This window comes from Pseudopodoces humilis, chromosome 19 (assembly GCF_049639895.1).
Source record: "Pseudopodoces humilis isolate 2021_Gansu_Grassland_sample_001 chromosome 19, ASM4963989v1, whole genome shotgun sequence".
In the NCBI taxonomy this organism is placed as follows: Eukaryota; Metazoa; Chordata; class Aves; order Passeriformes; family Paridae; genus Pseudopodoces; species Pseudopodoces humilis.
Genome location: NC_142218.1, coordinates 12,987,701 through 13,059,123, shown reverse-complemented (window position 1 = coordinate 13,059,123; position 71,423 = coordinate 12,987,701). Strand labels below are relative to the sequence as shown.

Sequence of the window (71,423 nt, the reverse complement as noted above, 5' to 3'; positions counted from 1 at the left end):
CATCCTGGATAGACCTCAGCAGACAAACATCCCACGAGTGCTGGCCAGGTCAAAGTCTGGCACCTGCAGGATCTCCAAAGATCCCATCTACAGCAGAGTTATTTCCTAACCCACATCTGCTCACAGTGGCTTGAGAAGCTGTAATTCCTTTTGTTGCCCCGTGGCTATTTCTGATACACATCTAACTTTCTCTCTTTGGCTTCCAGAACATCTTGTGATAACGAGTCCCATGGAATATTTGTGTTGCACTACAAAACCAAATTCCCTTTAGCCATTTTAAACACGCTGCTCATCTCTTAGCCGCCCTTATTTATGAAATATTTCTTTCTGAAATAGGACTGAACCCAGTATTACAGCTGACATCACAGCATCACACCATTTTCTATCTTATTTTCCAGCACAACCCTTATACAGTTTAACTTTTTAAAGAAGAAATTGAAATCCTGACTGCTGAGCACAGATCCCATTAAACTGCCCTCAATAATGCTCAGATATTTTTTCACACTTAAGAGCTCACTGGAAAGAAATAAAGAGACCTTTTCTGTGGAGCCACATGTCAGTGGGATTGTTAACATATTTGCTATCACTAGGTGAATTCAAAAATGTTGTTAGAATGAAAACAAAAATCAGAGTTTTTCACAAAAGGGAAGTGAATTCTGTAGCACCTTTGTCTTCCAAATCACGATCCCCTTCTTAGGACCAAAAAACAGCAGTAGCTGAAGGAAATTCATTATTTCTGAAGTTATGGCAACATATTCAGGAAAATAAAGATAGAATTAAGGGACTGTGCATTGCCAGTGGTTTCTGAAATCCCTTAATTGGGTGATTTTATGTAGTGCCAAGAACTCAGCTGAAATTTTACCTTTCAAAGCATGAGTTCAGGGCCCAGCTCTCAGAGTGATGAGCACACTTAGGTTCTAAAAAAGCCACTGTGCACTATAGCACTTAATAAAAATCAGGCCCCATGTTGTTTATTTAATTTATTTTTAAAATATTTTCTTTCCTTTAGTCCACTAACAACTAATTAAGCTGCCTCCAGATTAAGAGGCCCAGCCAAGAATTACAGGATATACCACATGCTTTCTCAAGGCAAATATTTACAGTTGTTTGTTGGGTTGATGTCTTTGACATCCATCCTCTACACATAGGCCACGAAAAGAAACGCAACATCACAAAAATCACCACATGACACGATGTGAAAGATTTGCTTTTTGAAAAGCAAGATGTATTCAACGCCAGCTTTGCAAATTGTTTTGCAGATGCTATTTCTATAATGCTGGCATGGCTCCTCCGAGAGAGGGGGGCTGGGGGGAGAGCAACATAAAAGACTGAGATCAAAGATTCTTTTTTGGTAGGCAAAGGCTTCTGGCTTCTTTTTCCTAATAGGAAAAGTTTGTGATATCAGAGGAGACCGCACATCAAGCGGGGTTGTGCGGCCCAGCTTGCGCATTCCCTTTATTCCTGCTCTGCCTCTCCCCTGGCGCTGGGCTGCTGCTCCTGGGGCCTCGGTGGGATTTCACACAGGCACAAAACCCTGCAGAAAAACCCAGCCTGGGAGATTTGTTTGTCATTTCTGCATTACAAACCCGAGGATGGGCTGGCCTGGATGGGGCTGACCTGGTGAGAGGCTCCAAGGCCTCCTGATGCTGTCGGGAATCAGGAATTTGTGTCTGAGCGCCGTGAAGGCAGCCCAGAGTGGGAAACAGCACTGCCTGAGCCTTCCAAACTCCTGCTCGTGTCTGGATCCAGCAGAACTCCGTGGGGACTGGCTCCTGGGGGAGAATCAGGCACTTCTGGGGGAGGAATTGAACAGGTACAGAGTGAGGCCTGCCCAGAGCATCCCCCCCGTTTGGGATAAATCTCCCGTTTTCCCAGGGGCAATGCCCAGTGTGCTGACCGAGCTTTCCCTGCAGGCTGCAGCACAGTGGCATGGGGCAGTTCCCAATCCCAATGCCCTCACAGCCAGCCCAGCACCAGGTGCCTGGCAAATTAATAACTGTACCAAAGCACAAACTTCAACATCCCTGCTGGGAAGGTGGTGACAAAGAACACCAAGCAAACACAAGCTGACGGTGCAGACCTGTTTAAGAGCTGGAAAAAGCATAGAGAAGATTTTTCTCTCACTCAACCCCATGATTTTCAAGTGAAGGTCTTTGAACTTCTTTATCTGAGCACTTATATTTTTATTACAGGAAATTAAGAGGCTGCATGATGTGTGATTCAACTGTGGATCCCTGGACATGAAATGAAGCCATAATAAAACATTTTCATATGAAATCAAAACCAGAAACTCGACTCCTATTTCTGACCTCTGCTCTATGGCCACGGTGGGAGCCAACCACTGCTCCTTGTAGTGCATTAATAAGTGTTTAGATGGGTTGAGTCCTGCTTTAAATGGTATTATTGACCATGGAATCCCTAAGAACAGACCCCTGAGGGCCTCCCAGGAATCCCTGGCCATGACAAGGCAGGACAGGGTTCTTCTTTAGCACCTTTATGCCTGGCTGGACTTCAAACCCAAGGCTGTGAGTCCCTCTCCATTTATTGACTTGACCTCCTCCTACCACACTGAGATACAGATTTTGGTCTATTCTCCAAAAGAATAAAGTCAAGAAATGAGGCAAGGCAAGAGAAGGTCGCTTCAAAGATGGGTTTTGCTTTGAAAATTGCTACTCAGGAAGAACAAATGCAGTTACTCAGTGTCCTGCTGCTGCTGGCTGAGCTGGCAGAGAAAAACATGTGAGAACTGGAAGCATCAGGCAAAGAAACCAAACTGATGCTCTAATCAAGTGCAGCTCAAATCTGTAATGCCCAATAAAATACAATCAGCACGGCTGGAGCTGTGCCAAACAACCCAACAATACAAATTCAGTTTTCCAGGGAGGGCCTCTCATATTAAACTACAAAAATTAACAAACACTGCAGTTACAGCTCAATCAGTCCAGGGGACCACCCCTCTCCTCCCATCCCCTTCCCTGGGATCTGGTTCAGGGAGCTGAACCGGCCAAACCCAAATAATTTTCTTTGACACACAGGCTCCATGAAATGACCAATTGTCAGGTGTGAGTCTGGGGGGAGGAAAAGCCAACAATATCCCTCAGATCCCCCTTGCCAGTCAAATAGAACACCATCTTCCTGCTCCTCACTCCTCTTCTGGCATCCCTCACCCTGCCTTTCACACCACATCTCTGCTCTGATCTGCTCCACGTCCAGGTACCAGATCTTTAGGGCAGCCTCTCCTTTCCTTGTTAAAATGGACACAGGGAGTGAGCAGGGACACCAGTGTTAAACCAGCTTTGTGCCACCTGTGCTGGAGAGGCAGAAAATGTTGGTTCCAAGCACTCAGGACAGAAGGCACTGTCAGTGACCCTGAAATGGAGCAGTCACCTGGGCATGTGGGAGCAGAGCTGTAAATGCAGGTGGTGTGATGGGCTGGGGGACAATCTGAGCTCCCTGCTCAGTCCAGCGTGCACTGCCAGCACTGCCAGTGCTGCTCACAGCAGCCACACCACCACATGTGTCACACCTGGGTCACAAAGGTCCCTCCCCTGTGCAGAGGGACACGGGGATGGATGGATCGGAGCTGGAAAGTGCCACCCAAACAAACACATGGAGAAGGGAAGTGATACAGAAACAGCCATGGGGAAATGGAGGAAAACAAAACTAAAACAAAAACCCCTGAAGATTCTTTGCTGCTCAGATCTGAAGTGAAGGGCCTGCTCTGGTTCTGTGTGGTTATCACAGTGTCTGGAGCACTCAGATTTATAGGCAGAAGATGAGAGGATGACAAGGGCAGGAGGACAGGGACTGCTGGGTTGGGGCAGCACCCCAAACAGGGTTTGCCTGCTTTGTGACCATCGATTTAAGCAGAAGACAAAAAGCTGATCTTCCAGCACCTCTGGCACTGCTTCACAACCAGCTCCTCACCTGCAACCCTTGGCTTTCATTTAAAATTAGAAGGATGTGAAATACATATTAATAAAACAGTATTAGAGCAAGTAAACCCAAGGAGGAGACCAAAAGAGGAAGTGAAAGACTTAAAAAAATACAAACAAGACACAGCATTGGCCTCTGCCAGTATTTGCTGAGACATTCAGATGGAAATGGTGCAGTTTCAGGGGGGCTGCAGAGTGTGTGGTTATCCATGTCCCCACTGAGGAGCAGACAGTGGGATACAGGATTTCCTGGGAGCAGCACTCAGAAAAGGCTTGGGCATCACCAGGACCTGGCCTCGAGGTTAGAAACTCACAGCTCACTCACCACTTGAGCCACCACAGCCCCCAGAAACCCTGAACTTGGTACAACACACTCTAAGATATCCCAAATCTTTCACAATCCAGGTAAATGACTTGCAGAGAAAATTCAGATATCAAATGTTTGGGGAATTCTCAGTTCATCTCCTCAACTCAGCCTGAGTTATTTGGGTTACCAGATCCCTGCTCTTTTCTGAGCACCTCTAAGTCTAGCTGCAAACCTCAAGAACAAAACAATGAGGATTGTGACAGTTGAAATAAACAAGTTATTTTCCCTGAGTTTTCATGGATACATGCAAGATACATGCTTTTTATCAAAAATTTATATTCATATAAATATTTATATATATCAAGGGGTCCTCTAATTTTATTTCCAAATGCAGCTGCCAAACACAAACACTGATAGTGAAATAACAGTGTCACAACAACCAAAAGTTTAAGTCAAGAAGGGATTTTCCTCTGAGCAACAAACAACAAATGGCGCTTTTTTGTTAAACATTAAAAAAAAAATAAGTCATCAAACTTACATGTTAATGGTGGGACATTGTGGCACTGTCCAAACCTTCCTGTCTCTTCGAGAGATGCAAGAAATTACAGGAGAAGTTTTCACACTTCTTCAGAGAGGATAAAATCCCTCTGTTCAAAACAAAAACACAACAGAGGAACAATTAAAGGCAAAATGCTTTTTAGAAGTGTCTGTTTCTCAAAAGAGACACAAACTAAAGCTCAACAACCCTCCTTTTGCCCCTTCTAAAATATTATTCTTTCTAATTATAAAATTACAGCCTTTGCTGATCTTTTCAGAGTATTTTCAGTTCTACTGGATGAATCTCCTCCATTACCCACCATCTTTACTTAGGAAGCATTTCTGAGGTTATTTCTAGGAAAAAGAAACTAGGAAATTACAATATTTGCTGTTGTTTCAGTACTGGTTTGGGTTTTTTTTTTGTTTCCTCCTTCTCCTCATGTGGTCATCCTGAGATGACTGGAATGTACAGGAACACCCCAATACTCAGAAGAATAAAGTTCAAAAATAATTTTATTACAAAACTCAGGGGGAGAGAAAAAAAAATATGCAAGACTGGTAATTTTTCCTAATTCCTCCTGCCACGAAATAGAAATGTTTTCTGGTTCATTGAGCAAATTGGTGGCTCTGAATTCCAGAAATTCAGATATCCTCACAAAGGCAGCATTATGACCAAACAGGTTCTGTGTTGGGAATTCTGGCTGGGTGCCACTTTGTTAATAAATACAAGTGTTGAATTCAGCTGGATTTAAAGATTGTGTTCTTTGCTTGAGCAAGTCTGAAAGTGCCAGAGTTGTAAAATTATCGTTGAGCTGGAGCTTTGAAAGTCGGAGACAGCAGATAAAAATTGTCTGATCCTGCAGGGAGAGGGAGATGGGCAGGGCCAGCAGAGACCAAACACTCTGCAAACACAGAGATTGCACCCCCTGGAACAAACGAGTGCTCAGATAACCTGCAAAACATATTTAATTTGGCTTTATGTGTTTTCAAGTGGAATTCTAGTGATAGAAGACAAAGCAGTAAAGAGCAGGGTTAGAGATCAGAGCTGAAATTGTTCCTTTTTGGGTCTTCTGTGCTCTTCCTCATTAAGAAGAATTTAATTTTTTTCAATAAAATGGGTAATATTCCATTATCAACCAACCAGAATTTCAACAAAAGTGGCCCAACAGTTGGGGGTTTTGGGGCTTGTTTTGTTGCTTTTTGTTTTAGCTACATTAGATTAATTGCTTAAAATGAATTGTGTCTTAATCACACAGGATAACACTTATATTTTACAGATACAGCGATAATTATCAGAACTGAGCAATTCCAGGCACAAAAAAATTGGATTACACAAAATACATTTATTTTTCCAAGCGAGCCAGCGAGCTCACTTTTCCATCAGTGGCTCAGAACTAGAAAATGGTGGTTTTTCCTATGTTTACACATAAAACCTGGGGCACAGGGAGGCATCTCAGCCAGCCCAAGAGCAGCAGCAATTCCCAGGGGAGCACTGGGGCCGCAGGTGAGGATGGGCAGGGTCTCTGCAGGTGCCTGGCACAGCTATTGAAGGACAGCCACACATGGATTTTCTGCAGGGACAAACAGCAGCACACGAGGATTATCAAACCCTCCATGTGCAGAACTGTTCCCAACTCAGATTTGGGTTTATTTCCTTTTTTACACAAGAGAGACCCAAAGAAGTGTCTGCACTTGAGCAATTCCTCCTTCAATGCACAGGTGAGTCAGCTGCTTTCCCTGAACATTTGAGACTGTGCTGGCATTGGCAAGAAAGAGAAACTTTGCCCCTTCTCTCCCAGTTCTGGTACAGTTTGAGATTAAACCCGAGTGAAAGCCTTGTGTCATGAGAAAAAGAAGGATTTGATTTGAAATTACTCAACTAATGAGTCGGTTTGGAGTGGCTTTGGGGCAACTCTTCATAAAACCTTCTTATTGTTAGCAAAGAGAGATAATAATAATGATAATAATGATAATGATAATGATGATGATGATGATGATGATGATGATGATGATGATAATAATGATAATAATAATAATAATAATAATAATAATAATAATAATAATAATAATAATAATAAAAGGCCCTATTGGCACTTCTCTCTCTGAACACAGAACGAGCTGGGATAGTGAAAGGTGTCCCTGCATGGGGTGGGTGAGCTTGAAGGTTCCTTCCACCCCAAACCTTTCTGGGATTCATTCTGGGATCCATTTCCCTCAGGTCTGTAGGAAGCTGGATGGAATCTTTACAAGCTGCAGTACAAGATGCAGACAGGCCCTGCGTAGGATATTTAGAAATTCCCTATTTTTTCTATTTTTTCATACCCTTGAAATGCTTAAATATTACAAGGAGAGATACTGAGCATCTCCTAGAAGAATAAAGTGAAACCTCCAGTGTGGAATGGGCCCAGTCATAAGGATCCTGCTCTAATCCTGTTTTATTTTTCTCTCAAAGTGTTGGAAAGGTTTAATTGCAGCAGCCTAATGAAGCTCTGCCATGCCCCGTGCTTCTTCCAAGGCTGGGGGCTGCAGGAGGAGGAGGAAAAAGCAGGAAAACAACACTTGGCTGGGTGTTTTTCATGACATTGTGTGAGCTAATCTAGTCAAAATAATCCCAAACATCCCGTGCAGGAGATGAGCGACTGCACAGTGAAACCTTGCAAGGCATTTGCTCTCCTTTCAGACGCCACCCACGACCCCTTTTGAACATTTCCACTCTTTTCCCCCATTTAAAGCCCCAGCTCCTCCAGCTGCACTGCTGCCCCGTGAAATCCACACAGGATTCTTATTTCTAAATCTATGCTTTAGAAATAAAAGTGCATCAAACACCCCTGGGCCCGTATTCCCAAACCCCCTGAGCTGTGGTGTTTGCAGAAGTGTTTGCATGTGTTTACCAAGCTGTTTTTTTACTTCTGTATTTGTACAGCTCAGAAAGAAAAGGAAAGGTTCAGGTTTATGATTTCCATTTAAGCACTTGGGAGGTGTGTGTGGTACAACATCTCACGGCAGACACGTTGTACCCGTGTTTTTAGCCATTAAAATGTCGCTCTGGAGAGCTCTCTCACCAAAATGTTTTGTGCTCCTGGAGTGAGATGGGTCACAAATAATAACTGCTTTGATATTTAATCAATAGCCAGATGCCAGGGGATGTTAGTGCCTGTCCACGTCAGGGATGTCGCGGATCTATTCCCACATTAAAAATAAATGGAGGAATTTCCTTGCTCTGAACTAGAACAGAAAGCTTTTAATTGCTTTACAGATGACTTGACAGTGCACAGCACGTCTGTGGGCAGGAAAAACCCTGCTGCAGCCACAGCTCTGTGTCTGCTTCTGTTCTCAGGTACACCTGGAGCTACAGGACAAAGTAGCTCCTGCTTTGTACCTCCAAATTCACCTTCTGCTGCTCACTCCTTGCAGAACTGAACAGGGAATCAGATATCCCAGACAGCCTGGGCAGAAGGATTTTGCTGTGTTACGCCTTTAGATAGAGATTTTATGGTTACCCTTCAAAAATCTCTCACTTTCTCCCCAGTTCTTATCCTAAATAACATTTTCAGTCTGAGCACCGCTGTATTTAATTGCTGTAGTCAAAACAGAACCACAGAGATCTTAACACAGAGCCAAAAGAATGATTGTTGTTCCTCCTCTTACCTCAGCATCTGAGTCCTAAAATGTCCCTAAACTAATCAAAGAGCATTTTTAGGGGTGCAAAAACCTCCTGAGGCAAAAATACCTTTTGCCTGCTCTTGAATTTAGAAGGTTTGGACCAAATTATTTCAATTCACTATGAGAAAAAGAAGTTTAGCAATGATTACACAAGTGTCAGACCTGAACCTCTTCCCCAGAGAACTTCTCTCACATCCCAGCAATCTTCCAGCTCAAGCTGCTGCCTGACAATTTCTTCTATTTACTTTTTGCTCTTTCCCACCACCTTTTTGCTGCAGTTCTCCCCACTAAACCCACACAAAAGGAATGAAATGATTTAATTTTTGAGTGTTTTACCGAATAGAATGTGAAATTAACCTGTAAAATATTCAACTCCTTGCCCAGAGGAGCACCGAGCTCATTTTCTGCTACTTTTTCTTCAGGAAGTGCAGATTTAAAGCTCTGCCAGATAATAATACACAGACCCAGGGTTGTTTTTTTGACCCAGTGATACAAAGGAAGTGGTTTTGTTGCTAGCAGGTACCTTGCTGAGGATATTCAGATAATGAAAGTTCATCACTACAGACAAATTGTAACTGCTGCCCGTCCAGTCTGACCTCAAGCCTGAGTGACTGAATGAGAGAACTGCATTTGGAACAGCCCTAAGCCTCCAATAAATCACCTTCACCTCCCCTGAGCTCTTAGACCTTCCATAGACACAGATTTAGAGCAGGAAACAAAAAAAATCTGTAAGAAAGAGAGGTTCCAGTGGTGCTATCTGCATGCAAATCAAAGGCCGGTTCAAACGTTAATCGCATTTTGCTTTTCTTTCTTCCAGGGATTGCTCCCTGATTTTAACAATCACACTCCCCAAAAGAATGCACTGGGGATATCAGGAGGCAAATTTACTCCAAGAGATAGGAAAGATCACACACTGACCCCTAATTCTGCAAGGCCAGTCTTTCGCCGCAAGAAATGCAGATTTTAAACAGGAGTAGGGAAACACAGAAATATGAGAGTGTGTTTTAATCATAGCCACAGAATAACTGGGCTGAATAAATACCAATAAAGGCACTGCTAGCTCTTGCAGGCACATCTATAAAAGGTCTTCTCTCAGCCAGTATTTTTGGAGTTCTTTACCAGTGTTTAGTGCCTGGCTGCTGTGGGTGTGGTAAAACACTCACCCTGCAGCACGAGCAGGTCACCTCGCTAAAGACACTTTCCCTCAGAGCTGAAATAGTCACTTTTCCTGATTAAAACAGGTAAAAAAAAAATATAATTTATGTTGGTGGTTAGAGATTAAATAGTCTGCAATACTTCAAAAGCCTGTTTACCTGTGATTTAAAACCAGTATCTTCTGATCAAAGAGATAAGCTGTCTCCACGCTGTCTGCTGATCACCCCTTTCCTAAGGCCTTTCCCCCCGGAGTTAACTTTTCATTTTCCTCAAGTATGAAAGGATGCAAGTTTCAAATTTGTCCCTGTACATTTAGACACGATTTTGCTGGGCTCTATCATCCTGCAAGGGAGATAATGTTTCAGCAATTTAAGATTTAACAGCTGCTGCCAGGAACTGCAATTGGATAATCTCAGGGCTGCTGCTACTTTGAAGTTGCCAAGTCCCAATAAACCCCAGAGCTCTGAGTGCTGCATTTGGGATTATTACCAGTTAATTGGGAGATCTTTTGAAAATATTGAAAACACTGAGATGCACTGGGGTAGATTTCTGCCAAAATCAGCTGGAAACAGCGAAGCTTTATTCTTTATATCTATTTTCTTTATTCTTAATGCCAGTGTGGAGTAGAAAGGGAGAGATGAGAGTTTGACCTGACTTCCTTTGGTGTTTGTTGCCACCACGGGAGCAGAAAGAAGCTCAGGGCCTGGCAGCCACTTCCTGAGAGCAGGAGAAATAAATTCCATTTAGTGCAGGTTGTATTGAGATCGGGGAGCTCTGATACCACAGCTCATCCATCTGGACAAGGAAGTGCTGAAAAAGAGATGTGAGACCTCCCCTGCTGGACAAATTCCAGCAGAGACAAGAAATGCAGAGCTAGGGAAGGATGGAGTGACGTGTTTCCTCCTTGAGAGAAATACTTATCTCTGATAGCAACAGAGAATTTGTTAAATATAAAATGCTGAAGCTGAGCTACTGGAGGTGGGGGCATCAACACTGATAAATATTTACTTGAAAATATCGTCAGAGCTGAACGTTAATTGAGATGCTGAAGCTTTGTTTGCTTCCCCCTTCAGCACAGCTGAAACAACAAAACCAGTCAGACAACTTTTCTTTCTTTTTTTCTGCATTTTTTTTTTTGGCCAGGTATGTGCTGAATTGCTGACAAAAAGCTTTGGGGTTCTCAGAAGAGCTGCAACAGGGATTTCTTCCAGCTCCAGAGTGACTTCATTAAATATCCTGGGTGTTCTTTGTGTGCATCTGGTTTGTGGTCAGACAGGATTCAGTGTGAAAACACTGCTGGGACACCTTCTCCCACAACATCCAGAGCTTTACAAATGTTTAAGGTTCTCATTTGTGAGGGTGAAGGGCCTGGGTTTGTTTTTGCTGTCACCTCCCCCTTACAGAAATGAGGAACGTGGAGATAAAAATTGTGTTCTTTTTGCTCCACTCCCTCCTCTGTTTGTTTTCTGGATAAAATGAGATTTCTGAAATTCCACAGTGGGTTGTAACATTTTGAAGAATGCTCATGTTTAGTAACTTCGGTTTTTTAAGTATTTAATTTTTTTTAAATGCTTTTTTAGAGAGTAGCTGCGATTCCACAAGTGTAATTCCATGAAGTGCTTTCACACCCCTTCTGCATAAGTGTTAGGGCTAAATAAATATCACTGCCTTCATTTTACAGCTGGAAAACTTCACCACAGAGCCCTGCAAGGTACCTGGATATTTATCATTTATCCCATCTGCATCCCAGGCTGTGTGCTGGCAGGGGTCAGGAAAACCTCCCTGAGCTACCCCATCCTTCTGGCTCTTTCTTTGGGCCTGGCAGCAGAACTCCAAGGACACAGGTGGCAGGAGAGGTGTAAAGGAGAAGGAACAATGCCTTAGAATATCCTGAACTCAGAGGAGTTGTCTTCCTGCTGACTCTTCACATTAATATCATTTTACCTGAACTAAACCCAGCAGCAGCTACTATATCCCATAATACTCTCCTGCCCTCACTCTGCTGGAAATGCAGATGAAATTTGTAGTTAAAATCCTGATTGTCTTGGCCCAAAGTAATCCAAGCAGGACAGAGCCCATAGGTCAAGATTCATGAGAATGAGGAATCCTAAATAAATGAAGTGTTCCTCTTTGCAGGGGATTGTGGTGACAGGAAAAGGGGGAATGGGATGGAATTCCCAGAGCAGCTGGGGCTGCCCCTGGATCCCTGGAAGTGCCCAAGGCCAGGCTGGACATTGGGAATTGGAGAAGCCTGGGACAGTGGAGGTGTCCCTGCAGGGCTGGGATGGGCTTGGGTCCCGCCCAACCCAAACCATTCCCTGATTCCCAGGATTCCCAAACTGATCTCCCAACTGAGAAATTAGAAAATTCGAAAACTTAGATCTGAAGAGCCTCCCCCCACTAAATGGGCTGAGGAACATCCCATGTGCCACAAACAGCTCTTTTTCAGGGAAGTTTTGTGTAGGACTTTTCCAGGACAGGTCTCTCTCCCCCTCCTTCTCAGCGGAAAAAAGGAAGAAAATGGAAATTATTGTGCTGTGTGTTTCTGTTAATAAGTAAAGATTCTCTTGTGTTTCATACCCAAAATGTGGTGATGCACACCAGGATGTGGGTGACACAAAGGTTAATGTTAATAGTCAAAAAATACCTGTAAGCAATGAGGAAATAAAATTGACAGAAAAGACACATAAAAAGTTCCTGGAACTTTCACTAGAAATCCTCACCCACACAAAACCAGACAAATATTCCTATTATTCAGTGAGCTTTTTTTTTTTTTTCCTTTTCTCTCTGTAAAGAGCTGTTTAAATGGCTGACAGGATAAGAACCAGCAGCAGCCAGGAGTGTCTTTGATTGCTGTTCCATGAGCTCCCAGGTAAGGTTTTCCCACTGCAGCACAAAGGAGCCATTCAGGGCCCCACAAGGCCACACTCAGAACAGACCCAGCCAGGAAACTTTGACCCCACAGCATGAAATCATAAATTGATATCATTTAGGGACAAATGTAGCATCTTATCCCACATTTACTGCCACCAACTGCAATAAAATAAAGATAAATGGGAGGGATGAAAGGCTCCTGGAGGAGCTGGTCATATCAACACCTGAGTGTTAGATAGAGTCCAAAGAAAGCAGAGTCCAAAGAAAGCTCAGCTCAGGGTGTGCAGGGACAGGGATATGTCATCTGCCTTCTAGACAAAGCTTTTAATAAATTAAAACCACTAAATATTAAAAAAAAAAACAAACAAAAAACTTTAATTCTCCTTCTGGGGCTTCCTGTTAAGGCATTCTCATTCTGCAGCTCTGCAACACTGAAAAATGAAACTATAAGATTCATGCTATTTTTGGGGGTGTTTTTCAAGAACTCACAGGCTGTTGTGGGACACAGCAGAAACTCGAGCCCAAACCTGAAGAGCTCTGAGCTTCTCATTTGTGTTCACAGGAGGCTGTGGTACCTTCAGAAAGTGGAACAAGTGCCTTGGCATTTTGGAGAGCGGCTGTAGAACCCTCCTGGCATTTTGGTTTGCATGAATGTGTTTTTTCTCTGGCTTGAAGTGCTCCAGGATTTTTGAAATGGTGGAAATGGCAGATTTGTGATGCATTTTTGGCCAGAGCAAAGCTCTTCTCCCCATCCACCCAGTCTGTCTGGGAGGTTCTGGGTAGCACAGTGCGAGATTCTCCACCTGCAGGTTAAAAACTCGAGGTAATGAGCAGGTGAGAAACCTCAGAGTAAGCACTACACTGCAGACAGTCCATCTTGACAAGAAAAACAAATCAAAAAGCCCCTTTTCAGAGGGGTAAACTGTGCAGTCAAGGAAAAACTGTGCTGTAACAACTGTGATTTTAATGTCATGAAGACACCAAGAACAGAGGATGAGGAGGGCACCTAATGATTTATTTTCCTAATTTCAGAATGTCTCTGGTACCTTCTTTTCCCTTGGTGAGAATCCATTATTAATATTTACAAGCAATTCTCCAGCAAGCAGGTAAAGGCTCATAATCAAATCAAATTACTGTGCTCCTGATGGCACTTCATGAGATGAGCACTTTATTAGGGAACAAAAGCTTCCAGAGAGATTATTTAATGAGAAGTACATCAGTTTCTTTAATACTTTAATGGTAATTGCTAGTGAGACAATTATTTTTCTTGCCCAATGATTCTTCCTCCCCTAGCGAGCACTGTTGTACTCAATGCTTAGAGCACGATATAATTATTCAGAGTTCATTGATAGAAAATATTTCTTGTCCTTTCATTAAAGCAGATCTGTGCATCTGTTTGAATAAGAGTATATAAATCAGCAGCCATGCAGCACCAAGCTTACATGATGCTTTAACTGTTAAGGAAAGAACAATACGAGCCTGGCAATCTTCAATAAATGGAGGAAACCTGACTCTGGTGGCGTGAGCAAATCTCTATCTCTCAGCACATCTGCTCCACTTCACTTTCCCACAAGTCAGGCAAGGACAATTATTCCCCAGCCTTGTGGGGAGCTCTGAGAATTTAGAGCTGAGCAATAATAAATTACTGATAGTCTTTTTAGACCTCTGCCAGGCAGCACTGAGCAGTGATAAGACACGATGATAAGGCCAGAGGGACGGGTGCCTCTCTAGTCCCAGGGGATTTTTGGTCCTGGGAGGGGAAGAGCTGTGCCAGTGACCATCATTTTGGGGTGTTTTGTTGCCAGTGGCACCCCTTTCCACCACAGGACTTCTCTGAGGAGTCTTTCCAACTGGAAACCGACAGCTCCTGCGTGGATTTAGCGGATGGAAGCAGCAGTGGAATGTGGATTTCAGTGGATGGAGAAGGCAGACTCCCTCTGGCTGAGCTTTGGACAAGGCTAAGGAGAACCAAGGCCAGAAAGACAAATCAGGGCAGTGCTCCCGAGGGTGACAGGCACAGCATCAGCCACAGAGGGAGTTCAAGGCACCTGCTGCACCCTGAAATCTCAAACCAGCCTTGTCCCCTTGTGAGCCCAGCAGTAACTTCATCCTGGGATTAACGACAGAGGGCACAAATTCTTCTAAAACCTTCTCATTCTACTTCAGACAAATTCACAGTTCTGAAGCCCTCTGAGCCTGCCTGCCCCATAAAGCCCCAGCCCTTTTTCAATCCAAGCAACCAGAGTGGTGGGAAGAGCAGTGCTGATGCTGAGCAGGAAAACAGGGGAGCTTTTCCTGAGTGTTCCATGTGGGAGCAGGATTTGCTGCCAGCAGAGAGAGGAAACAAGGTCCCACCTCCCTCTGCAGCTGGATCACTGCACAGAGCTCCCTGAGTTTCCCCCGATGGTTTTGCATGAGAGGGGTTGATAAAGATCTTTTCCTCCAGTTTCATGTTTGCGTGGTATTCTTGTGTAATGGCCAAACCTGTTTGGTTACAGATTCCTCTGTCTGGCCTGATTAATGTCCTCCTCTCTGGACCCCACGAGGGAATCTGGGAAGCTTTCGGTGCTTTTTAGGCCATTTGTTGCATTATCTGGGCTGTCATTCTCTATTTCAGCTCTGGATTGCTCAAAACCCAGTGGTCTATGCGTTGCTTAAGGCTTTGCTCAGCTTCTCTGTTCTCCAGAACAGGTTTTCTTTGAATTGCTACTGAAACCAATTTCAGGAATAATCAGCTGCTACAAGAGTTTAGTGGAGATATCCCAATGTCTCTCCAGCCAAGGATTTCAAGCCCTGCATGTGCAGGGAAGCAAGAAAAGCACAGCTGTTACAAACTCCAGACAATTTGGGTTTGTGAATTCCCTGTCAACCTCGTAGCAGTGAACAGGAAAACTTTGTCCAGTTTTAAAAGGAGGAGACAGCACCCAGTACCCAGCACTGGAAAGAGCACAGTGTGCCAGCATTCCAGTCCCAGGGTGAGGCAGCCAAGGCTCTCCTGGGGGACAAAGTCACTCCCAGAGGGGTTGAATATTCATTAAATCCCCACAACCTGACAAAAATAATCTCAGCACACAGTGAGTTGCACCTGTCCTGTGGAAAGGTGATGAAATTAAATTAAATTAAAGATGTGACATCCCCATAGAGACTGTTGCTCCAGCAACAAGACCTTTAGTTCCTCAAGTCACTTCAAGATAAACAATACCAGGAAAAAGGAATTCTGCTTCCCAAACCCTTGTGAAATGTTCAAAAAAGCACATTTCACCTGAGAAGAACTCAGGATGAGCATTGTTGTACACATCCAGCAGGTGTACAGGGCTGTAATCGCCACCTTTTTCCTGGTCCTCATCATCCTCTCCATTACCAACCACTCCCCAGAAATACAGGAGGAAAAGAAACCAGAGCATTTGGCTACAATGTACTATTTTGAATGGCTAATAGAGAAATGGGGGTGGAAAATGAAAAGTGTATTTATTGCTGATTCTCACTATGAGATTTGACAGATAGCATTTGCCTCCAACCTTTCAAGCCAGAAGTGGAACAGATGTTCATGAAAAGCCAGTTAATTTCCTGCCATTTGTGAACTGATTAGAAACTGAAACATTAGCACACTGACACTTCTTTATTTTTAATCTTTCTCGTGTTTTGAAAGGAAAAGAACCACTGGGAGCTAAGGTCTGCTTTTCAGATAGGAATAGCTGCACATTTTTATTTCCTCTTTTAACCCCAAACATCGCTGTTAAGGAAATGGGGAAAAGCCAACCCGAGGCTGCACAGGCAGTAACGACTTGGTGCTGCCAAATGTGTCCTGCTACAGCTTTGACTGGGAATGAGGAAGAGGAGGCTGAGCTTCCACACACCCCTGGCTCTTGTTCCAGCTGCTAAGTCCGTGTACAAAGGCTCTACAACCGGTTTCCAACAGCTAGTAAACAGGATGGTATGCTTGTACAGGTCACTGTCAAAAACAGAGTGTTCTGCCCTGCAGGGAGGAACAAGGAATGAGGAACCCTCCTGGTTTTAGTTTTTAGCAGTGTTGTCACTGAACCTCTGCTTCAAGAGCTCCCAGAACAGAAATTCAGGCCCAAATACAAATATGGTAGAAGCAGCTTTGGTTCTATTCAAAGCTGAATGATGGCTCCAGATCTAATTCAAGGAAACAGTGGGAGAACTTTGGGTGTGCAGTTATTCACATGCTCCCTGCCCCAGGAGAGAGGATTTCACTCTCTTGGGTCAGATGCAGCAAAAGTAAATCCGGGCAGAAAGTTTCTGACAAAGCAAGGTTTTGTTGGGCACTCGCAATTTGCCAGGCCTGGGATATGTTATTTAAAACATCCTGGGTTTGATGAGCAGGCACCTGGGCTGGGGCAGGTCCAGCCCGGCGCTGGGGCAGCTGCTGGGCCACTGCAGCTCCTGCCTTTCCCTGCTGTCCTTGTCAATATTCCTGGAGGCCTCTGGAGCTGCCTTGCGGCCAAATTTAAAAACTTCATCTTCCCGGGACACAAAGCAAGCTGGAAATGAGCAAACAAACAAAAAAAGGGAAAGGAAACCTGGGGAATTGCAAACCCTGCTTTTCAAGGCAGCCGTACTCAGGAGTAATTACAACCAAACAAAACGAGAGCTCTGTGTTTAAAACCAGGATTTAAGAGGAAAATCAGTCAGGAGCGATTCTGCCCCAGGTCAGCATGCTGGTCAATATTATATATATTTTCCCTAAGCTGCACTTCCATCCAGAACTGGAAAAGCACGTGGTTTCAAGGATGGAACATAAACTTTGCTTATCAACAGCCTGAGCAGCAGCAGTGCGCTCAGACAGAGGATTCAGGGGGCAGAGGGTTGAGGTGTGTGTGCCCATGTGTCCTCACACGCATGAAAACAGGGTACAAAACTCACGGAAAAGCAAAGCTGGCAGCTGGGGAAAGCGGTGGAAAAGTTCCACGCCGAAAAACACAAGTTTTGTTCCCTTCCAAAAGCGCTCCGTCCATCCTTTCCCCCCGAGGCGCGCCTCTGGAAAGGTGCGGCGTTGTTTCTCTGCCCGAGTTTCACGTTTTAGTGACAGGTGGTTGGGTTAATCCTCCAAACCAGCCCTCGGCACACAAAGCCAGGCTGATTCCGAACGCTGCTCCTGCCGCTCGCAATCGGCACACACCCAGCTTAAAGGTTATGAAAGCTCGGAGGTGAAACTCAGCCGAGCCACCTCTGGTCCAGGTGTTACACAAACCATCCCCAGCGCGCTGCATCCCCGACCCTGGGGACACACCTTCGCTCGGAATCAACCGCGGCAACAAATTCTAGCAGCAGGACCACGCACATAAAGTGAAAGTACATTAAAATTTAAGTAAATGAAAATTTAAGTAAATGAAAATTTAAGTAAATTAAGATTAAAATTAGTAACTGGCTGGCTAAACGCAGAGCTGTCATTATCTCCCGACATTCAGCCCTCTTGCTAAAATTGTATATTTCCCCTTTAAATTCCTTTCCTTACTCCACTTTCAAGTTTTCTTTACTTTTTAATTCCTTTCTTCTTCCTACTTCTACCACCGCTCCTCTGCTTCCTCGGTGTCCTGGGGGAGGGGAAAGGGAAGAATAAGAGCTTTGTTATTGCTCCCTTCCCCCAGCCCGTAAAGTTCGCGTCTCACATCCCCCTGGAAAACAGCATTTCCCCGAGCGCCGCAAAAAACGCTGCGCTGTTTAATTGACAACCTGATGTTTGAAAAAGAGACGGGGAAGGGGGAGAAAAGGCAGATTTTTGTGGGGGAAAGGGTGAATCGGGGTTTCTTTGTTGTTGCTGGGTATGTGATGGGGAGCGGGTCCCGCATCCCTCCCAGAGACCCCGAACCGCCGGGAAGCGACAGGAGCCACCGCAGCTGCACCGCCCTCCTTCGGAGCCTCTGCGCCTTCTGCTTCTCCCTGCGGCAGGAATTTCCTATTCCCGGCTATTTCTGGAGCGATCGGCTGCTAAACAATTCCCAGAGACGGGAAACGCCATCCCTGCACCCGGACACTTGGTGTCCGCACACGGGGGAGATGCGGGGCAGCTCCCTGCCAGCCCCAAAACCATCCTGGGAGCAGCTCAGGGTTCCAGGCAGTGTCTGCTCATTCCCTGCCAGCCCCAAAACCATCCTGGGAGCAGCTCAGGGTTCTTCCAGGGAGTGTTTGCTCATTCCCTGCCTGCTCCAGAACCATCCCCAGGAGCAGTTCAGGGTTCCAGGCAGTGTCTGTTCTCTCCCTGTCCACCCCAGAACCATCCCAGGAGCAGAAGGTTTGGAGCTCAGGGTTCCAGGCAACTTCTCCAGCAGTGTCTGTTCTCTCCCTGTCCACGTCAGAACCTGGGAGCAGCTCAGGGTTCTTCCAGGGAGTGTTTGCTCATTCCCTGACTGCTCCAGAACCATCCCAAGAGCAGCTCAGAGCTCCAGGCAGCTTCTCCAGCAGTGTCTGTTCTCTCCCTTCCTGCCCCAGAACCATCCCAGGAGCAGGCTATTGCTTGGAAGGGGCAATTTATTGTATTATATAATTAATTATATTTATCTCACAGAAATCCTAAGTGGGGTCCAATTAAATCATCATTGGAGAGCCTGGGAAAAAAATTAACAGAAGGCACTGACTGATTTTAGAACTGTTCAGGAGCACAAAACAAACAAACAAAATCATACAGATACCCCCCACCCCCCAGGATTAATTTGCACAACTGTTGCAATCTTTAGACATAATTAAAAACCCTCAGTCTTAGTACTTTCAATTAAAAATACTTCTAATATTTCTATATGAACTCAATTTGATTTTTAAAATTTTCCCCCACCTTATCTGTTTATAGAGCTCTATTGCTAATTCAGAGAATAGAAAGTAAATTAAGTAAATTAATCTATTAAAAAGCAAAAAGAAGACAACAAAAGCAAGGTTGAATGAGTGTGATTTGATCAAATTATGACTAAGGGAGGATATGACCACAACCTAAAAGATTTGATGTGTGGAAGCTTTAGAGACTGGCACAAAATGAAATAAAGCTGGGTAACAAAGCAGCCTCCAAAGGTTCCCTAAATTTGCTCCAGCAGGAGATGAGGAAGATGCTGCCAGCTCCTTCTGCTCTCCAAGTGCAACCAACTCACTCCAAGGAGGGAGAGAACAAATAAAACATCACCCAAACTCATCATGAGCCAGCTTCTCCATAAACACAGATCTTATCCCAGCACAGCCTTGATCCTGAAATGCAGAATTGATCCAGCGCTCTGTGGAATCCACTGCAGGCTCTGCCACACACTGACCTGGCAGCAAAACTCCTCACTCCACAGGAGGAGCTATTCCAGCAGAATTATTACAGAAATCTTTTCTAGGAGCTGATTTTCACATATAAATAATGTCACCGGTTCAGGGCACAGAAGAATCCTGAAATGACGAGGGACTAAGTGACCATTTCCCTAACTCACCTCATTTTAAATTTAAAAACTGAATTTTAAAATTGTACCTACAGTCTATTTAGAAATGCTATTTAAAATCAGGCTATTGAATGAACATGAACCAAGGCATTTACTGATTTACACCAAGTCTGTATTTATGTCACAAAATCAAAGTTTGCTGGCATTGTTTTGTTATATTTAGGTTGCATAAATCCAGCCCAGACATATATATTTATTTTAAGCACTGCAGTTTTAAGGGGCTGAATTTTGTTCTGAATTACAAAAAAATTCAGTTTGTTCTTCCCCCCTTCCCAGATACACCTAAACCACAAAAATAAAACTACAGTTCTGCAGAAAGTTTGACTTTGGATTAAGATACTATTGCTGGATCCATTCCAAGTGTTAAAAATGTCTCACATATCTAGACTTGAAAACTCTATTTTTCTTTCTGGAATTGATAGCACTGTAGTCTAAACTACAAAATAAATAGCCAAAACCAAATACCATGGGGGTTTTGTTGTTAAAATTCACTTAAATGTACCCTTGTCAAACCTTTGTGGGTTTGACCTGAGCAGAATTCTGGTTACAGTGCTGTGATTTCACAAAGCACTTTAACTCCCAGAGTCCTGCAGATGATCAGCTCCTGATTTTCCTCTGGAATTACCCAGTTTGGGGGTTACAGGTGACTCTGGCACCTCCAGGAGCCCCCCTTGCTGCTGAGGGGGTGGCACAGAGCACTCTGCCTGTCCTTATTTACTGCTGGATGTTGTACAGGGGTTTCATGCAGGAATGCAAAGGGGATTCTGTGTAATTCTCACAAACTGACACCTATTCTCCGTGATGGGTTTTAATTTGTGTCTTCCCCCACCCCCTGAATTTCCAGAGGTGTCTGAAATCAGGCAACAATCAGCAAGTCCAGTCTGGTCAAAATTCAGACACTGCTCAAACATTTGTTTTTTGCTAAGCATCCTTTATAAAAATGTCCTTTATTTATAAATATTTATTTATAAAAATGTCCTTTATGAGCTGGCACTGAATTAGTTTAGTGCCCTCCCTTTATTTAGAGTGGTCTCTGCTTTCATTTCTGTTTGAGGTGATGGTAAACACCGTGGCTGAGCTCATTAAATCAGGGTTCTGTGAGCTCCAGGGAACAAACCTCTTCCTCAACCATCTCCCATTTGTGCTACTATTTTGCACAGGGAGACAAAAGAAACTGGCCCATGATCCATGAAGTGAACGTGATAAATCAAATAAACAACTGCTCAGATGGAGCTTTAAACCACAAAGAATAAAGATTTGTGCTTTGCTGTTCTCCTGGACACTGAGGAAAAGCAGCTCCAGCAGGAGTTCCTGAAGCCAAACTCGTTTTGGGTGGAACACTTGGAAAGTGTTCTTGGGTCAGTTCTCAGAAGCTGGGCTTTATTTGCATAATAGATCAGATAATATGCAAGACCTGCAAATCTCTTATTTCTGTCACCAAACAGGAAACAGAAATAACAGAATGTGACTTGTGGCCAATCATGTGACAAAAACTGAACGATGTGAAGCTGCTCCTGGACCATCTACAGAAAAAAAATCACAGGACAGGGCTTGTTTGCACAAATTATTTGCCAAATCATTGTGAATATATCCATTTAGCCAGGTGATTTTAAATGAAAAAAAAGGTTAAATTAGATTATTCATGATGGCTGTGGTCAGTTCTAAGTGCTTTATTCTAATTCTATAAAATACTATATTTTCATCTAACTACCCAGTGCCTAATTGTTTCAGCCAACAGGCCTGAATACCTGTTCTTATCACCAGGGGAACCTCAGAGCAGTGATGTGCCTGTCAGAAGCAGTCAAGAACCTGCAGATTTGCCTCTTTACACAAAATTTGATCTGGATCCCTGAGTCATCTGTGCTGGAACCAGAATGCTGACACTGGGACCAGGAACTGCAGCCAGCAGTGGAGTAGGAACATCCCTCCCCTCTAAAAGAACAGTTCCCAATGCACATTTTCCACCAATAAACTGAAATATAAATTAGCCGGGTTTAGAAGCCATTTCACCATTTCCAGTCTCAGGAAATCTCAGACATCCCCCAAACAACAGCTGATGTGTGAACTGCTGGACAAAAGATACTTTAGAAAGAAATTCCTTCTCCAATTTATGGTGAAGGTGGGAGATGAAAAGTTTTGCTTTATGCTGGAAGCACATAAGTGCTAATGCAGAGCTTTTTGAGCCCAGGTGAGCTTGCACTGGGAATAATGCTGGAAAATGATTTCTCAGCTACAGTTTAGGCTGGCACTACAAAAACTTTGCTCCAGTGCAGCCTGAAGGAGAGGAAAACTTCTTTTTAAAAGCTGCTGGTTACATGTGAGTTACTCTGCTGAGGTCACAGACAACAAGGTAAGGATCCCAGTTACCCCAGTGTATCCCACAATAAAACCTCAAGGCTCCCAGTTACCCCAGTGCACCTTATATCAATAATTAAAGGATCAAGTTATCCTCATATTAATACCTCAAGGCTCCCAGTTACTCCAGCATGAACAACTTGAGGCTCCCAGTTATCCCAGCATGAACAACTCGAGGCTCCCAGTTATCCCAGCATGAACAGCTCGAGGCTCCCAGTTACCCCAGTGCACCCCACATCAATAACTCAGCTGATGGTGACAGCTGCACTCCTGCTTTACTCCAGCAGCTATGATTGCCCCAGTACCTAATTAATTATGGCCATAACCATTAATTATGGCTGTCCCAGAGCAGTTCCCTGATGCTAGCTGAGCTGGAAGCACACACCTGACTATACAAGTGGAAATAAATACATCTGTGGCCTGTAAGTCACCTGTAAATCACAAATAATCACCTTTGCTTCACCGTGTACCCTTGCCAGGCACCAACAGGATTTCTGTTTTGTGTGGAACACCCTCTGGTGATCTCCAGGGGGTTCCAGCTTTCCCAGGTGCCTGGCAGTGCTGCAAGGAACTTTATTTGGGGAGGTTTTGGGGCTCAGGCAGAGTGCAAGCTGCTTCCTGAGCAGTTCTGCTGCAGTTTTTCTTCAAAGCAGTGCGGTGAGGCTCTCAGGTAAAGCAGTTTCCTCTCCACCACGGGCTTTGTCCCTCTCCTCAGCATTGTTTTAATTTCATTCTGACTCTGAAGGGGACGGTGAGAGAAGAACAATACCACATTGAGAGCAGCACAAAAAGTGACTTCCGTGTTATGGGATCGAGCAAATCTCTCCTGACCTTTTTGTTTCTTCTGCATTTGAAAGACAAAGGCAGAATGAAGCGAGGGAATATATCTTTTCATATACACCAGGCACTTATTTATCCTCTCTCTTTTTCACTTAAAAGCACTTCTGTGGTGCTTGCTTAGCATTCTCATCACACTCTGCAGAGTTACATTTTTACTTTTAGTTGCATTATTTTTTTTCTGCCCTAAGCACATCAGTTGTTGCAAGGATCAGTCTCTCATTTCCCCTTTATCGTCACCCCTTTCCCGGCACTCCTTGGCTTTTGTTTGCCCCACTCAGCTTTTACCCAGTGGGATCCCAACAAAGGCACCAAATGAAACCCCAGTGAGGCTCCATCAGTGCCAACAGGAGCTCTCTGGGCCAGGTTTTGCCATTAACCCATCCAGGGGCATTGCTTATTGCTCTATATTTCTCTATATTTCTCTATATTTATTTCTCTATATTTATTTCTCTATATTTATTTCTCTATATTTCTCTGTTACCACTGAAGATCAATAGATCACACACACACACAGGTCGAGGTGTGATGCAGAAAGAGCAGAGTTTATTTTTCCTCCCAGGATTTATAGGCTTGTGACCACGGCCAGGGATGGGATGGTCAGGATAACACTTTCTCACTGCACTGGCCATGAGAGGTGCCCATCACAAGACGTGTAACAGAAAGAATGTACACATATCTATGTTTACAGTTACTGTCCTGGGAAAGTCCTTAGAAAACTATGCTAGCAAGCTCAGAAGCTGAGTTTTCAGGGTGACATTTCTCTATATTTATTTCTCTATATTTCTCTATAGGGAGGGGAGGATTAACAGGAAACCTGAACAGAGATCACCAGACACAACCAGAGTCCAGCCTGAAGCCCAAATCCTGGAAACATCAAGATATCCCAAAAGAGCAAAGAGAGCATGGCCAGGGAAGTTTGGGGGGTGCTGGGCTGTAGCTGGGATAAGCCCTGGTTTCCCTGAGGCTGCAGAAGTTTATTTACCCAGAGCTGTGCAGAAATTGCTCCGAAAACATCTGGGAGGAGCCTTTCATCATCCTCCCCCCACGAGGAGAAAGATGCTCCTGGAGAAAAGAGAGGAGTTGGAATTCAGCACATGGGGAACCCTGCAGTGCCACCCCCAGCTCCTCCCCGGGCTCCAAATGGGATCCTGGATGGGGTTGGGATTTGGGGATTCTTTGGGGTTTGGGTTTTCTCTCCACGTTTCTATGAATGTGACGACAGAAAAAAAAAACAAACCAAAAAACCTCTAAGTGCAACCGCTGGAATAGTTTTAGGGCCTGAACCAGCCTAGAAATTAAATCCAAGTGCCCTCTACTGGCACTGGAGCAAGAGATGGGGCTGAGAGAGGGGGAAAGGAGGAGGGTGCAGGAGAAAAGTGCTGAGAGACAAGATCCAAAGGGAGCTGTCAGTAAAGCGGGGATGGATGGAAACTCTGATCAGCCAGCAGAGCTCTCAAAGGCTGGGCTGCTGCTCTAATGCTCAGGACATGCCAAAGAACATATCAAAGAACATATCAAAGATTTTATTAAAGAATGAATTAAAGAATGTATTAAAGAATATATTGCTGTGTGAGAGCAGGGCCAGGCAGGGGTGGAAACTGCTTCTGGTTCGGGGCAGGCAAGGGGAGATAACAAAACTCTTTTTGATGCAATGTCTGTGTTAGGACAGAATATCACTCTATTATTTCACTTTTTTTTTTTTTTTAAATCATCTTTTCAATTTCTCATTGGAATAATTAGTGGTGGAGGCAAGGAAGAAGAAACCTTTTTGATTATTTAGCACTTTGTGTCGTTCTTTTAAAGCTGAGTTGTGTAACAATGACATTACCACATGAATCTGGTCCTGGAAGAAATTATATCATCTATGCTTATGGGAACTTAATCCCTGAGGTCCCAGGAATGCTGGGATGGTGAGTGTGTGCACACACTGAGAAAACACTTCATGGAAAATCTGTTTCAGGCAGACATTTCTGTATAGAACAACTCATTCCTGCCCTGTTAGAAAAGCAGCATCTCTGATTTTATTGCTGACACTGAGTTTGCAGGATGAAGAAATTCTGTGTCAAAAAGAATTGTAGGGCACTGAGATTATATTGAGCTCAGTAATCCACAGGATCCTCTCAACTGCCTTCATAAAACTTAAACCAAACTAACATTATTATAGATTAACTGCAGTACCAACAGCAGGGCTATGGTAAAACACAAAAAAAAAATAAATTAAAAAAAGCAGCAAACTTTGGTGGTTAAAAATAGATACAAAAGTGGGGGAATCATTTCCCAGTGGTGTAATAACAGCAGTGATGTTTTTTGGAGTTTGTGCCGAGGATGGAGCAAGACAAAGGCGCCGGGGGAGTGCCAGGAGAGCTGGACAGGGATGGGATTCAGCTGCTGCACCAGGAAGAGCTCGGGAAGTGACAATATTGCATGGGCTGCTGCCAGCAAGGAGGGAGGAGCCTGCCCTGCACAGCCTGGACAGGCTGCGTGGCTTTGGGGTTATTCACTGCAGACCTGGGACTGGGGCCTTTCCCCTGCTCTGCCCACAGTCCCTTCCAGAATTGGCATATCCCAAGTAATTCAGGATATTTATCGTCCCTGGAGAGATCTGTGGCACTGCTTCTGTGATTCTGCTGAATTTCAGATGGGGAGTCCTGCTGTACACCCATTTAATGACAGTAAAACAAGGCACTTTTTGGACATCTGAATTATCCTGCCACACACTGAAACCTGCCTGAAAGAGTGACCAGACTTTGTGTGAGCCCAGGTTCGTGCATTAGACTTTTTCATGGAAAAAAATAAAAAAAAGTCAACTGTATTTTGCATTGGTTAGGTTGGCATTTGTGAGAATCACACAGAATTCCAGGTAACCAGCACTGCCTAAAAAAATCTTCAAATCTAGCTCACCTTTCTGATATAAAAATAAACCCAAGAGTTCCCCTTCTCACCAGGGAGCTCAGGGTGTCTTTCTGCCTGGAGCACATGTTGGCGTTTGATTCCTGCCTTTAACAGTGTCCATCTGGGGCAGGGCTGCCCTGCCAGAGCACACTCATGACAGCAATAATCTGATTTTCAATAGCCACCATTGTTTTCTCTGCTTAATCTTCAATATTCCACTGCCTACAGCAGGTCCTGCCGGTGGCTGTGCAGCCCAGGTGAGGGTGGGCACCTCCCTTTTGGCACCTTGGCTGTCCCACCTGAGCTGAGCTCCCCTGCAGGGCAGCAGCTTCTCCACGCTGCTCATCACCTGGCCCAGCCTGAACCTCCTGGTGGGCTGGATATTAAATCACAAACAGCTCAGGACTGCTTCTGGTGATGGAAATGAAATGTGCAATAAGGAAAAAAAAAATCAAGGAAAAGCAAAAAGTCTTGCCTAAGTGTGGATGGCTCTCACCTGCCACAGGTTTATCAGGGCTGTGGTACCAAACCTGGCGGCTGGAGAAACAGCTCAGGTGTAAGAAACGCTGGGAAAAGGGAAATCAAACAGTGGATTTAATAAGAATAGCTCTTATTGTCTCTATAACTCTGCCTTGAGTGTAAAAATCCCCCAAGACATCCAAGAAGGATAAACAAGTGTAGGCAGAATAAAGCATTCTCCTCCTGGAGGTGGTTGATTTGAAGACATGAAGTCAATCATGGCTGATTTTTGCATTAGCTTGCAAAAACTGCCAATTAATTTTAATTTTTTTTTTTCTATAGACAGTTAACAGCAAAATCTGAATTCAGGCTAACAATTGGAATAAAAATCTCACTTTAAATAGCTGAGATGGCTGTTGGTGATAGCAACTAGGCTGCTACATTACTTTTAACTATCTCAGATTGCAAATGGAGATCTTTCAGGAGTACTTTGTGTTCTCTTGTTGGCAGGGGCAGAGCTCAACTAAATGCATTAAGAAGTCAGATATAAAAAAGTACTTAGATAAATGTGGTTGATATGTGGAGTCCAACAATAAATTGAAAACAGATAGTATTCCACAAAATCAGTGATTTGTCCCCAAACTTCCAAATCCAGTTCCAAACTAACATCATACTTTTCACCTTTTATAGGAACTAACAGCACGATCTTATCAAGAGTCAAATAGGAGTAAATTCAAGCTAAAGGAGCAGTTGAAAATGAGTTAACCATGTCAGTTTGGGGTGACCTTCACAACATTTCACTGCCAAAGAATCAGCATTTATAAAATATTCAGTTCTTGGAGAAATTACAAGCAGAACCCCCCCAAATCTGAAGTCTGCATAATCAGAAGTTGCTTAGGAAATTCTTGGCAGCCGTGTGCCCGTAAGAACAAAGCTACATCTGTGAACAACAAGCCTGAGGAACACGTTCTGCAAACCCCTAAATTCTATTTCCAGCCTCGAATACAGACATTTACAAGCAATTCTGCCAGTAACCAGCAGTAATTTTAGTGCAATGTTTGTTTCCAAGTTCTTGAAAGCACCTACTCTGTGTAAAGCACTGGGAATAGCAACTACCATCTTTGCCCTGTCTACAGCAATTACATTTCCCCCCTCCTCTTAAAGCTCAAAAAATGAGGCACAGACTGGATGGAAAGTGAGGAAATTTTTCTGAATTCTTCCCCTTTCAGCATATGGCTCTGTTTCAGTTTTTTTTCCAATCTAGAACAATGTGCTGTACAGGAGACAAGATGATGAATGCTTGATTTTGGGCTCGGTTAAAACAAACAACTTTCTCCAAAGGCACATGCTTTGTTTCAAAGTGACGTTTGGTGAAAGCCTGGGTGTCCATATTATGTTACATCACTGCAGGTCAGCTCTGAGCCTGACACATGGGAAAAAAGGGAGATTTCCCTTAACCCTCACCTTGCCACAGCCCCTGGGTGCTCTGAATGTTCAGGGTCCTTCTACACCATTTCCTAATCTCTTAATCAAGGAGTTACAAACTTAAGTGATGCTGAGGATTTTGTTTGTTGAGAATTAATAAAACACAGAAAATCACCCACTAAGATTAACCCAAGAAAGAGTATTTCATAATTTCCTTCATCAAGAAAGCTTTTCTGATGCTGATGTGCTGAAATCCATCATTTTTTCATATCAAAACTCTCAAAAGACCCTGTCTGGGTCTCTCAGAGGCTTTAGTGTCACATCCCCTCCTTCCCAGCACATTTTACAGGGAAAGGCAACTTTAAGAACTTGTTATTTTGTGTGATAAATGTTCCCCTGTACTTCCAGGCTCCACTAAATTCACATTTAAATAGATGTTTAAGGAGGTCAGAGTTATTTATGCTTTCAGGGTTGAATTAGGCATCCAAAGCCACATTTTGGCTTCCAGCAAAAAGATGGGAGAGCAGAGGGATGTGCTGGGGTACAGGTGGGCAGCACTTCCCAAAGGGTGGGGATGGAGCCAAGGGAACCACCCCACAAACCATGGGGGTATCACCCCACAAACCATGGGGGTATCACCCCACAGACTCCAGGGGTATCACCCTACAAACCACAGGGGAGTTCCAGATAAACCTGAACCATAAAACCTTGTCAAGCACTGCTGTCTCCTTGGGAAGCCACCAAAAGGCTGAAAAGACACCAAATGCACAAATCTAGCCCAGAGTTGCTTGGGCACAGCTCTTACCTGCTCCTGTGGAAAGCCAGTCCCTCCTCCAGCAGCTCCTGGGAGCTCTGTGTCCCTTCCCCATCCCTTTCAGAGGATTAAACCTTCTCATCACCTCCCAAATGAACCCAACTGGGCTGACCCCAGTGCAGTCCTTAACCCCTTCTGTGCCCTTTGGCACCTGCAGCCCCCCCTCAGCAGATTGACATGGACAAAACCTCATTTTTACTTGGCAGTTTGACTGTGGTAGGACTGTGTGGAAGCAACAAAGTGGGAGAAGAGAGCCAAAAAATTACTTTCAGGTGTAGTCACAATGGCAGTAAAAGCATTTGCATGGATTTAGTGTCACTGGAATTAAATCTGTGCAGCCGTGTCTCTGGCAGGGCTGCCCCACTCACTGCTGGAAGCACCAAAATCCTTCTGGTGGGGCCCAATCCTGGGTTCTTGGGATAAAAAGAATTTTTTCTGTAACACCTAAGGCTGGTTCTGCTCTGTGACTGGGGTTGTGAATATTGATACAGCCTTTTGTGGCAATAAACAAGGAGTAATAAAGTTATCTAGCCCTGATTACTGAATTTGATGAAGGGTTCCTGAACAGGGCATTTGATAATTATGTGCCTTTTTCACTTTGTGAAGCAGTGGTTAAAAATAATAATTTAAAAAATATATATATATAAAAAAAAGATTGCTTCAGCTCAACTTTACAAGCAAATTTTTCACAAGCAATTCTTTTCCTTCACTCAAGGCAGCCAATGCCAGGGCTCAAAAGAGAAAGCTTCCTGTGATGACAGAGTCCCAACATTCTGGGCTACTTCAGTTTCATTTACCAAAGCAGTAAAATTTCATCCTATACCAGCTCAGAATCTATTTTTCCAATGGACTTGAAACTGCTGACAGCAAAGAAAAGTGAAAACTCTGCACCTTAATCCCCATTTCCCTTCTGTTTTCCAAACAACTCCAATGAAGCAATCCCAGACATCCCTCAACTTGGTGGACACAAAGATGAGTCTGCAAAATTCTAATTGTGTTTTAAATGCCATTGTGTTCAGTCTGTCCTCCCCGTTCCTGTGCCCTGTGATGAGAATAAAGGACCTTGCTGTGTGTAAAGGTGAAGGGGCAGTGGTGGATTCTGCATCACCTGCTCGCTCTGGGATGTGATAAAGAAAGAGTTTGGACTTTGTCCCTTTCCGGTTTAAACTCAAATCTCTGGTGCTTCCTGTGCAGGAGGTTCTTTCCTCTGCCCTTCAGCAGGTGGCAGATTTAATAGGAAATGATTAAGTAAAAGCAAAGAGTGGTGATAAGAGGTTTATTCTTCTTCGAGGCTTTTGATAATTTGTTGTCAGAAAATGACACCACTTTAAGGAATTTGTCTGCATCTTCAGCCTCTGTCAGGGCTGCTGCAGAATTTCCTGTTTTTGTGTTCTCAGAACTGCTGAGCTGCTGAAGTTGCCAGTAAATCCCAGGGTGTGTTATCCAGAAGAGGTGGAGTCTGTACAAATCCAGATTCTTCATTGATACTCTCAAAGAGAATTCAGAGCCATTCCAGCCTCACCCTGGGGTCAGTCCTCACAGCCACAACCCCTCTGTGTTTATCTCCTGCAGGTATTTCTCATCCTTCCATGCAGGAAACCATGCGTTTTGTTGCATGAGTGGCTTCAAAGCCAGCTGTGAACATTTACATCTGAAAAGGTATTCAGGTGCTGTTCTGGGGGCAGAGCTGTGAAACACAAACCCTGGAAGTCAGCTCCTGCCTCAGTGGGAGCAGACTCAGCCCCTAAAGCAAAGGATCTTAAACTCCCAAGGAGCAAGATCCTGCTCAGACTCCCTACTCTGAGGGTAGCCACAGGTCTGAAATGGTCAGCAGGGGGGGAGTTTGTGGTTTTTAGGCACTCTCAGAGGAGTTTGTGGCTCTGCAGCCCTCCCTGGGAATGCAGGGAATAGGAGCTCAGCTCCTGGGAACAGCAGGATGGACACCGGGCACTGAGAACCTCACTGGGAACCTGCTCTTCCTGAGGGGTAAATAAACCTCTGTGTGCTCTAAGCCAGCATTTCTGACACAAAAACTTGCAATTTTGATCTAGTCCCTTTTATATTTACCCTTTTTATATTTAGAGGTTTAAAATCCTTCCAAAATGCCCACATGAAACACACCCTTAGATCATTGATCAGTGTCATCTGCTCCGAAGATCCTGTGCATAAAACCAGAGTTTATTTGTTGTCAAAGGGCTCTAAATGCAGTGTAGTGCCTTGGCTGCTCTTTTCCTTTGTCCTGGGCTGCAGCCTCTTCCCAAACTTTGATTTCCAAATGACTTGTTCAGCTTTCCTGGGCCCAGACATGAAAGCCACACTTCAATGTTTCTTATGGTGTGGAACGCGGAAACTCCTCTGGGCTGAGGATGCTTCTCCTAAGACTTTTCTTCCTCTTGTGTCGTTCTTCCACGTGTGGCTGCTTTGTGGGAAGGCTGAGTGGCTTCCTCAGAGCTGCTGGTGCTGCTGTTAGCAGGAGGAACAAACAAATCCAGGCAGTTTCTGCGTGGAGGCAGTGCCAGCTCTCAGCGTTATTTCACTTGTTCTGCAATGGGAGCATGGAGGGCACCCACAGCCACACTCCCTTGGCTTGTTCCCTGCCAAGAGCATTTCCTGATCCCTCAAATCATCCCTTTGCCCAGTGATGGGCTCAGAGCACGAGGGCAGCAGCCCCGAACGCCTGGGAACGCAGAGTGCCCTCAGCACGGGCCTGCTCCCAGAGCAGGAGAGCTGTTCTCCTCCACAGGAGGCCTGCTCTGTCCAAATTACAGCATTAATTAACATCCACACAGTCTATAATATAGTAATATATATATATATTCCATATTTTCAGCCTGGAGAGGAGAAGCTTTGGAATGACCTCACTGTGGTCTCCCAGTGCCTGAAGGAGCTGCAGGAAAGATGGAGAGGGAGGATTTCCAAGGGATGGAGTGACAGGACAGGGGAACGGCTTCAAACTGACAGGGAGGAGGGTCAGGTGGGATACTGGGGAGGAATTCCTGGTTGTGAGGGTGGGGAGGGGCTGGGATGGAATTCCCAGAGCAGCTGGGGCTGTCCCTGGATCCCTGGAAGTGCCCAAGGACAGGGCTTGGAGCACCTGGGACAGTGGGAGCTGTCCCTGCCAGGGCAGGGCTGGCACTGGGTGAGTTTTAATGTCCCTCTGTGATTCGATGCTAATATAATTGATCATAATCATAATTTCTATTCTCCCTTGCTTTCCAGATGTAATCTTCACTCAAATAAAGAGAGAATAACATTTATTCCCTCCACAGGCAAGGCCTGTCTGTGCTGATTTATGCCATAATGTCACATCAATCATCAGACCACAGGGATGTAAATAATAAACTTTGTTTGAAAATTGAAGCAGCAACTGATTTTTTTTTCAAAGGGTAAGTATTAGTTTATTTAAAGATAAGGATGTCAAAATATACAGTATTGTATCATTAAGATCAGTGTTGATTAAAATGTCAGACCCCTGGTTCCCTGTACAGGCTAGGATTGAACGAACAGAAATCTTAATTTTCTGTAAAATTTATTAACTGTAGTTATTATGGGAGTCTTGTGAAGCAGAGAGCTGCCTGGGAAGCTTTGATTTTGGTTTTTATTAGGATTAATTACGACTATAAACAAATATCAGGATGAACAAGTAAGTTTCCTATGATCTAAGGACCATTAATTCCCGGCTGGCAGGCACAGCCCGGCGTTAGGGGACGTGGGTGCCCTCTTGTGTCCTATTAGAACTTTAAATAGCTTTTAATTTGTTATCCCACCTCGCCCGGCCAAGAGAGGAGCTGCCTCAATCACGTCAAGCCTTTGCATTTTAGCGTTTTAATTTACATTAATAACCAACAGGAAGCAGGACTTGATCACCACGGATTCTCTCAGGCTGAAGGGTTCAGCTTTGATTTCAGCTCCATCGAAACCCCACCAGAAGTGACTTGGCTGTTGTTCCATGGAAGCAGAAGATTTATCCAAGGGGATTTGTGTTTTTCCTGGCTGCTTTCAAGCTCTCTAAAGCGGAGGATTCTCTGCCTGTGCCTCGCTGCCCTCCTTTGTCACGTCCTTTGTTTTTCTGCCATTTATTGAATTCTCTGCCACCCTCGTGCCTGACTTACTCTCCCCTCTCCACACTTCAAACCACCCACACCACCTTACATTAAACACATTTCTTGGGGGTCTTTAGAGCTGCTTTCTCCAGGTGAGGAACAAACCTGCCAGTGACAAGCTGCAATGGTACCCCGGTGTTTGCTTCAGCCTCAGGCGTTTGCTGAGAGCCGTGGGAAGGAAAAGGAGGCATTTCTGCTGCCAGGAGCTCCCAGAGAGCTGCTGAGCCTCCCCTCAGCAGCCACAGCTGGGCACTACTTGGATTTCCCAGCGGGGAGGATGGACACGGGATCTGTCTGCACTTCTGCATCCGACATCCTCTTGGAGCCCTGCGGAACAGGAGAGACGCCTTTAGAAACATTTCCGAGCGTTTCAGAATGCTCAGGTCTGGATTGGTGTCTTGGACTTTTGCTACCAGATCTTTCCCATTGATTTAATCTCCCTGCTTCTCTTCATTTACCCTTTATTTAATATGCACAAATACACGAGCACCATCTGCATCATGAGAACCACACGAAGTTCCTGCCTGTGACTCTGCCTAAATGTGGGGGTTATTTTAATATAATTGTCTCAATTGGCATGGAAACAATTGTTTTCAGGAGCTGGACTCACCAGAGCCAGGCTGCTGCGTGTCTGTAGTACTGGATAACTTGGCATAACTTTCTCTAAAATTTCCCTGCCCTAAACGCTTCACTGCAAGCCTGCTAAGAGTCCTTCAAGCATGATGAATGGTGTATTATAGCCAGCCCTGCTCTGCTCTAGGTTAAAGAACATTAAATACTTTTATGCATGACAGGTATTCGACAATGTTTGAGTCATAAAGCTTTTTTTATACTGCAAACCTAATTCTGGGTTTGGAATCGCTCCAAGACACTAATCCAGCTTAGATGAAGGAAATGTATAGCTCTAACTATACCAACTACATTTTTCATTAACTGATAAAAACTTGGCTCTGGTTTAAGGTGCTTGACCCAATTTTGCTGGCCTTGAAGCTGCCAAAACTTCAGCAACACGGACCCACAAACAGTGTTTGAGGTCACTGTTACCACTGTGGGGTGTCAGTGCTGTTTGTAGCCCAAATCGTGCCTTGCTAAGCAGAAAATCCAGCATGACCAAGCTAAAGGTGACCCTGTGCTTTCCCTAAGATAGGAACCAGGCAGAATAATGTGTGAATTGTCCTTTCCTGGAAACCTGAGTCACTACTTCAGGACGATTCTGTGTTTCACATGGAGAGTGAAAGGTCTCGACTTCCTCATCCCTTTCAGGGAAGTAAAATCAGCAAGGTTTTTACACTGATAAGGCTGCACCTCACTGATCTTCTTTTAATTTTTCACCTTGAAGGACCTAAGGATGAAAAAGAGCAGCCAAAAATCACAATGGACTGAAGAATCCCATCTAAAACTGATTGTAACCTTGTGCAGCTCAGCTGGCTGCAGTGGCTTCACTTCTGCTTCCCCTGATGCTGAGTTTTGGAGGGTGCTCTAGAGCAGAATAAAAGGGTTTGGCCATTTATAGGTAGCAACAAATCCAACTTTTATCCATCAACCAATACTAAGTGAGCTACTCATCCCAAATTTACCCAGAAACCCTAAAAGCTTCCACATCAGGTGAAGATTTCCCCCATCACAGGAGCAATGGGGTGTGCCAGCTCCAGCTCCTGTCCGAGCAGGATGAAGTCACTGCCAGACCCAGCTAGGGAATAAACTGATACAATTTGCCTTTCCTCTTGTAAAGGGGTGGAGGGAGGAGAAGGAGAAAAGGCTCGTGGGAGATAATCCCCATTTTGCCTCATTTACCACTCATTTTACATTATTTTCTCACTGCACTCTGCAGCTGCACCCATTTTCAAGGTGGCTGCTGATTAAAGCAGGAAGATCAGACAAGCTGATGATTCTTGTTGAACTGGAATTTCCAAGCCCAGTGTGAAAGAAAGAAAGAACTTTGTTCTGCCTTATTTAACGGACAAATTCCATCTCTGCCCTGGGATTCAGGAGCTCAGGTACCACCAGCTCAGGGTTTGTGACAGTGAAGCTGGAACCTGCTGGTTTGAGAAGAGCATTTAAAAGTGCACACACAGCAAAATCGTGGTACAGGAGAATTTTCTTCCCCAAATTTTGCTCAGGAGAAGCCTGGGTCAGTGCAGCACATACTTTGCTCAGAATAAATCCAAATACTTTCCATGTGCTGAGCACTTCCAGCTTCTGACAACTGGACTATGAGTTATTCCAGCTCAGGAAACAATGTTAATAATCTTTTTTGTCCCCTTCTTTTTTCTTTCTAATCTAATCTTTCAAAGACTCCCTAAATACATTTGCTACATCTTATAAATTAATCTCTTTTACCATAGGAACAACCTTATCTGTGTTCAAAGCCTACAGCTGGGCAGTGATGCTGTTTGCTTGCGTGAATGGCTCCAGTTGTAGCCAAAATTTCAGCATTTGTAGCCAAAATTCCAGCATTTGTAGCCAAAATGTCACATTTTTAGCCCAGCTGGGAGCAGAGGCTGGAGCTGCAGTGCTCTAATCTGCATTTCTGCTCCGTGCCATTCCCAGGGGAATCAGGATACAGGAGAGGGTGATGGTAAAATACAGAACAGGAGCTGTTCAGTGAGCATGGGCTGGGTGAGCTGCTGGATCCCCCCTTCAATCTCTCCTGCTCCCATTTGATCAACAAACAACTGGATTTTTCTGCTGAGTTGTTCCCAGACAATCGAGCTGTTATCTTGAACTGGCCATGCTGGCATGGGTTGGTGTGCATGATCTAACACTTTCAGATCAATGATTACACCTTCTGATCACCGAGGAGATGAGATTATTTTTTTAGCATTGCAGAATGAGTTTCTTAGCTCTTGGTAATCTTGGGGATATTCAAAGACAGGTAATAATTTTCCATGAGAGTTTTCCCATACTCAGACCTCATTGCTACGTGATTTGCTGCCACTTTGAAAGCACAATAAACTGACCAAATCAACATTACTGTTGTCAAAAATTCCTTTTTTTTAAGAGTTAATGGGAGAGGGAAGCTGCAGGAGCACTCTCTATAATCTCTAGAAGATAAGGGACTGCCAAACTGAGGTGAGCAGAAAACAAATAAATCCTACAGAACACCTCTACTTCCTCTACATTGATTCTGGTTCATTCCTCAAATGGTCTTTTTATCTCTCACTATCTCCTCCCTTGATCTAAAAGCTTTTCTTGCCCTTTCAATCTGAGCCACCTTTCCTGCCTCTCTGTGTCTTTCACGAATTTTGAAGGTGTTTCCTCACTCCTTCAGATCTCCCTTTCTGGAAGAATTCTGAATTTGGGTCTCTTGTTAAACTCACAAAGGAGTTTGGATTTTGATCACCTCCCTTGAGTTTGAGCTGGCAGGGATTTTGGTTTGCAGGGATTTTGTTTGGCAGGGATGTGCCAGCTGCACCCCCATGGGGGCAGGCAGGTTCCTCTGGTAAACCAGCCCCATCTCCACTTTCCCTTAATTAACACCCTGTAATTTGTAGGAACTTTGACTCATCCCCATAGCCAAGGCCTGAACCCCAAACCCAGCGCTGTGGCAACAATTCCAGCTCTCCCTGGGCAATCCCTGCCTCCATCTGCACCCCAAGGCCTGAATTTTCCTTCCTTCCCCAAAATCTTGCTGTTCTTTGGCCCAGGTCCTGCTGGTGAAGTTGATGCACAAATCCCCCACGGATCAGCTGGAAAATGGCTAAAAAAGGAAGAGAAATGAACGTACAAGGCCTTTAAAAAAGCCTCCGAGGGACTGCCTCTTCTCTGTCTTCTTGTAGGAGGGTTCCTTGGCGTCTCCACCGTTCTGGATGGAGTCAGGATCAGCTGCTGGCTGCTCCCGGGGCTCTGGCTGCTCCCTGCCCTTCTGCTTGCCCAGCTCCACCGTGGACTTCTTGTCTTTGGAGCTCTCTTTGCTCCTTTGGCCCCCAGGGTCGCTCTCAGATGGGGCAAGAGGCTTCTCTGTGGCGTTTAAAGTCTGCAGAGGTTTCCAGCAGGGGTTATTTTTGGTGGGGAATAGAAAAAGATCAGAAGGAGATCCATAAATATGTTAGGGGGGATAAAAAGTAATTAAAAAAATGCAAGGCCACCTGGCAGGGAGGAATCGTCCTGCTGCCCAGCAGGTTTTCATTTACAGGGGTTGGGATGAGCTCCTGCAGTGTTGGCTCAGGGAAGAGCTCCCAGGGAGCTGATGGAATTCCATGAGCAAAGACTGCGAGATCAAACCATCCCTGCGTGGAACAAGTTCACTGATGTGTCTGCTGGAGGAGGCAGAGAGCATTGCAGAGTCACTGCCCACTGAAATACCCCCAGTGATTGCACCCCAAGCAGGGAAAGCACCCAAAAAGTTCAAGGAAAAGATCTGAGACAGGATAAAAATCAAAAGACCCCATAAAGCAAAGAATGAAAACAAATTGCCTGTGAATGAGCAACACTCCACCCAAAAATTAACAACACAGGGTTTGGCTGTGGAAGGCCAGAACATCATAGAAAATTTCATGTACAAGTGCAAAAGAAGAGATGGGAAATCTTCCAAAAAAGCACAATCACAAAGCACCTGTCAAGAGTAAAGGGGAAGATTCTGGAACTCAGAGAAGTTCAGGATATATTTGAAGTTCACACAAGAAAAATCACAGGATTTTGTCTGCCTGACATCAAAGGCCCCATAGCAAACAAAGGATCAGACAATGAAATTGTCACTGTTTGGGAAGTAGTAAATGAGGGTGTTTTTGCCAGGAAATCTGTTTGCAAATAGGGTTTTCTTTTTTCTTATTAAAAGAAAAACAAAAAAAACCCACAAACAAACCAACCCACAAAAAACAAACAAACAAAAAACCCCCCCACCAAACCCATATGGTTTACTTATTACCATCATTAAAACAGCACAAATTTGCCATGTTGAAAAGCTGGAAATCTCACATCTGCCCTCAGGCCATGGCCCTAGCTTAATGCTGTGTATTTTTCCAGCTTTGGGAATTTTACCATTAGTCTTGAAATATTTGGTGTTCTTCTGAAGGCCTGGGGTTATGTGCTCACAAGCCAGGCTTAGCTTTCATTCAAAACAAAAACATTTTTACATCTCATGATTTCAGAGAAAACCCTGAAAGCAGAAACTCTAGAGGAACAGAATGCAAATACACCTCTTGTATTTAAAAATAAAAAATGTTCAAGCCTGTCTAATTCTGGGGAAACAAGAATGAGAGTGGACAACAATCCTACTGCTTGCCTTTTTCACTCAATTCACCTTTTCTTGCTACTCAATCTTAAAAAAGTTCCATGTTTAAATCACAGAACCCATTTAATACATTCAGACTCAACTCCTCCACTGAGTATGAGCTTTTGGAATTATTTCTTTTTCCAAAGATAGATATAAGTGGGTCAATATTTCCTCACACCTGGATTTCTCTGTTCTTAGATGTAAAAAATCCAGTCAGCAGCTTGTCTTTGTGCAGGAGAACATGAAGGAGGGGATCAGCAGAGTTGTAATTCATCAAAGCAGATTCAGTGGGGTCAGAGGAGAGCAGAGGGGAGGTCTGGGGCTGCACAGACACCACACACACCCCACCTGTGTCCTGGCCACCTAAACTGTGTCCTGGTCACATAAACTGTGTCCTGGCCACTCCACCTGTGTCCTGGCCACCTAAACTCTGTCCTAGTCACCTCAACTCTGTCCTGGCCACCTAAACTCTGTCCTAGTCACCTCAACTGTGTCCTGGCCACCCCACCTGGGAAAGGACCCTTGGCAGTGCCCAGGGGATGCAGGAGCTCTCCCAGCACAAGGAATTTGATGTTGTCTCTGCTCAGTTAAACTCTGGGAGCTCTGAGCTGCTGCCCCAGCTGTTGGTTTCTCACTGGAATTTGCCTCAGCTGACCTTTGAAGTGATTCTTTGGTGAAATTGTAAACGTTCACCTTCTCTGCAGCACCAACCACAGCTCTGGGACTGAGCCCAGACACAGCTGAGTTCAAAGGGGCCAGAAGAGCCTGGAACCCTCAGAAACACTCTGTGAAATCTGTGGCTTTGCTCTGTGGGTGTAAAATTAGAGTTTCCCTCCCCACACGTGCCCGACACTGCGCTGCAGCCAGAGCAGAACGGTCCCCATGGCTGAGAGCAGGTGGGGCCTTTGATGAAAGGCAGACAAAACACGTTTTAAAAAATATTCATAATGCATTTTCCAGGCAAAAAAAAAACCCAACTCAAACCCTATCAGATAATCTCTTTGAGGTGTTTCATATTAACCTTGAAAGGCAGGAAATGGGCATATTTGATATTGACGGGAGCAGCTCAGGAAATGCGGAGTGAGGCCTATGAATAATGAAAGATGTTAATGCTCCTTATTCCAAGGGAGAGCTGCTCCTGGCAGTTTGCTTTGCCTCCCTCGACATTAGCACTGCACTGAAATAAAGAAAGAAAAATGGACAGCATTTTCCTCGTTATCTCACAGGAGACCTTGGTCCAAGGCTGATTTTTAAGCGCAGGATTTTTGGAGCGGTGCTGAAATTTCTGGAGGGCGCAGAGGGGCAGGGATGGGAAGGGGAGAAGAATCACAGCATTCCAGAGACACTGCAGCATAATTGAAGGAACTCCTTTCAAAGAAATCCCCAAAAAAGGAAGAAGTCAGCAGCAGATCCAGTTTTCCTTGGGATCCTCTGTGGAATAAAACTGTTCTACTTTACACCAGGGCAGGGGAGAGGAGGAAGAACAATAAACTGATTTACAAAAATGGAAGGAAGCTGGCTGCTCTTTAAAACAATAAAATAGATCCAGGCTGAAACTTCTGGTGTCTTACCCAGATCACTTCACAAAACTCCTGTATGAAATAAGGATTAAGTGTCACAAGACAAGGCCCTTCTACATTTAGGATGTTTTTAGAGACATAATTCACAAAAATTAACCTTGATATCATCAGACATTGTGAAAATAAGAAGTGAGAGATATAATTTTACAGCTATTTGAAACAGGAAATTCTGAAATGTCAGTTTTGAATGCAGCTTCAGATCTGCTCTTAAAGGAAACTGTCTGTACACAGAACCTTGTTTTATCTCTCATTGCTGAGAGATGAATTCTTCTGGATATCTTCACTTGCAGCAGATGAGGGTTTGGCTCTCAAATTAACAGAATTTGTATTTCTAATGAAAATATGTTTTTTTCTGAAACATTTTAAAAGCCATCAAGAATAGAATGCAAATACCACACCCAAAGGTTGGATTTAGATTTTATGAACACAGAACGAAGGAAACAAAAACAGATCAGGAAACAAATATTTTCATGGCTTTTGTTACACTGCAGTGAACACTTTTCATTCTCACTTTCATTTCTCTTCTTTAGAGTTTCCACCTAAATAATTCTTTCCTCAGAAGACAAGTAAATCAACAAAGTAAAAATAATTCTGTGTGTATTTAGTTCCACTGCCTGAGTACTTGCAGAAAGTCAAAAAGCAGCAAAAGAGGAAGAAGACTGGCCATAAACACACTAATTATTTTAAGAAAAGGAACATATCCGGAAAAAGGTTTTTTTTTTAAAAAAAAGAAAAAAGATGCTGACTCTTTAAAATCTTGTTTAATGTTATGAATAGATAAAAGAATCAGATAAGTTGTGTGTAAATATATGAAGGTAAGTGAGTGCAGAACGTTTCTCTCAGTGACTTTTACATTTCAAGAGGTTGAGCTGTGTGGAAGGTGACAGGAATCCACCACCAGAGGATGAAAAAGTCCAGGCCAAAAAAGAAAAAAATCCACTTACATGGTGTCTGGGGCTGGGACCATCTCCCTCTTCTGAACTGGGGGTCCCTCCATCACCTTTGACTGACTAAAATAACAAAGGATCCTGTTTGAGGCATTCAGTCAGGATGAAAACTCACAGGAATTAAAGTTTGAAGGAATTTCAGCAACTCCACTTTGGAAATATCCCCATCTCCAGGGTGGATTTTGCTGGTTCTGTTCTGTGGATTGTCTCTTGCCAGTCAGGTTTCCCATCAAGAAAAGCAGGGATCATTTCAGCCACTAAACAAGAACCTGCTGTCAGCCCTGTTGCTGGAATTTTCTAGAAAGAGCTTTTCCTTGCTTTTCAGAGCCAAATCTGTCCTTCAAGACCTAGTGGGACTTGCTCTCTATTTCTCCACCCTACTCAATGCATGTACTGTGAATAATTAAAGCCCACTCAGCTTTAGAAAGAAGTTTTGATATTTAATCCTGATTTTTGCTTTCCAGTTTATTCCTGCAGTCCTTAAATCTCCGAATAATAATTCTCCTCAGTTCCCACTTTTCCCAGCCAGGACAATCCAAGCAGAGCCTGAGGCTGCAGCACTGGAAGGTCACTCAGAGCAAATCTTGACTCTGAAATATCTTTTTAAGGTAAAATCCCATTTCCATCTAGTTATAAAAATGAGAAACCCCCATTTGACCAAACTGAGTAAATAGTACAAGCTTTGTGAGAATTGGCTTAAGCTTAAGTTACAATTAGTGCTACAAAAGAGACAACAGGAATGAGCATTTGTGTTTAAAAATGTGTTGGAGGGTTCAGGGTGTTCTCCTGGGTGCTACAGAAACCACAGAGCTCAGCAGCAAAGCGTAAAACAAACTGCAGGATTTCAGAGTGCCCAAATTTAAATGTCATTTTTCACTGCAGAAGTTCAATGAAAACAATGAAAGGATGTGACTTTTGTTCTAAATTTATCTCAGGCGGAACTGTGGTTTGCTGCAGCTCTGCATTTGTAACGTGAGGCACAGCAGCGCCAGCCTGATCCCACAGATGGGGTTACTGCAACCCAGAGCCCGATTTTCCTATGAAACCATGAAAATCAATACGTGGCAGCAGCAGGAGAGAAAATTAAACCACTCCATGACAAATGATGGCTTTTGTGGGGAAAATGCTGTCCCTGGAAGGTGCCACTGCTGAGCCTGGTGTGTGTTTGTGCTGGTGGAGCTTTATCTGCACGGGAGGAGTGATCTGTGCTGGGGACAAACCCGTCCAGAGTGCACGAAGACGGGCTGTGATAAGATCTACTCTGCATTTGTGTTTTAGCAAGTCCTCAAATGCATTTAGAAAACACAAAATTCTGCTCTAACAGCAATCAGTGTTACCTTTCCCCCTATAAACACTCCAGACCCAGATAAAAACAGTCCTGCTTTAGCCAGCCTCTCTAACCCACCTGTTATTTTTATCATTATTACTATTTTCAACCAAAAATAACACAGCAAAGACCTTGAGGTCTAGACAAAGCTCCCTCTTGCTGCCAGTGAGACAAGGACAAATCAACCCCAAGGATTTCTCTCCAGAGCACTGCTGACCTCTTATCCTTGCCTCTGGGCACTTGGGCTCGCTGCTGGCCAAAGCTTCCCAAAAAGTTTTCTGCAGCAAGCAGGGTGGATTGGGACGATTTGAAATGGAGGAGGATGGGAACAGCCAGTAGTACCCTGCTACCTTTTCATGAAGAGTTGTGACAACATAAAATGGTTATTCTCGTTTCTAAATGCTATTTATTGCCTAAAAGTTTGATTATGTTGGGAAGAAGGGCAGCACAGGGACTGCAGATGGTTTGGGAACAATTTTCCTCATTTCTCAGGTAAAGGATTCCTCAGATTCCTCAGAATTACTCAGGTAAAGGATTCAATGCCCAAACAGGCAGATTTTTTTTTAAAAAAATAAATTTCTTAGAACCAAATTCAGTTCTCTGCTGCAGTTTTCTGGAGGGAATTTCTGCAAAAACATTTGGTCTCAGCAGGATCCCAGAGCCAAGAAGTTCTAAGCAAGCAGAAAGGAGCTCATTTGAGAAAGTTCAGATTTCACAGGCTATTGTAATTCAGCACATTTGTGTAAAAGGAAGCAGGATCAGATTCTACTTTGTGCCTTTCCTTTTTCCCACCTAATGGAGCTTTGCAGGAGTGACTCCCTCCTTTCCTTTCACCTGCCAGTTTACCCAACCTACCTAAACTGCCAGAAAAAGTTGTGCCACTAAGAACACAAGTCCCCGGAGCCAGCACAGGACAGGACACAGCACAGGGAGGTCCGACAGTGCCGTGGCCAGCGGGAGATGGATTTGGAGGCGGCTTTGGAGATGGGATCCTCCGGGAGCATGCCATCGGGGGATGCGGTTTGTGACACGGAGCATCCTCGGTGTGGCGACCCTTGGGGTTCCCTGGGAGGGGAAAGGGCCAGCGGAGCCCTCGGGCCGTTCCGGGAGGAGCCGCGAGAGGGAGATGCAGGACGGGGAATGCGCGGGGGGATACGGGGAGAAATCCCAGCCGCGCATCCCCAGCGCCGCTCATCCACCCCGAGCATCCCTGCGCCCTCCTCCCAAAGGCAAAGTGCTTTCCAAGCCTCGCCCCGAGCCCTCTGAGCTTCAGAAGGGATAAACTGCTCTTACCAGCTTAAAAAACTTCCTCAGGTTTGCTTTGGGCGTTTTGCTCTCCGCCCCTCGCGGTTTCAGCTCGGTGCTCTCGGAGCTCTTGCTCTCGTCCCTGTCGGGAGTCACCGCCTCCAGAGCCGCCTCTGCCTTCTCATTGCTCACGGTCTCTGCTTCTTCCGAGGAGTTCTGTGGTTGGGAAAGAAAGTGGAAAAAACATCCACACTCAATCCCTGAGGAGTTGGTTGATTTCTTAAAAATTTTACAATCAAACAGGGCATAAAAGCATCCTCAGCTTCACTGTTCTCCTTGTGTTGCTTCAGGATTTGATTAATCCCAATTGAAAATGAGGAAATAAATGTTAGAATCCCACCAGTTGATATGAATGAAATAAATTCCTTGAGTTGCAGTTCCCAAGCACAAGAATCGAGTTTAGATTACAATGTAAAAAGAATGAACGTGAAATTACACACAGCAATGTCCTGAGGAGATGAGGCCAAAGTAAATCCAGTAAATAGGAGAAAAATCATACTCAGGAATTTGCACTTCAGAGTAGAATTAGGATTCTTTTAAACACTAATGGACACTATTAACTGCTGAAACCTGGCCTTAGACACTTCCAGAGATGGGGCAGCCATAGCTTCTCTGGAATCTGTCAGGACCTCACCTCCTGAGGTGATTCCAGGGAAGAATTCCTTCCCAATATCCCAAATAAACCTCCTCTGTGTCAGTCTAAAGCCATTCCCCCTGTCCTGCCACTTGTTTATTCTTATTTGTCACCACATTCCTTTATTTGGACTCTGTCACTTTTATAGTGAATGATGATATTTTCCATTCTCCTTTACTGCAGTTTTTCTGTGTGCTGTTGTCATTTCCCCTTCTGAGCAAATAAAATCCCAATTTATTTAGTCTTTCATCCAAAAGCCATCCAATATATTTACTCATTTTAGTTTTGTTATTACACCTTTTAGTTCTGTCATATTTTTAAGTTGCAGGGAGCTCCACATTCAGGAAGGGGACTCACCATGGATTTCTACAGCAGCAGGAGAGATTTTGTTTTGTTCCTGACTCCTCTTTTGTGGAAGTAACAACATTTTGGGGGTGAGGCAGCAGGGAGAAGAATGATGAGGGAATAAATATTCCTTATCCCCTGCTGCCTGAGATAGCTGCAGCACATCCCACTTCCCTGTGGAATTGTAGATTTAATTTATATTTATGAACAGCTTCGAGATAATCAATCTATAGTAATTTTACTCTGGATCTCTGCCTATTCCCACATCCATATCATCAATTCCCCATCTATTTGCTGGAAGGAAATGATTCAGAGCAGAGTGGAAACAGTGGCTCAGTAAAGCAGAGCTCAGCTCCTGGGATCTCATCACTCCGAGAGGACAGGTTGGGATCACACTGCTGCATCCCAAAGGAGTTTTGTCTCTGCAGTTCTGGCTCTGCACTGGCATTGGTGGCACCAAAGCAGAAAAAGCACCCTGGGACCAAATGCCAGCCTCCAAAAAGCACTGTCCAGCTAAATGAGGGTTAGTCAGCTATTCAGAGATTGACTTGTTTAAAGTACCAGGGATTTTTTTGCACATTTCTTCAGGAAATTCTTCTGCAGGACAAGGGGGAATGGCTTCACACTGAAAGAAGGGAAATTTAGGTTGGATATACAGAAGAAATTCCTCCCTGTGAGGGTGCTGAGGGACTGGCAGGCTTTCCCAGAGCAGCTGTGGCTGCCCCTGATCCCTGGCAGTGCCCAAGGCCAGGCTGGAGGTGCTGGGAGCACCTGGGACAGTGGAACGTGCCATGACAGGGGTGGCACTGGATGGGATTTAAGGTCCCTCCAACCCAAACCACTCTGGGATTCCATGTTCTGCTTCACCCAGTAATTAACCAGTCTGCTGTTTGCACATCAGTAAAATGTGCATGATTTTCCTGCAGTTGCATGGCAAAAGTTGTTTAAAATTCAAGGTTTTTAAGCAAACACATCTGCTTTTAAAGACAGATCCCAGAGCAGTCGAAATAACTCTGCCTTGATCACCTTCCACCCTGGCCTGGCCTGCTTTGATCAGATAAATGTGAAGCATCATGTTTCTGTGCCCTGATCAGATATCTACAAGGCCTTCAAAGCAGCTTTCCAACACAAATATTGGAAATTGCCTGCTGTAATTCCCTATTAGTATTCCTTCTGAAAAAAAAAAGAAAAAAGAAAACTGCTGGCACAGCAAATATTTGAGTAACACTTCCGAAAATTCTCATGAAAACTGATCAGGAAATGGGGCAAATACAAAGTGGCTCCCAGCTGAGAGGCTGAATAAGGAATTTTTCATTTTCCTTTTCCATATTTATTCATCTGCAGGCAGAGCAGCAGCATTAACAGCCACGTGTTGACAGGCACTTCATTAGCTGCACTCTGAAGTGAAAGCTCATCAGAAGATGGATATTTAAGAGACTGCCTGGAAAGAGGAGCTGGAGCTGAATCCTGGATCTATTGAGTGCTGTGGTTGCTGTTTGTGAGTTCAAAAGCAAAGCAGCTCCTGACTCTGAATTCTCCACCTATTTGAGTTTGGATTCTCTGTCCTAGCAAAAGGACAGTGCATTAAATGTGCCAGAAAAAGATAAATTCACTGCAGAATACCCCCAGAATCTTCAAACCAAGCTGACTTTGAGGCCAACCTGTTGCCTTTCAGTTTTTTTGTATATCTCTCTTAATTTTATTTAGTTTCAAGCTGACTGGGTCACCAAGGTCTTTCAACAAAAGAAATATAAAATATTATTCTCATCCAAGAAAACTCAGTAAAGCCACATCAGCCTTTTATAGGTAAAGGATTCAACGCCCAAACAGGCATATTTTTTTTAAAAAATAAATTTCTTAGGACCAAATTCAGTTCTCTGCTGCAGTTTTCTGGAGGGAATTTCTGCAAAAACATTTGGTCTCAGCAGGATCCCAGAGCCAAGAAGTTCTAAGCAAGCAGAAAGGAGCTCATTTGAGAAAGTTCAGATTTCACAGGTTATTGTAATTCAGCACATTTGTGTAAAAGCTTTAATCAGCCCTTAGGATTTTTGGATGCAACAAAATCTGCTTGGAGTCTGGAGAATTCCCTACAAAACGTTCTCTCCCCTGACATAAAGAGCTGAGGGTGATGCAGGAGGAATTAAACCCAGCATTATCAGCTAATTATCACCATCAGCAGTGAAAGACAATTTTGGTCCGAGGTTTATGGCCTGAGGGGTTGGAGACCCCAGAACTGAAGATTTTTACAGGGTGAGAGATGCTCAGGGCAGGTACCAAATCCAATTTTTAGCTCTGAGAAGTTTCCCTTCTTGCATGTTTTTTCTCTCTTTTAAAAAGATCTTGATACTTCATTATGAAATGACTGAATTCAGATCAGATTTATTGCTGTTTTACACTGAAACTCCACACAGCAGCCTGCCAGAAAGCCTCTTCTTTCCCTTATCCTGATGTTCAGCACACATCCTGCTTCCCAACTCCGCTTTCAAATAAGCTGGACTTCTCAGAGGAGGAGCAATTCTGTAGCAATAACATCTACAGAAAAAACCTCTCTCTCCCTCTTCTTCCCAACTTTCCCCTCGTTCCAAGCACCTGATTTACTCAGTTCCCTGGGAAATTCAGTCCCAAGTGGCAAATGTTTGAAGCTTTGATTATTTTCAAGCATGTTTATGCTGTAAAATAGATATTTACTCTGTAAATATCTAAACACCTTCATTTTTTAAACATAAATAAAATATCCAAACTGCATCTCCAGTGGGAAAACACAGCTAAAGAAGCTGCAGGAGCAGCAGCCACTCAAAGGCATCTGGGTGTTCGGAAGCAGCAAATTTCTGGGATTTGAGCTTGAGCAGAAGCCCAGAAATGCAGTTTTTCAACATCCAGTGACTCAGTAAAGTTTCATACAGCCCTTCTACGAAATGAAATTAAGAATGAATAAACTTCAGCTTATAAGCCATAAGGATCATGGAAACAGGAACTGTGGTTTTAGAGTTAGCCCTAATTTTAGTTAAAATCTTTATTTAACCTGAGGAACAATGTTCTCTTCCCAAACAATTGAGACCCCAAACTTAAAGCCTGATCTGCTCTGTCACAAAACATTTTCTGCTGGGTAAGAACAGACCCACCTGATCCCAGCTTTTCAGACATTTACAGCAAAGAAATTAAAGTTTTGAGCACTTTATCAGTGATAAATTTCAGTAAAGAACGCTGTGATCTCTGGGGGATATTTAACAGAAGCATTGAACTGAGAGAGAATGTTCCTGATTCCATAAAAACAAGAAAAATACCACAGATCAATTCATGCCCCTGATGTTTAACATGGGAGCCGCTGCCCATGGTGGGTTTGGCTGGTTTGCTGCACCTTGGAATGAACTCCAAGCTCTGCAGGGAGCTGCCCAGCTCCCAGATCCTGTACCTTTTTCCAGAAGAGCTTGCTCAGGGGCAGAGGAGTGGCCGAGCCCTTGTCCTTGGTGGCCTCTCGGGGGGTTTCAGTGCTCACTCCCTGCGCAGGGGTCGTGGCCTCCGGAGCTTTCGGGTTCTGCTTGGCCGGCGGCTCTTGGGAGGGAGGGACATTTCTGTCTGCTTTTACACAGGTGACAGGAGGCTGCTCAGGGCTCTGGCAATAAAAAGGACATGGATATTGTGGAGAACAAATCCAGCACTCTCAGGCATCACCTGGGGCAGGTGAGCACCACCTCTCCCCACTCAGCTTCATCCCTGCCCTTCTTGCATCCCTGCTTCATTCAGCAGAGGAAGCAAAAGACACAGCAAACCCAGCACCCAGATAAAGAATTAAACCCCTTAGAGACTGAAAATGCCAGCAAGAATCCCCCTTTTCCTGCACAGCACAGATAATTCAACCCTCCTACTCACTTTGGTGTTGGTTGTCTGCTGGGTTTCTTTTGCAGCCTGAAGGGAAACAAAACACAAAGATGAGTCTGTCTGAGGCAACGGCAGAGCTGCAGTTCCACAGGCCAGGAATTGTCTGTGTCACTGATTATTTTCTTTTTAGTGAATGTGCGTGCAAGTCCTGGCTCCTGCAGCCATGGAAACTGATCCCTGGAAGAGTGGAGGGAATGCCAGGTCCCCTCCTTGGTGCTGCACCAGCCTGGTGCTGCATTCTTTGTGCTTGTTCTTTAAAAATATGCAGATTTTTATATGCATTCCCATAGTCACATTCCCATTCAGCTCAGATAAATCGTTACAGAGAATGGAAAGGTATTAACAGATTTTTCTGTGTCTGCAGCTTCCAGTGCTCACGGACACCAGAGCTGGGTGTTTTCCATGGGAATCCTGCACCATCCTCAGGGATGTGCTCCCATCACCTTCCAGCAGGAGGCTTGGATTTCTGGCATCCAAAACACAGGCAGCACACGAAATCCTGGAAAGCCAGGGCAGGGAGCAGCCCTGGATTTGGAATTCGGCCAGAGCTGCAGCTTTGCAGGTGCTGGAGGTTGGTTCCACCCATCCTCTCATAGTTTTGGCCATGGGATTTCCTTTTGTAAAAACATTCAGTGACGGGGCTCCTGATTTCATCAGAACATGCAAACCCAGGAGGATCCCGTTAAATTCCTCCTTTGCCAGGGATGTTCCCCTGCTTCTCTCACCCCTCACCCAGCAGGGCTCACACTGAAGAATTACCTGAGCTGTACCAAAAAAATCACCCAGCCGCAGCCTGAGGCTGCAGCAGCCTGGCACAGCCTTTGGGAAGCTCCCACAGAACAGGGGAGAGATTCTGCAGAGGAATCACTTTGCAGGAACCAAGAATTGTGGTTTTTTTTTGTGGTCAGCCCTGACAAACAACATCCAGAAGGGTGAGGATGCCACGGGCTGGCTTCAGCGTTAGTGCTGGAAGTGAGGGATTCACCCTTCTCTTCCAAGGGAAAATTCCATAAATCAGCACGGTGATACTGCAAAATTAGCATGGAATGAGGGACAAACATGCATGGGTGGGAAGAGCATCACAAGCTGCTTTAAAGTTAGGATTTTGTAGCACAGGAGCCTGAAAAACAATGTTCCTGTCAACTCCCAGCCAACCCCAGCTGGATTGAGGCAGAGAAGTGTATTTTGGACATGCAGAGAAAGCACTGTCAGAGGAGACAGTGAGGTGTTTAACCACAAATATATCTATTAAAATGATCATTTCAAATTAAGGAATTGGTTATCTATCCATCCAGTTCATACAGCATGGAAAGCATTGCAAATTTAAAGATATAAACTATATTTTTAATTTTTTTTTTACTAGAAGTGGTAACTCCAGGGCCTGCTTATCACACCCCTGCTCTGAGCTGAATTCCCACTTTCAGTCAGCTTTACAAGCAAATTGTTGGCACCATTTTAATCCCTCTCCTTGATTTCTAAAAGGTCATAAATGATATCTCAGTTCCTGCTTCTGTATTTTGGATGTGGAAAGAAAACTGTGAAAAAAGAAAAAGCTATTTTAAAAGTAATATTTTATAAGAAAGATTTTACTGGTGTAAAAACTTATTGCTCTTGCATTCCTTCAAGGGAAGTGTTGTCATTCCAGACAAAAAGCTCTTTAAACTTTCATTGAATATTCCAGGGAATTTTCTCTCTATAACTTATTGCAAGATTAATTGCTGGCACTGAATCTTAAAAGATGCCAGCCAGGTTTGGTTTTTACCAGGAAGCCTTAACTCATTATGAACAAGTAATTAATATTTTAATTTTATTAAGAAATGAAGCTGAGATCTCGAATTTAAGTTTTTGGCAAGAACTGCACACTTTAATTCATTTGGAATCTTATTATTCCTTCAGCAATATGCAGATGACTTTTTTTTTCTCAGAAGTGAGATAGTGGAAAGAACATTCTTGGTTTTAAAATGTATTAAAGAATGGCCTATGCCCTTGATTATAAAGCCCCCTACTCACCAGAAATTCCACGTGGGTGTCTGGAGGGAGAATGAAATATTAATTAGGTTCCTCCCCCACTAGAAGGGTCTCTGCTTCTGCATTCTCTGGCCTGAAAAGCTGCAATTCTCTGCTTCCCTGCCATGATTATCTTCAGAGAGTGCAGAAATCCCCAAATATAGAGCTTGAGACCAAAAGGTTTTGGTGATTTTTGGGTTTTAATATTGTTCTCTGAAGCAGCCATTTGCTTGACTGTGCATTTTAAGCACTTTAAAGTACCCATCAAACCCAGATGTTTTTCTACTTCAAACTAGGACTAAAATAAATTAATTTGCTTGTTTGCAGGGATCCCTATTTCTGCAGGAAATTCCATGTTCCAGCCTCCTCTGTACCACACCAGATGCCCCAAAACACCAATTTTAGCCAAGTTCTGGTGCACATTAATGACATAAAACCCAACTGTGGCTGGGCTGAGCTCCCAAAGCTCTGTGGTTTCAGGCTCTCTTCACCTCTACACAATTCATTGTTTGTCAGCACCTCTGATTTTATTTTAGTTTTGAGTGGCCAGGAGGGGGTTTAGTCCATGTTAGTAACCAGGCAGGAACTGGTACAGGAACAGTTATAGGAATTGTTATAGGAATTGCTCCAGGAATTGTTATAGGAATTTCTTCAGGAATTGTTATAGGAATTTCTTCAGGAATTGTTATAGGAATTGCTCCAGGAATTGCTCCAGAACCCCGAGCTCACAGAGGGCCCAACGAGAGGAACTCTGCAGCTCAGGATGGTTTCCATCCCCAGCACAGAAATGCTCCCCCAGGGATTTCTGGAGCTCTGCACATCTGGCCAGATGCTGGGAGAGAACTCCTTTCTCTCTCTGCCAGGAGCCAGCTGTGATTTCTCAGGGTTCTGCTCCTCCTGGAGCTTCATACCGACCTTGTGCCTAAAGAGTTTGCTAAAGGTGCTGTGGCCCAGCTTGGGGCTCTCTGCCTTCTTTTTCTTGGCTCCTTTGGAGGGGGATTCTGCCGCTGCCTTCGGGCTCGGCTGCCCCCCTGGGCCCTTCTCCGCCTTGGAGCCCTTGTGCACAACAGCAGGTGCAGGTAAGTTTATTGCAGATATTTTCTTTATCAAAGACATTATTCCATCACTCACACTCATGGGATTGAAGGAAAACATCCCCTCTTAGCCCTGGACAAACTGGGTTTTTTTCTCTGAGTGATTTCTCAGCTCTCCTCAGAGCTTCTTTCACACGAGCAGCAAAATAAAAGCCAAGGCAATCCACCTGATTCCAAAATAAACCACAACTTTCCCTCTATAATCTCCGCTAAACTGAAACCTAATCCCATAAACTTCTGTCTTTTCAAGTAATGAAGAAGCAATTTAGGATTTATAATTTTAAAACAGGCAAATATATAAATCTTCGGAAGAACCTTCAGTCTTTTTATTGCAGGATAATAGGGACTTTAAAATGTTTTATATAAGGTATTATTTAGGAAAAGGGCAGTGTGAATATTCATGATATACATTGCCTAAAATATTTCAAGCTCGCATTAATATCCTTGAAATTAATTAATTGATTGTTCAAGGTCTCAGGCTTTAAAGCAGGAAGATGCCTTTGGTTACCTGGCACGGAGGAGGATGAAGGATTATTCCTTCCTAACTCCCACAGCAAAGCTGACCCTTTTTCCTGCAAAATCCTCACAATTCCCAAACACAGAGTGGCACAGGAGCAGCTCGGGGTCTGCCACAGGAGGGCCAGGGCAGTGATTTGGGGCAGACCTTGCCCAAACAACCTCTTGGTTTGTAGGATCTGCCCGAGGAGGTGGAGTGGAGACAGCTGAAGGGACAGCCAGCGAGGGACAGCCAGGGAGGGACAGCCACACACCCCAAGGGACAGCCACACACCCTGAGGGACAGCCACACACCTTGAGGGACAGCCACCTCAAGGGACAGCCACACACCCTGAGGGACAGCCACACACCTCGAGGGACAGCCACACACCCCAAGGGACAGCCACACACCTCGAGGGACAGCCACACACCCCAAGGGACAGCCACACACACCTCAAGGGACAGCCACCCCAGGGGACAGCCACCCCGCAGGTGTGCCCGGCTGCTGGCAGCACATGTGGCCCAGCAGCTGCTCAGAGTCTGATCCTACAAACCCAGAAGGTTCCGTCCCCCCAGAAGGTTCTGGGGCACTGCCCGGGCTCCCCAGGGATCGCTCCCTGCTCCAAAACCTTCCAGCGCTCCAGGAGCGCTTGGACAACGCTCTCGGTGGGATTGTTGGGGGTCTGTGCAGGGCCAGGCCTTGGATGATCCTTGGGATCCCTTCCAGCTCCAGGATATTCCATGATTCTATGATTTGAAGGCACAGCCGCCACTCAACAGCTCCATGGCACTTGGGAAAACTTCACCTGGTTGTTTACCACCTAATTTTGTTTTATTTTCTATTTTATATCATTATTATTTTCTAATTTTCTAACTTATTATTTTTTAATTTTTCTATTTTATTACCCTAATTTATCAGCTTTACCTTTAACACATTTGAATTGTTTTTTGGGAAATAATAATAAAAAAAAGACCATTATTTTCTATCAGCCAAAAAAATCTGCAGTTTTTCTACCTGGAAGCTGATAAATTAACCTCCTATAGATATTTTCCCTTTATTAAAGTATAAATGCCATATCAGACAAAGGAATTCCCAGTAAAAGAGAGCTCCCACTTAATCTCCTGTAAGGAGTTTGCATATCCTGCGAGTCACCTGGATTTGTTTGCCCTGCCAGGTGTGCCAGCAAACCAAACCCACCCAGAATATTCTGTCCAAGTTACAGCAGCAGTCACCTGGCACAGGTGACACAGACAGGGAAGGGAAGGGGGTGCTTTCCATCCAAGCAGGATTGGGCACCACCTCTGGGAAGAACTGCAAGTTTCCCTGAGCCAAGGAACTTTAATAATCGTATTTTCTGCATAGCTTGGAAAACCTTTACCCTATCTGATGATTTTCAGAGTTATTTGGAATTACTGAGAATAATTTTCAGAGTTATTCAGAATTAAATCTCCCAAGCTTGCTGCAAAGGTTAATCATTGAATGGGACAAAAGAATAAAAAAATAGGAGAAAACCCAAAACTGTTGTGGGTTTGGCTAATATCTACGTGGACAAAACACTTCCATTTTTAGGGTGTAATTCCTTGTTTCCTAAAGTTATTTCAAGGCACAGGGAAAACTGTTCTATGAGCAAATGGAATTTTTTTGCAGACTCAAAGTTTTCACTGAAATTTTACATCAAGGATGAGTCAGAGAAATAACCAAAAGTGTCACAAATCATCACCAAGCTTGCAGAAAACACAACAGATTTTGATTGCAACAGATGATATTAAGAATTGCACTGTTTGGTCTCTTCCTTTTCAATTTATCCAGGGGAAAAAAATATTTGAAATTACTTCAAATGATGACATCAGTTGGGGAAAAAACAGCAAATAAAGAGGAAATAAATAAAATTTATATTTAAATAAAGAGGAAATCTCTGTGTGAAAAACACCCAATGACCAGTGAACAAGGAACTGCCTACCTTGTCTTCAGAATCACTTTTGGCTTCAGCTTTGCTTGGGGAGACCTTAAAAGAATTAGAGAAGAAACAGTCACTCAACCCAGCCTTTCAAAGGATCAAAAAGATGAGTTTGAAATCAGCAGGTTTTATTTGCACAAAGGGAAAATACAAATATTGCTTGTCTCAAGCAAGAAAATTGATAATGCAAATATTTCTTGAGAATAACATAAAGGCTAAAATGAAAAACGCCTGGATCGAATATTTACTATTTGTGATTATAATAAATTTAAAAAATGAACTTTTAGAGGTGGTACAAAAGGAATATCAAGCAGAAAATCTTTGAGACAGGTAAAGATCTGTGAGTATCTGTGTAGAAGAGAAGTTTGAAGAGCAGGTGGCACTCACCATTCTTCATCCCTCCAATGCCCAGGACAGAGAACATTTTACATTTATTTGTACATAATTTTTGTGTTATTTACACAATTTTTTCAGTCCCACAGGGGATTTTTGGAAGCAATTGAAACAGAAAGAGATGGAAAGGTAAAACTTACCAGTGTTTTGAGGAAGCTCATGACTGAGCCCTGTCCTGCAGCTGCCTGGGGACTGTCCTGCTCTACCTGTGTCCTCCCAGGTGCTGCAGCAGCCGGGCCCTGTTCACCTGCAGAGTCCTGCCCAAGCTCCTTTTGGGTGCACTCATCTATCTCCTAAAAAATAAAAGGGGACAGAGATTGCTCGGTGCCAGCTTGCCCGATTCCCTGTGGAATGCAAAAGTGACTTTTGTGACTTGCTCGGCGTCACAACAGCAATTCCAACCATTCCTGCCCAGCCCACGGCTCAGAACAATCCAGCATTTATCCCTCTCCTTGTCCTCTTTCCTCAGAGATTCAGCGCTTACTGCTGCTTGGGGAGTGTTATTCTCAGCCACTACAAGCACAGGGCGAGTCCCAAACTCCACTTTTCTCTTTTCAAGGCTGAATTTGTGAAAAATGGGAGCAAATGCTGAGATTTTGGCCTTTGCCAGCTCCCTGTTGGAGTGTACCATACAAAGACTGCTTCTGATTCTCTGTTTTGCCACACCAGGAATAATTTTTATCTATCAAACACAAATGTGACACACATTAAAAGAAGGAAAAAGGCAACAAATCAAAGAAATTCCCCTTAGGCAGATGGAGCTGTCTCTTCTCTTCATGGAATTACAGTTCCCAGAGCCCCAAAACGTTTTCCAGTGCTCAAGCACTCACAAGTAGGTAATATTAAGGTACTTGCTTTCCGTTTAGACACCTGGACAAGGGTCTGGTTCTAAAAAAACTGTTCTTTAACCAGTTTTGGAGAGTTTGGCACCTCTCACACTGAATTTACCTTCCACTTTGGCCATCTTTGCCTTGTGGCTGCACAGGAAAACTCAGCAAAAGTGCTGTGCAGCAGAGAGTGACATCAAAGAGTGCCAGAGTGACATCAAACGTTTTTTCCCTCACCAACCCATTATAGCTCAGTGCTTTTTTTGGTGGGGAAAATTAGAATAAAAGCATTCTAAAGAACCTTTCCCTGTGCTGGGTGATTAAAACACCACAATAATTTTATAATATAAATTTCTTTATATCACCAGTGGAAGGAATAGACTTTAAAGCTTCAGAGGGATGAGGAGAGCTAGGTGTGGGGTGGGCAGAGCCAAGAGAACACAGGAGTTAAAGTGAACATTGAAATACCAGCAGGGACTTGTGTGTAATTCCCCACGCAGCGAGGTTTCCAGCTGGCCCAGGAAGCAGCAGAGCAGTGCTGGAATGCTCAGCAGCTACTGAAGGGTGTCACACAGCACTTTGTGCAGCTGCCAGCCCCTGAGTGGCCCCAGAACAATCTGTCCCATGCAGGGCACGCGTGGCCACGCCAGCCCAGGGGTGCCATCCACACAGCTCTGGTGCTGTGGAAAAGGCTGGCTCTGCTCCAGGTGTTAAAGGGACAACTGAGGCAGGAGAAGGAGGAGCAGGCTGATGTGCTGCTAAACAGAACCAGCTTCCCAAGTGCTTGGTGCCATCAAACTCTTTGGAGCTGGATGCTATCAAGAAAAAGAAACAGATTTAATAACCTTTTTGACTTACAGAAAAGGCCAAGGCTGGGTTTGGGATGCACTTCAGGAGAGAGCTGTAAACAGCTGTTTCCAGCACCACTGGCTGATCCAGGACATCTCCCTGACAAAGTCACACTGAAGAGAAATCCTGATTACTGGGGCCATCCCAAAATCCCTGAACAACCTCGCTGCTCAGGTGTGCCCCATTGGATGTGCCCATTTCAGTGTACACTTTAACTCCTGTGTTCTGTTGGCACTGCCCACCCCACACCCAGCCCTCCTCATCCCTCTGAAGTTTTAAAGCATTTAAAGTCAATTCCTTCCAGTGGTGACATAAAGAAATCCATATTATAAGATTATTGTGGTATTTTAATCATCCAGGACACAGAAAGGTTCTTTAGAATGCTTTTATTCTAATTTTTCCCATTAAAAATGTCCCTGCCCTGCTCGAGGATCCCCCTTTGTGATTTCCAAGCCGAGGCTACAGAGAATCACTCAAATCTGGCCTTGGAGAGGGGCTGTGATCCATCCTGTGCTCCCATGGGAATATTCCTGCAGGAGGAGCACAGGCTCTGGCCACCAGCACAGAAATCGGACACAGACAATGCACAGCCCTACACGATCACTTAGCACAAAACCACCACAAAAGCCTCTGTGGCAGCTCCCTGCTCAAAGCCCTGGGGGTAAATAATGAAAGAAACCCCAGGAATAACAGAAGATCAGTATTAGGAGTTAATAGATGCCATGTAAATGTTCAATTCATGTCTTTGAGAAGCTAAATTTTGGGGTAATAAACACCTTAAATATACTGTAGTTTCAGTTCAGTCATCAGGGAAAAAAAACAACCCCAAACATATCAAAAGAATGTATTCCTGCCAGCACTTTTGTTTGCATGAATCATGGCTCAGTGAAACATTTCAGGCATATAATTTATCTTTTCTTTGGCTTACATAGTAAATGCTTCATGAATTCATGAATTCTGCCCTTGTTTTAATTATGCTGTGCTCTGAATGTAGTTTTGTAGACCACAAAAATAAAGAGTGGCTCAGCAAACACAGAATGTTTGTGCAGCTCTTAAGCTACAACTGTGGAGCCTCTCTCTTACTCACCAGCAACGCTGTTTGTTTTGTCTTGGCACTCAGTGCAGGGAAACTTTGCTTTTAGCATTTACAGATACTACAAGTCATAATCCACAAAGAGAAAAAAAGAGAGAGAGAGAAAAAAAAGGAGCTGTTGGCAGCGATATCTTGATTTTTAGTATGATTATTTGGTAACAGTTTGTAGTTACTAGAGTAACAGTAATTAAATTAGGCTTGGTCATTCTCCCATCCAACAAGAGAATTGGGACTTCAGAGGGAACAGAAGGCAACTGTGGTGCAAGGCAGAGCAACAGCCTTTGTTTTAAGGATTGAGTTAAATTTGGCAACACATTGCAGTGTTTAGCTGATGTATTTTCCCCAGAAAAGGTGCTTAACTCCTCTCTGCCCACACCATATATTCCTTTTAATATCTGAAGATCCAAAATTATAGCCCAAAAATTCAGGCTTAAGGTTAAAATTCCTCTCCCTGTGATCCAGATCTGTCATTTACTTACAGAGCAACCCCGATTTTGTGAGTCCTCAAAGATTTCCATGGTGCAGCTTTAAGCACACACCTAAGAGATGTAGGGGCATTTTTGATAACCAGACCTGTCCTCAGGAATGTTCCTGGGCTCCAAAAATCTGCTGGGATGCTGCAGATACTCCCAGACAGACCCAACACCAGCCATGGCTCAGCAGTGCCTGGAGTCTCCAGCTTATTCCCTCCAGGATGTGGATGGGTACAAGGGGGCTGGAGCAGAACTGCAAATCAGCAGGAATTATAAGAAATCCAGGTGTTATTGATATAATAAAGGTTGATTTGGATGAGCAGTGCTTCCCTGTTTGAGCTGGGAGAATGATTTCTATTCCTGTCCCTGGTCACGCTCATACAGCACTGCCTCACCTGAGCTTTCGACTGCTCCCAGCAATGTCTAACTCTGAATTTTAGCTAAAACTGCTCCAAATTGTTCTTTCACACCATTCCTTCAGCAGCACCAGCTGGGACCTTCCCCACTCTGTAAATGAAAGCAGTGACACTGCAGTGACAGAAAAATAAGAAATGAGGATTTGGCATTTGGTGGGAAAAGAGAAAATTCCTGCAACCTACGGGGAAGACTTGTATGATAGTCAAAATATCTGCAGGAATTCAGGGTGTTGAAAAGCTTCATTCTAAGAGGCTGAACACAGAAGTGCCAGTGTGCCCTGAACAGAGGATTCATTTCAAATTATCCACCCTGTTCTGCTTAGGTGCTGAATGCCTTTATGGATTCTTTAAATGTGCATCCTGAGCCATCTGAAACACCAGTGATGGGAGCACTCCTGAAGGGCAGGCGTGAAAAATGAGACTGTTTTTTTCTTAAAAATGAAGCTCAGAAAAATATTACAATGGGTAAATTTGTACAAGAAAATCTTCAAATCTGAGAAGGTCGACAATAGAGAAGACAAGGTAGGTTAAAATTAAAAGAATTTTGGGACAACTTGCAATGCTGGCAGTGTAAGCAGGGAGTATCTCATGAGTTAAGTTCAACACTACCCAAGGCATCAGTGAGCACAATCTTATTTGTAAGCCTGAATTGGCCAATACAAGCAGTTGTTATTAAAATGATATTTACATATAGATTTTTCCCTCCCACTTCTGCCATTGGACAGGGTTTCAATTTGATCCCCAATTCCTGTATTTCGCTTCTCTCGCAGAACTCAGAGTTACACCAGTATTCCCTTCCAGAGGATAGGCTTTTTCTGTAGTTAATTCCCTAAACATTAATTTTATTATACCCTTGCTGACATCAGACTCAGCAGGAAGTACAAAATCTAAAGTTGTATTGACTTTCAGCTCCTTTGACCAGAGTGCTCTTTCAGTTAAGATCCGTAGTTTCTTCTATCACATTCTCATCCTGTAAAATCATTTCCAACGAACCACTTTTCTTTGACTGAAACATCACAGTAAGTGAGTACAGGAATTACTGCTGCATAATATTCCTTATTTTGATGAATAAGATATCCAGCATCTATTGCTCGTGAAGTAGGACTGTTTTAAAAATGGCACAAAACACACCAAAGAACTTTTAGAAAACCATCCCGTGTCAAACTCCAAGGTCTTAAAGCACAAGAAACTGTTTTAGTTTCAGGTATTTTGGTTTCATTTGCAGCTGGCAGTTGGAGCTGTGTTGCCCAAACCTTTCAGGCAATTATAAATTAAATTAAACTGGAGGTCAGCATTTAGTCATGAGACAGAGCTTCACTCCTTGGCCACAGGTTCGTCTTCCACACCTCTGTCTGGTGTTACCTGTGGTCACTTTAAAGGCAACACTGTTTCATTCCCAGCCCCACATGGAGTTATGCCACTCTGCCATTTCTCAGAGGTTTCATTAGTGAAAATGAAATTAATGGATATTTTATGGAAGCACTTGCCTCGTCCAGCGGGATCCCGTCAGGTACGCCGGCCGCGGTGTTCCCGTTGGGAACGTCCAAGCCCTGCCTTCCCTCCTGAGGGTCACCTCGTGTCCTTCCCTTGCCCTTCTCCGGCCTGAAGATCCTGTCGAAGAGCGTCACTGCTTTGGCCTTTGGGGCGGCCACATCGTGTCCCTCAGGTGTCCCCTCGAGCTCGACGTCCTGGAGCGGGGCCTGGCCCAGGTTTATATGGCTTCCCTCCTGAGCCTCAGCCGCCCCAGGCCCCTCTGCGCCCTCACTGGGACCTTTGTTCAGCCCGGTGGCATCGGGAGCGGGCTGTGCGGGGGCTGGAGGCTGCGCTGGCTGCTCAGCACGCCCTGGCACAGCCCAGGGAAAGGCGAGCACGGAGCGGGGCCTGGCAGCCGGCTCGGCCCTCCTGGCAGCGCTCCCGCCCGCCCGGGCAGCGCCGCGCTGCTCCGCTGGCTCCGCCGGGGAAACAGCCGCGCTATCCCGTCCAGAACCCGCCTCGGCAGCTGCTGGAACAGAGGGATAAAGGGAATTATCCCACAGCAACGGGGCACCCTCAGCCACGGCCACTCGGGCTGTGGTGAGCTGGTCCTGATGTGTGGAAGAGCACACGCAGGACCCCGGTGCTGCTGCTCATCCCTCAGAGCTGATTGTTGCTCCCCTGCCATCCCTCACTGAAATCAGTGCAAATTTTCCTCTCTGCTCATCCCTCAGAGCTGATTGTTGCTCCCCTGCCATCCCTCACTGAAATCAGTGCAAATTTTCCCCTCTGCTCATCCCTCAGAGCTGATTGTTGCTCCCCTGCCATCCCTCACTGAAATCAGTGCAAATTTTCCCCTCTTCACACCCCCCTCACAGTGTCAAAGTCAGCTACCAGCCCCATTTGGCACTACTCAGCCCAGTGAACAGCAAATTAAAATTAGTGACATGCAAAAAAACCCATCCCAGTAAAACCTGAGACAGTTATATATGAATATATCACCCTCTCCTCTTTCAAAGTTAAAGAAACAAAAGCAGTGGCAAGCACCAGGATTGATCCCATTTCCTGGCTCGCCAAACTCCCAGCAGGGCTGTGCTGTCAGAACTGATTCCATGCATTTCTCCTGGCCTTCTGCCTCAGTGCAGCTCCTACCTGCACTTCTCCTTTGCCTGCAGTTCTTTTCAGCCTGATTTGAACACTGATAAATCACATCCGAGCCAGGTTTCTTACCCTTACATTTCCCTTTACAATTCTTCTCTTTACCCACAAACTGTGGCTCAAGATCACATTTCCTCCCCCAAAATTCACAAATCATTCAGTGTGTACACATGATCATCACACCTTAGGTGCAAAGGCCCTTTTGATTTAAAAGTGTGTTTTATGATTTTATAAAACAATGGTGCTCTGGTAACACAGTTGAGGTGAAAATCCCTGGTATGGGATGCACAGACAGGAAAAGGCAGCTCCTGCTTTACACGAGACAAAAGAAACAAGAGATAAAAGGAAAATAATCTTGCTTGGATCTGTTTTGTGGCTGGGAGGCAGAAGCACACATGATGTGGTGTGAAACCCCAATAAAAAAGGGTCTTGTTGAGAGGTAAATCTTACAGCTCCCCCCGAGCTTCAGCTTCTCTTCCCTACTTGGACTGGAATATGGATTTGATTTCCCTGTCAGTCATCACCACATTTCAAGGATGAATTTAGATCTATTTAATTATAACTGTGGAAAACTGACAGGCTCAAACCAACTTGCTGAATTAGAGCGGGAAAATTGTCAGTTTCAATGCAAAATTGAAACGATTTCAAATTATAATTGTAATAGTCTAGTCAATATTATGCCTTCCACATTTTCCTTTAAGATAAAGAAAACCCCAGATACCAAAAAAACCTGACTGAAACTTGTCTTCCACACAACACAGATCTTCAGTTTGAAATTCTTTGAGATCAGGAAAACAGAACAATTTTAGATCCCAACTTTCAAAGCTACCCCTTGGCTTTTCACAGCAAAATTCCCCCAGCTTCCCACCTCCTCAAGGATTCTAGATAATGCCATAAAACATCAGCAGGTCCTGGGCTGATTTTATCCATCAGCTTCTGACCTTCCGTGGCAGCACCCAGGGATCCTGGGCACATCCAACAGCAGAACCGAGCCCAGGGCCCAGCCAGGAGATTCCTTTTTCCACAGCCCTCATTCCATGGCTTTGTGTAACAGATAAGAAATGAACCCCAGGAAAACTGGCTGCAGCATAAAAAGAGGGATAGAAGCTCAGCGTTAAGAAAACCAGTTCCAGTTCAGGAACCCATGGAGCTTCCTTTAATCTCATTATCATGGAAGGAATGGAAGCCCTGGAAAATGTCACTGCCATGGGCTGTGCGTGTGCTGTGTCAGCTCCAGCTGCTCCAAGGAAAGCCAGAGGCAGAGCAGATCCCACCACCAGCGCTGGGCTGGGCTTGCTGAACAGGCACAGCAAACTCAGGGGGAGAACCCTTGAAATTCTGGTATTTGGGTGAAAAGTGCATGATATTTTTGTTTCTAAAGACACTCAAGTGCCATTTTTTCCAGGTTTATTCCTCAATCCTGAGGCAGAATAGCAAAGATAAGCAAAACCCCCCAAATTCTAGGCCAGGTCTTTGAGCAGATCAAAGCTGCTCGTTGTGACTGAGATTAAAGCTGCTCTGAAATGAAAATCAATACACAATTTACAGACTGCATTTCAGGCTCCTCCTGCTCGGGCATTTGCCTTTCAACTCTTTAACAAAAGACAGTCACACTCCAGAAGATTTGTCTCTCTTTCCCCTTCTCTTCACCAGGGTGTGTTAAAAAGGAAATTTTGTGGCTACACAAAGTCCCTCTTCTATTAGAGCACACTCAAGAAGATTTTTTTTCTGGAATTTGACAAATTAGACCAATGTTTTCTTCTTGACTTAAGGAAAAAAATAGAGAAGAACTATGGTTAATGAAATATCACAAAGTCATGGAATGGTTTGGGTTGGAAGAGACCTTAAAGCTCATCTCATTCCTCTATTTTGAGTACAAGCCAGCCACAAACAGATATTTTCCTTAGCCGTGGAACTAGAGCCACACAGCACTTTTTTCTCTCCTGGTGTTCAGGTAATTGTGAAGAAAATATTTTAATGGTCATGAAGAAACCATTAATGGCTACAAGGCAACATTTGGCACCAGGAATTGCAGCAGTGCAGGGCAGCAAGGAGTACAACAGCCCTGAATGAATTTCTGCAGCCAATACTAATCCAAAATAAAACATTCCTCCTTCCTTAAAAAAAAAAAGAAGGAACAAACTAATATCCTTTTGCCATCTTACTCCACTATTCCATTCAAATAATTTTTATGCTCCAAGAATCATCTTGTTTCACTAATTTAACTTGCATTGTTATTTACCTACAGATTCCCTGAAATTAATGGAGCTAGGGGGAGAGCAGCCAGCAGCAGTAAGAGCAATGATCATTCCCTAAAAACATTCCTGAGATAATTCACATTTCAGGCCTTCCAGGCACACGGCACGGAGCTGCTGCAGTCAGGATTTCTGCTGGGTTCTGGTTGCTACAAGGCAACATTTGGCACCAAGAATTCCAGCAGTGCAGACCAGCACAGTGGGTACAACTGCCCTAAATGAATTTCTGCAGCTAATACTAATCCAAAATAAAACATTGCCCCTGTCTTTAAAGAAAATCAAGTCCACACTAATATTCTTTAGCCATCTCGCTCCGTGCAAATAAAGTTTATGCTCCAAGAAGCATCTTGCTTCACTAATTAAATTGTGTTGTTATTTACCTCCAGATTTCCAGAAATTAATGGAAATAGGAGGAGAGCAGCCAGCAGCAAGAATAGCAACGATCATTCCCTAAAACCATCCCTGGAATCCTTCACATTCCAGGCCTTCCAGGCACACAGGGCTGCTGCAATCAGGGTTTCTGCTGGGTTCTGGCTGCAAGCTGCATTTGCTGAATGGGATTTATCCTCTGTGACAAAGGAACTGCATCTTCACTCAACCTTTCTCCTTTGTAACCTTTTTAACTCCTTTGTAATTCTTTTTAGGAGCAGGTTGTTGTTTCAATCTGCATGGAATTACCACCCAAATCCCACATTGAATTGTTCCTGTTTTGTCCTCCTGCTGCATTTCTGCTCTGTGTAGTTCCAGTCAGAGACAGAAAACTCCAGTTCCGACCTCCCCTCTTCACCTGCTGCTCACCAAGTGCTTTTATTACTGAAAGTACGAAAAGGTTTCCTTTTCTCAGCCCTAGCTCCCCCAAAATCCTCACTTTACCCCCCAAAAATGCTATTTATTGCAGTATTTAGTTTTAGAAATGCTATAAACATTTTTTTTCCATAGTAATAACTCCCATCACTTTTATTTCTCCAAAACCTTGATTACATTGCACAAAAGTGGAGATTTCAATTGTATCTCAATGATTTTAACTGCTTTTCAAACAGGAAAAAAGTAAAAATACAAGAAACATCAACACAGAAATGTCTAATTTTTCAACTTGCTACTTAAACTGATTTAGCAATTACATTAATTAGGTAATCTGTTTAAGTAAAGCAGACCCATATGCTTCATTTTACGTATGAGGAATAAAATGTACATGTATTTTCTACGTCTTCAGGCAGTGTAAATCATCTGGCTTTTATTTCCTCCTCAGAACTCTGCTGGTTTACACCAGAAAAAAACACAGAGAGAGAGAGAGGCTTTTCTAGTAGGCAGCTGCTTAAAGTGACTTATGGTGGGATGGCACTGGGAAATTTGGGCCATGGAACCGGAGCTGAGCTCTTATCAGAACCATCTGCACATCCCCACACCAGCCTTTGACTATTTTTACCTAAATTTAGATTTTTCAAGCGCCTGTGACAGACTGAGAGGGCTCTCTTAACAACATATCATAAAATGTTTTTCTCAGCGTTGAATTAGAAAGTATTTTCTTTCCTTATAAGATGGAAGAGGGATCGTTGGGCTTTATTTATTCTGAAAATTAAAGAAGCTGCAGAGACAATGAGAGTGGCTGAATTTCAGAGCTGGGAGCAGGGGTGGTGCAGCTGCTCAGAAAAGCTCCAAAGCCAACAAGGGCTGGGAGGAGGAATTCAGGAGGTGCTGAAAAGCAAGAGGAGCCACGTGGCTGTGGATGAGAGCAATTGCCCTTGAATATGTGGCAAAAACTTCTGTAAACTACTTGGAAAGGAATTTTTCATGCTCAGGGCATGTAGTTCCCGGCAGGATTTGAGGTGGCAGTGGGAAGTGGGGCTCAGCTGCACCCTGGGGGGGTCACCTGCAAACCCAGTCCCCTCTGAGCCCACCCAAACTGGGCTGAAATGGGATCAGCTCACGGAACAAAGCTTTACTCACACCCCACCAACTGCTCTGCACTCACAGCTGCTCTGTAAAAGGGACAGAATTTATTTAATTAGTGTGCAGGGAAAGAATAAATGACTGTGCTTTATTCTAAATTCTCTAGGATTCAAGCTCAGGAGCTGAATTTTGTTAAATTTGGTTAAACAGCTACATTTTGTTAGATGGACCCTGGTCTCTTCAGGAACCTCCAAATGAGAGCAAGGATGGTTTTTGTACATTAAATACTCACTAAGGCCCAGCTCAGGATCAGAAGGGGCCAAATGTAATTCTTATTTAACAACTTCACTGCAGCTTTAATCCCTGCCACTTTCTGGTGTTTTTCCCAGCCAATCACTATTTTTAAATTAAAAACAAGACATAAAAATTTCCCTATATATATTTAATTGTTAATAAATAACTGCTGAGTACCTTTCAAGTGAAAACAATGCCCCTGCTCAAGAAAAGAGAGAATAAGATGGAAATGTTCAGATGGGTAAGGATTCTAACATGAATAAGGCATTTCTAAAACCCCAAACTGCCAAAATCCCCCTGCACTGGTGCTACTGCTGCATTTTGTCCTTTCCAAGAGCCTAAATTTGGCCTCCTTGCAGCAAGAATTCCCCCAAGGCTTGCTGGAGACACAAATTCCAACAGGAATTCCCCCAGAGCCTGGGCAGAGCTTGTCACAAACCCAGCAGGGACCAGCACCAAACCACCCAGCCTGAGGATGCTCCGCACAAAGCCCTTCCCTCTGTAAATCCACTTTTTTGGGAGCCAGGGCAGAACCAAATCCCCAGAACTATCAACCAGCTCCCAGAGAATTTTGGGAAGAATTCCTTCTTTTTGTTTTTGTTGTATTTAAACTTTCCAGCTTCAGTAGAACCACATTTACAAGTAAGAGCAGGAACATGGGTACATCCCCTAATTCAAAGCCACCCCCTGATATTAAATATTAATTAATTTAATTTATTATATTAATTTAATTAATATTAAATATTGTTCCTTCAGCACAAACCTCCAACCCCCCTTCCCGGTCCATACCTTCACCATTCACTGCCAGGGGAGGGCTCTGAACAAACACCACAGATCCATTTTTAATACTGTCAGGAGACTCAGAGAGAGCCTGAAATAACAAAGAACAGAGCCAAAGGGGTGAAAACGGCAGTGGCAGCAGCCAGGGGAGGTGGGAGTGGGATTTCTCACCTGGTAACTCTTGACTGTGCAGGTTTTGTCATCCTCAGCTTCCTCTGGCACACTCAGGGTATTCCCCATTTTCCTGGGAGGTGGAGAGAAAAACCCCAAATAACCCTTTTTTTGTCATTGAGATGAATGCACTGCCTAATTCCAGTTAACAGCCAGCCAATGGGTTCAGGCTGTAAAAATCCCTAAAGTCCCACCTGCCTTCCCAAGACACCTGCCCCATCCCCTTGTGCTCAGGGCTCCCAGCTGCTCCCCAAAAATGGCACAAAGCAACAAACTTTTCTGGTTTGTGGAGGCAAACTGGCTGCAGTCACACCTGCAGCGCTCCTCAGGGCTCAGGAGAGAGCAGCAGAACAAGGCTGAAATCTGTGCAGAAATTACAACAGCCTCTGTGCTTTTGTTTGGCTTTTATTTAATAAAAGAGAGAGGAAAAGAGGCAGCGTGGAAAGGCACCACACATGGAAACTCTGAACTGCAGCCTGTGTACAAATTCACAGAAATCTTCTGGGGGTTTGCTTTGTTTCTCTTTTCTTCCTAATTTCAAATGCATTTTCGCTAAAAATGGGAAAACTTGCTACACAACACTAAACATAATCCCCAAACACCAAAGCCTGTTCTCTGCTGTGCACATGGAACAGAGCAGCTGTGGCTTCTCCATCCCTGGCAGTGCCAAGGCCAGGTTGGGCAGGGCTTGGAGCAGACTGGGACAGTGGAAATGTCCCTGCCATGGCAGAGGTGGCACTGGGTGGGCTTTGAGGTCCCTTCCACCCCTCTATGATACAGAAAATACCCATGTGCGCTATTCTGCCCTATTTTAAGGAAAAATGACAGGTCAGTGCCACCTAGAGACAGCAGCGATACAAACACAGGATCAGGCTGGCAGCGCTCCCAGCTGGTGTCACAGCCCTGCCCTCCTGCCAGCACAGCTCTGGGACCAGCCCTGGCTCCAGTTGATTGTCCCCGCTGTGCCTGTGCCAAACAACAGCTCCGGCATTCCCAGGCGATGGTTGGCTTTTCCCAAAGCGCTCACGCCTCTGTTTGTACGGTCACACCCGTTTTTCTCTCATCTCATACACCGTGTGTTGAAGATGAAGTTGTTCAATGTGAAGGCAAAGAGGTTGGCTGGGAAATAAAGGAGCTCTCACGGTGTGTTTGTGAATGAGATAATCACGGATAATTGCAGAAGAATTTGGTTGGAAGGGACCCAGTGCAAGCCCTGTCCAGGCAGGGCCACCTGGAGCAGGGGACACAGAGCTCCTCCAGGTGGGTCTGGGGTGTCTCCACGCCCTCCCTGGAGCTGTTCCAGGGCTCTGTGGGAATTTCTTCCTCTTTTCTTGCGAGAGAAAATTTGACAACTTTTATAGAAGACAAATTTTAAGGACTGAGAGGGGAAAAGAGATTATTCTGATACAAGAACATTCTTCAAAATGAGTGGAAAGCCCTTAAAAGTCAGGAGGAGCTGGAGTAATTCCTCTCCTTAGGCTTCCTTTCTAGGTATAGGTTTTTCACCAAGCTCCAAGGATATTGTCCTTGTGGGGGGCTCCCTCAGGCCAGCCAGGATCCAGCCTGACTGGTTCCAAAAGGAACATGAACTACCAGCTTCTACAGCTCTGAAACAATCCCTTTTCCAAATTATGCTTCACTGCTTCCATTGTAAGTGCAGAAAATAATTCAAAAGGAAAATAAACGTATTTTTAATTGGTTTTAATGTTATGTGAACCGTAGTGTGCCAAGTTCAAGGCTTGGGAAAATTCTCCTTTTTCACTCTCTCTCTCTCAAAAATGATTGGTTTGGTCCTGGCAGAATGGTAAAAACTTTGAAAATAGGAGAGAAAATTACAGCAAAATCTATGATCTGCTGAGTACTGCTAAAGGCAGCCAAGCCTCACCTTCCTGATGTATTGACCAGCCTGGAATATTGCAGTCACCCGTGTCTATTAATGCCAAAAGTCCACAATTAATTCCTCACTAAAACTTACCATATGTCATCTTTAAATGTCATATTAAAGAATCCATTTTCCTGCCCTTGGAACCCAGCTGAGCTTGAGGACATGGCCATGTGCAGGTGGCAAAGCAGAATTTTCAGCTGTGATTGGAGTGGAGCGAAGAAAGGGCTGATAATGGGACAGAGTTTAGAAATTCAGCTTACCTGGAGCGCAGCTCTGCCTGGTCCTGCAGGGACAGGCACTGGGACACGTGCTGGGGATGAGGAGAGCAGGGCCAGGTGGCTCCGAGCCCGGGCACAGCTGAGGAGGAGCAGTGGCACAGAGGGACAGCAGAAGGGACAGCAGGAGGAAGGTTTGGGATGAGTCACCTACAGCAAACAAGAAACACCCAAGAACACCTCGAATCCAGCCTGGCAGGGGCTGGGCACGCAGGACGTGCTGCCTCACAGTCCTTAAGGCTCTTGGGACAGTTTTATACAATTCTTTCAGCCACTCCACACTGGAGCCAAGTGGGAAAAGCAAAATAGTTCAAACATTCACGCCCTGGGCTCTCAGGGAGGGGACAGCTCCGCAGTGGCACCAGCTGAACAGTCAATCCTGGCCGGGGGAAAGGCTCTGCCACAAAGCTGGGCTTCCCTTTCTGCTGTCCTCCTGCAGGAAAAGCCAGGACACTGCGGGGACAAAGGCAGAGCAGCTGCTTTAAACACAAATAAAGAAAACGAGACTTGCAGGATCCCAAAATCCTTGAGTAGGAGAGCACAGGCAGCACTGCTGGAGCACAGCAGCCAAAAGCAAACGCAAAAAATGCTTTTGCAAAAGCAAAACCCGGGAAAAGCCAAGCCAGCAGCAGCAGAGCTGCACATTAGGGAAGGAAGGATATGAAGGATATGAAGGATATGAAGGATATGGAGGATATGGAGGATATGGAGGAGTTACCTGGGGGAGAGGGGCTGGGACAGCCTCTGGGAGCCGGAGCTGATCCAGGTGAGGTGCTGCTCACCCAGCCCCGACAGTTCTGTCCCTGCTGTGTCCCTGTCCCTGCTGTGTCCCACAGTCAGCCCAGGGAGTGCTCACAAACACTGGGTGCAAACACAGCCAGGGTGGAGCAGCCCCGTGCCCCTCCCCAGCCCACTCCAGGTGCTTTCTGCTCTCTCTGGTCACCCCAGCCTGCTCCGAGGCACCTCTGGATCCCTGGCTCTGGGGTCCCTCACTGCTTTGGGAATGGTGACATCGTGCTGGACACCCACCAGCCCCTTCCCAACGTGGACTTTTCCCAGAATGCAGAACAAGCCCGAAGTTCTCTTAGTGGCAGGACTGTTTGCTGTTGCCAGCGTGGCTCCTAATCCCCCTGCAGAGTGTGCAGACTGACTGAGTGGTGACATTTTAAAGCCACTGTCACAATTTGCTGCTCCCTCAGGTGAGTCATGGAGCCCACGCTCACACTGGGGGTGTCTGCAGCAGGGAGAGCTTTTCCTTCTCAGTTTTCACAGCACCTCAGTCAGCAAAACCTGGCTTTGGAAAGTGAGGCTTCCACAGGCAGTCAAAATACCAAGAAAAAATTCCCAGTTTTATGGTTTGAAAGGAACAGCATCACAATCTCTGGGATCTGTTTCCCGATTCCAGCTGGCGCTATTATTTCAGAGTTGCTTTATGGGTTTGGGTTTAATTTTGTTATTAATCACGAAAAAGAAAGGAGAACGGATTTGTCATGAGGGTTGTGCTGGCTGTGGAGGCTGTCAGGTGTTTCAGGGGTGATGAGGAACCTGCAAGGCTGGAAACAGAGCAGGAATCTGCATCCAGAGCCTCAGCAGGGTGTGGGAAGGGAGGGGATATCCTGATTCCCTCATTTCTTCCAGCACTGGGTCAAGCATCTTCCTCATTTTCTCCTTGGTGTAAATTCCTGTCTGCTACAAGCTCAGGTGATATCCCATGAGTTCAGTCTCAAAATTCCATCCAGAGATGGAGTATGAGTTATGAATGGTTTCTGGATTGTTCATGTAGGGACAGAACTTATCCCTGGGCTGAGGTACAAAATTCCAGCCTGGCTGTGAAACCAACCACCCATGCAATAATGTTGGACTAATTGTCCTTTTTATCTTTATTTTTTGGTCATTCTCCCCTGGTTAAAATATTATCATGAAGTGATTTTGAAATGCAAAATGTAAATACTCAATTCAGAAATGCTTCATTTCTGTAAGAGAAGGTCATTACACTCACTCTAAGTTTGCACCATATTTCACCTTCCGTGGTTCTGTTTGCTCCTCAAATGTCTTCAAATTCAGCCTCAAAACCTTGATGTTCATCACGAAGGAAGTAATTTGGATTATCATGTCCTTCACCTGTGAATATAAGAATAACAGTGCTCCTTTTCCTCAGAGAAAAGCTTTTTCTTGATCTGAGCCATCACCTTGAGCCTTATCCTGATTCATTTTTCCCAGTTGTGTGGACAATGAACCATCCATTCTTTGAGGTGTCTTTCAACTCTTTAATATTCTTTTCCAGTAATTTCAAAGCCATCTCATGTTTTCATCAAGGACAGGTCAGAGGGGCACACCATGAGTTTTGTTTTACCAAACTGGGAATTATTTAGTTGTGTGGCAGCCAGAGAAAATCTTCTCCAAAGCAAAGGAAACTGCTGCTTTCATAATTTTTCAGCACCCAAAATGCTATTTTTTTCTTTCTAAAAATCTCCAATGAAGCTGTCACCAAATAAATCTTCCTCCCCTGCAGGAAATGCTCAGCTCGTGCATCTGACAGCTGCACAAAACTTCCTGTTCATGAATGGCACAGAGCTCCCAACAATTATCAATGATTAACCAGCTTCTTTTATGACTGTCCAGAACGAGAGCCAAGAGCATTCAAATATTGACAATGGAGGAGCAGATGACTCCTGGGCTATATTTGCATGTGTTTTTGGCACACGTGGGCTGGAGGGGGCTGCTGTGTGGGTTGGAGGTGAGGGTTTCCATCTGGCTGCTGCTGTCAAGGTTCATTCAGCAGAGCACGAGGGATGAGCAGCAAAACGAGGAAAGGGAGGACAGAAGGAACCTGCAGGAGAACAGCTGAGCAAAAAGCAAAATTAGGCATAACTCCAGTGGAATTCTGGCAGTTTGGAGCAAAATATAAATGAGGTTTTGACTCAGCTTTGATGTTTCACTCCAAGGAGGACGGATGGACTGAATCACGGATTCTTTCAGATGAGAGAGCCCAACATTTGCATGGATTGATGGATCCTGGATCCCCAGCAGGGAGAGCCAAGGGAGCCACCTGAATCCCAGATCCAGCCCAGCCCTTGGGCCTCTGAGATCCCCAGGGTTTGGTCCTTCATGTGGGGCTGCATTCCTAAAACCCTAAGTGACACCTCTGAGGGTCACCCTGGCAGCTCAACCCGCTTGGAGTAGGTTTCCAAAAAATCAGAGGCAGCGCAGTGACCGATGCTGTTACACAGCTGGGGCTCAGACCCCAACACAAGGTGCTGGCACTCCTGAATTCCTGATATCCCTTACAAAATCCACAGTCCTTGGGACAGACATGAGCTGGAAAGCTGGTGCAGATGTGGAGTCATCCCCATCACCCCAGCACCACGAACATCCTCCTCTTTGGGGGAGCAGGTGCTGCTGTGAACTGAGAAAGGAAAGCACATCTGAATTCACGCTCCTGCAAACCTGAAAAGCCTGGCTCAGAGCTCCAGGGAAAACTGTTTCTGTTTAAGTTCTGCTTAAGTTCTAGGCTTTATTGGATCTGGCTCCTTTACAGCTGGTGGCTCCTGGTGGCTGCCCCAGAGTTATGTTTTCAGCAAGTCGGATTTCCCCGCTGGCTCTGAGCTCCCATTAATGG

At 44.5% G+C, this 71,423-nt stretch overlaps 1 protein-coding gene across 7 annotated transcripts; it reads right to left on the bottom strand.

Moving 5' to 3' along the window:
* Window positions 1-32,054: 32,054 nt before the first annotated feature.
* On the bottom strand, window positions 32,055-68,651 carry BCAS1 (brain enriched myelin associated protein 1). Of its 7 annotated transcripts, none has more exons than XM_088064776.1 (14): window positions 68,523-68,650; window positions 67,790-67,954; window positions 65,645-65,717; window positions 65,483-65,564; window positions 59,111-59,625; window positions 54,106-54,258; window positions 53,576-53,620; window positions 50,941-51,081; window positions 48,010-48,045; window positions 47,552-47,752; window positions 43,149-43,316; window positions 40,526-40,591; window positions 36,514-36,762; window positions 32,055-33,113 (listed from the first exon to the last, which is right to left on the bottom strand). In XM_088064776.1, the coding sequence occupies exons 3-14, from the start codon at window positions 65,711-65,713 to the stop codon at window positions 33,039-33,041; spliced, it is 1,800 nt and encodes a 599-aa protein (XP_087920902.1). In that variant the 5' UTR covers window positions 65,714-65,717; window positions 67,790-67,954; window positions 68,523-68,650; the 3' UTR covers window positions 32,055-33,038. The 7 variants fall into 7 exon arrangements, with proteins under 7 accessions (XP_087920902.1, XP_087920904.1, XP_087920905.1 ...); XM_088064778.1 differs by having other exon boundaries at window positions 59,111-59,622; XM_088064779.1 differs by having other exon boundaries at window positions 65,483-65,541.
* Between the last annotated feature and the right edge of the window lie 2,772 nt (window positions 68,652-71,423).

Coding starts and splice junctions, on each gene's coding strand:
- BCAS1 (XM_088064776.1), bottom strand. CDS start 65,713: ATGGGGAATACCCTGAGTGTGCCAGAGGAAGCTGAGGATGACAAAACC. Junction 47,753..48,009: donor AGCAGACAACCAACACCAAA/GTGAGTAGGAGG, acceptor TTTTATTGCCAG/AGCCCTGAGCAGCCTCCTGT. Junction 43,317..47,551: donor GCAAGCTCTTCTGGAAAAAG/GTACAGGATCTG, acceptor TCCCAACCACAG/AACTCCTCGGAAGAAGCAGA.